Source organism: Dendrobates tinctorius, unplaced genomic scaffold (genome assembly GCF_039654945.1).
Source record: "Dendrobates tinctorius isolate UK_male_01 unplaced genomic scaffold, ASM3965494v1 ptg000065l, whole genome shotgun sequence".
NCBI classification, from domain to species: Eukaryota; Metazoa; Chordata; class Amphibia; order Anura; family Dendrobatidae; genus Dendrobates; species Dendrobates tinctorius.
This window is the reverse complement of record NW_027361733.1, coordinates 23,588,250-23,659,187: the sequence shown is the minus strand read 5'-3', so window position 1 is coordinate 23,659,187 and position 70,938 is coordinate 23,588,250. Positions and strand designations below refer to the sequence as shown.

At 46.0% G+C, this 70,938-nt stretch overlaps 2 protein-coding genes across 4 annotated transcripts; one reads left to right on the top strand and one right to left on the bottom strand.

Moving 5' to 3' along the window:
• Positions 1-32,345: 32,345 nt before the first annotated feature.
• On the bottom strand, positions 32,346-42,625 carry LOC141094782 (purine nucleoside phosphorylase-like). 2 transcript variants are annotated; one of them, XM_073580735.1, is made up of 6 exons: positions 42,480-42,625; positions 41,606-41,769; positions 40,229-40,332; positions 37,339-37,514; positions 36,712-36,908; positions 32,346-32,697 (listed from the first exon to the last, which is right to left on the bottom strand). In XM_073580735.1, the coding sequence occupies exons 1-6, from the start codon at positions 42,533-42,535 to the stop codon at positions 32,468-32,470; spliced, it is 927 nt and encodes a 308-aa protein (XP_073436836.1). In that variant the 5' UTR covers positions 42,536-42,625; the 3' UTR covers positions 32,346-32,467. The 2 variants fall into 2 exon arrangements, with proteins under 2 accessions (XP_073436836.1, XP_073436837.1); XM_073580736.1 differs by having other exon boundaries at positions 36,718-36,908.
• On the top strand, positions 37,422-70,207 carry LOC141094783 (transcription factor Sox-12-like). 2 transcript variants are annotated; one of them, XM_073580738.1, is made up of 6 exons: positions 37,422-37,557; positions 41,672-41,776; positions 42,088-42,233; positions 48,461-48,646; positions 52,714-52,851; positions 63,560-70,207. In XM_073580738.1, exon 6 carries the CDS (start codon positions 64,515-64,517, stop codon positions 65,274-65,276), a length of 762 nt encoding a protein of 253 aa, XP_073436839.1. In that variant the 5' UTR covers positions 37,422-37,557; positions 41,672-41,776; positions 42,088-42,233; positions 48,461-48,646; positions 52,714-52,851; positions 63,560-64,514; the 3' UTR covers positions 65,277-70,207. The 2 variants fall into 2 exon arrangements, with proteins under 2 accessions (XP_073436839.1, XP_073436838.1); XM_073580737.1 differs by lacking the exon at positions 37,422-37,557 and having other exon boundaries at positions 41,640-41,776.
• Positions 70,208-70,938: the final 731 nt, after the last annotated feature.

Below are 70,938 nucleotides of genomic sequence, written 5' to 3'. Positions count from 1 at the left end.
GGGGTTGTAGTGTTTCTATGGTAGAGGTAGTCATAGTCTCCTGATGGGGGTTGTAGTGTTTCTATGGTAGAGGTAGTCAGAGAGACTCCTGATGGGGGTTGTAGTGTTTCTATGGTAGAGGTTGTCACAGAGGCTCCTGATGGGGGTTGTAGTGTTTCTATGGTAGAGGTAGTCACAGAGGCTCCTGATGGGGGTTGTAGTATTTCTATGGTAGAGGTAGTCAGAGAGGCTACTGATGGGGGTTGTAGTGTTTCTATGGTAGAGGCAGTCACGGAGGCTCCTGATGGGGGTTGTAGTGTTTCTATGGTAGAGATAGTCACGGAGGCTCCTGATGGGGGTTGTAGTGTTTCTATGGTAGACGTAGCCACAGAGGCTCCTGATGGGGGTTGTAGTGTTTCTATGGTAGAGGTAGTCACGGAGGCTCCTGATGGGGGTTGTAGTGTTTCTATGGTAGAGGTAGTCACAGAGGCTCCTGATGGGGGTTGTAGTGTTTCTATGGTAGAGGTAGACACAGAGGTTCCTGATGGGGGTTGTAGTGTTTCTATGGTAGAGGTAGTCACGGAGGCTCCTGATGGGGGTTGTAGTGTTTCTATGGTAGAGGTAGTCAGTCTCCTGATGGGGGTTGTAGTATTTCTATGATAGAGGCAGTCACAGAGGTTCCTGATGGGGGTTGTAGTGTTTCTATGGTAGAGGTTGTCACAGAGGCTCCTGATGGGGGTTGTAGTGTTTCTATGGTAGAGGTAGTCACAGAGGCTCCTGATGGGGGTTGTAGTGTCTCTATGGTAGAGGTAGTCACAGAGGCTCCTAATGGGGGTTGTAGTATTTCTATGGTAGAGGTAGTCACAGTCTCCTGATGGGGGTTGTAGTGTTTCTATGGTAGAGGTAGTCACAGTCCCTGATGGGGGTTGTAGTGTTTCTATGGTAGAGGTAGTCACAGAGGCTCCTGATGGGGGTTGTAGTGTTTCTATGGTAGAGGTAGTCACAGTCTCCTGATGGGGGTTGTAGTGTTTCTATTGTAGAGGTAGTCACAGAGGCTCCTGATGGGGGTTGTAGTGTTTCTATGGTAGAGGTAGACACAGAGGTTCCTGATGGGGGTTGTAGTGTTTCTATGGTAGAGGTAGTCACGGAGGCTCCTGATGGGGGTTGTAGTGTTTCTATGGTAGAGGTAGTCACAGTCTCCTGATGGGGGTTGCAGTATTTCTATGGTAGAGGTAGTCACAGTCTCCTGATGGGGATTGTAGTGTTTCTATGGTAGAGGTAGTCACAGAGGCTCCTGATGGGGGTTGTAGTGTTTCTATGGTAGAGGCAGTCACAGAGCCTCCTGATGGGGGTTGTAGTGTTTCTATCTTAGAGGTTGTCACGGAGGCTCCTGATGGGGGTTGTAGTGTTTCTATGGTAGAGGTTGTCACAGAGGCTCTTGATGGGGGTTGTAGTGTTTCTGTGGTATAGGTAGTCACAGAGGCTCCTGATGGGGGTTGTAGTATTTCTATGGTAGAGGTAGTCAGAGAGGCTCCTGATGGGGGTTGTAGTGTTTCTATGGTAGAGGTAGTCATAGTCTCCTGATGGGGGTTGTAGTGTTTCTATGGTAGAGGCAGTCACAGAGCCTCCTGATGGGGGTTGTAGTGTGGCTATGATAGAGGTAGACACAGAGGTTCCTGATGGGGGTTGTAGTGTTTCTATGGTAGACGTAGTCACAGAGGCTCCTGATGGGGGTTGTAGTGTTTCTATGGTAGAGGTAGTCACGGAGGCTCCTGATGGGGGTTGTAGTGTTTCTATGGTAGAGGTAGTCACAGTCTCCTGATGGGGGTTGTAGTGTTTCTATGGTAGAGGTAGTCACAGAGGCTCCTGATGGGGGTTGTAGTGTTTCTATGGTAGAGGTAGACACAGAGGTTCCTGATGGGGGTTGTAGTGTTTCTATGGTAGAGGTAGTCACGAAGGCTCCTGATGGGGGTTGTAGTGTTTCTACGGTAGAGGTAGTCACAGTCTCCTGATGGGGGTTGTAGTATTTCTATGGTAGAGGTAGTCACAGTCTCCTGATGGGGGTTGTAGTGTTTCTATGGTAGAGGTAGTCACAGAGGCTCCTGATGGGGGTTGTAGTGTTTCTATGGTAGAGGCAGTCACAGAGCCTCCTGATGGGGGTTGTAGTGTTTCTATGGTAGAGGTTGTCACAGAGGCTCTTGATGGGGGTTGTAGTGTTTCTGTGGTATAGGTAGTCACAGAGGCTCCTGATGGGGGTTGTAGTATTTCTATGGTAGAGGTAGTCAGAGAGGCTCCTGATGGGGTTTGTAGTGTTTCTATGGTAGAGGTAGTCATAGTCTCCTGATGGGGGTTGTAGTGTTTCTATGGTAGAGGCAGTCACAGAGCCTCCTGATGGGGGTTGTAGTGTGGCTATGATAGAGGTAGACACAGAGGTTCCTGATGGGGGTTGTAGTGTTTCTATGGTAGAGGTAGTCACAGAGGCTCCTGATGGGGGTTGTAGTGTTTCTATGGTAGAGGTAGTCACGGAGGCTCCTGATGGGGGTTGTAGTGTTTCTATGGTAGAGGTAGTCACAGAGGCTCCTGATGGGGGTTGTAGTATTTCTATGGTAGAGGTAGTCAGAGAGGCTACTGATGGGGGTTGTAGTGTTTCTATGGTAGAGGCAGTCACGGAGGCTCCTGATGGGGGTTGTAGTGTTTCTATGGTAGAGATAGTCACGGAGGCTCCTGATGGGGGTTGTAGTGTTTCTATGGTAGAGGCAGTCACAGAGGCTCTTGATGGGGGTTGTAGTGTTTCTATGGTAGAGGTAGTCACGGAGGCTCCTGATGGGGGTTGTAGTGTTTCTATGGTAGAGGCAGTCACGGAGGCTCCTGATGGGGGTTGTAGTGTTTCTATGGTAGAGATAGTCACGGAGGCTCCTGATGGGGGTTGTAGTGTTTCTATGGTAGACGTAGCCACAGAGGCTCCTGATGGGGGTTGTAGTGTTTCTATGGTAGAGGTAGTCACGGAGGCTCCTGATGGGGGTTGTAGTGTTTCTATGGTAGAGGTAGTCACAGAGGCTCCTGATGGGGGTTGTAGTGTTTCTATGGTAGAGGTAGACACAGAGGTTCCTGATGGGGGTTGTAGTGTTTCTATGGTAGAGGTAGTCACGGAGGCTCCTGATGGGGGTTGTAGTGTTTCTATGGTAGAGGTAGTCAGTCTCCTGATGGGGGTTGTAGTATTTCTATGATAGAGGCAGTCACAGAGGTTCCTGATGGGGGTTGTAGTGTTTCTATGGTAGAGGTTGTCACAGAGGCTCCTGATGGGGGTTGTAGTGTTTCTATGGTAGAGGTAGTCACAGAGGCTCCTGATGGGGGTTGTAGTGTCTCTATGGTAGAGGTAGTCACAGAGGCTCCTGATGGGGGTTGTAGTGTCTCTATGGTAGAGGTAGTCACAGAGGCTCCTAATGGGGGTTGTAGTATTTCTATGGTAGAGGTAGTCACAGTCTCCTGATGGGGGTTGTAGTGTTTCTATGGTAGAGGTAGTCACAGTCCCTGATGGGGGTTGTAGTGTTTCTATGGTAGAGGTAGTCACGGAGGCTCCTGATGGGGGTTGTAGTGTTTCTATGGTAGAGGTAGTCACAGTCTCCTGATGGGGGTTGTAGTGTTTCTATTGTAGAGGTAGTCACAGAGGCTCCTGATGGGGGTTGTAGTGTTTCTATGGTAGAGGTAGACACAGAGGTTCCTGATGGGGGTTGTAGTGTTTCTATGGTAGAGGTAGTCACGGAGGCTCCTGATGGGGGTTGTAGTGTTTCTATGGTAGAGGTAGTCACAGTCTCCTGATGGGGGTTGCAGTATTTCTATGGTAGAGGTAGTCACAGTCTCCTGATGGGGATTGTAGTGTTTCTATGGTAGAGGTAGTCACAGAGGCTCCTCATGGGGGTTGTAGTGTTTCTATGGTAGAGGCAGTCACAGAGCCTCCTGATGGGGGTTGTAGTGTTTCTATCTTAGAGGTTGTCACAGAGGCTCTTGATGGGGGTTGTAGTGTTTCTGTGGTATAGGTAGTCACAGAGGCTCCTGATGGGGGTTGTAGTATTTCTATGGTAGAGGTAGTCAGAGAGGCTCCTGATGGGGGTTGTAGTGTTTCTATGGTAGAGGTAGTCATAGTCTCCTGATGGGGGTTGTAGTGTTTCTATGGTAGAGGCAGTCACAGAGCCTCCTGATGGGGGTTGTAGTGTGGCTATGATAGAGGTAGACACAGAGGTTCCTGATGGGGGTTGTAGTGTTTCTATGGTAGAGGTAGTCACAGAGGCTCCTGATGGGGGTTGTAGTGTTTCTATGGTAGAGGTAGTCACGGAGGCTCCTGATGGGGGTTGTAGTGTTTCTATGGTAGAGGTAGTCACAGTCTCCTGATGGGGGTTGTAGTGTTTCTATGGTAGAGGTAGTCACAGAGGCTCCTGATGGGGGTTGTAGTGTTTCTATGGTAGAGGTAGACACAGAGGTTCCTGATGGGGGTTGTAGTGTTTCTATGGTAGAGGTAGTCACGAAGGCTCCTGATGGGGGTTGTAGTGTTTCTATGGTAGAGGTAGTCACAGTCTCCTGATGGGGGTTGTAGTATTTCTATGGTAGAGGTAGTCACAGTCTCCTGATGGGGGTTGTAGTGTTTCTATGGTAGAGGTAGTCACAGAGGCTCCTGATGGGGGTTGTAGTGTTTCTATGGTAGAGGCAGTCACAGAGCCTCCTGATGGGGGTTGTAGTGTTTCTATGGTAGAGGTTGTCACAGAGGCTCTTGATGGGGGTTGTAGTGTTTCTGTGGTATAGGTAGTCACAGAGGCTCCTGATGGGGGTTGTAGTATTTCTATGGTAGAGGTAGTCAGAGAGGCTCCTGATGGGGTTTGTAGTGTTTCTATGGTAGAGGTAGTCATAGTCTCCTGATGGGGGTTGTAGTGTTTCTATGGTAGAGGTAGTCACAGAGGCCCCTGATGGGGGTTGTAGTATTTCTATGGTAGAGGTAGTCACAGTCTTCTGATGGGGGTTGTAGTGTTTCTATGGTAGAGGTAGTCACAGTCTCCTGATGGGGGTTGTAGTGTTTCTATGGTAGAGGTAGTCACGGAGGCTCCTGATGGGGGTTGTAGTGTTTCTATGGTAGAGGTAGTCACGGAGGCTCCTGATGGGGGTTGTAGTGTTTCTATGGTAGAGGTAGTCACAGAGGCTCCTGATGGGGGTTGTAGTGTTTCTATGGTAGAGGTAGTCACAGAGGCTCCTGATGGGGGTTGTAGTGTTTCTATGGTAGAGGTAGTCACGGAGGCTCCTGATGGGGGTTGTAGTGTTTCTATGGTAGAGGTTGTCACAGAGTCTCCTAATGGGGGTTGTAGTATTTCTATGGTAGAGGTAGTCACAGAGGCTCCTGATGGGGGTTGTAGTATTTCTATGGTAGAGGTAGTCAGTCTCCTGATGGGGGTTGTAGTGTTTCTATGGTAGAGGTAGTCACAGAGGCTCCTGATTGGGGTTGTAGTGTTTCTATGGTAGAGGTAGTCATAGTCTCCTGATGGGGGTTGTAGTGTTTCTATGGTAGAGGTAGTCAGAGAGACTCCTGATGGGGGTTGTAGTGTTTCTATGGTAGAGGTTGTCACAGAGGCTCCTGATGGGGGTTGTAGTGTTTCTATGGTAGAGGTAGTCACAGAGGCTCCTGATGGGGGTTGTAGTATTTCTATGGTAGAGGTAGTCAGAGAGGCTACTGATGGGGGTTGTAGTGTTTCTATGGTAGAGGCAGTCACGGAGGCTCCTGATGGGGGTTGTAGTGTTTCTATGGTAGAGATAGTCACGGAGGCTCCTGATGGGGGTTGTAGTGTTTCTATGGTAGACGTAGCCACAGAGGCTCCTGATGGGGGTTGTAGTGTTTCTATGGTAGAGGTAGTCACGGAGGCTCCTGATGGGGGTTGTAGTGTTTCTATGGTAGAGGTAGTCACAGAGGCTCCTGATGGGGGTTGTAGTGTTTCTATGGTAGAGGTAGACACAGAGGTTCCTGATGGGGGTTGTAGTGTTTCTATGGTAGAGGTAGTCACGGAGGCTCCTGATGGGGGTTGTAGTGTTTCTATGGTAGAGGTAGTCAGTCTCCTGATGGGGGTTGTAGTATTTCTATGATAGAGGCAGTCACAGAGGTTCCTGATGGGGGTTGTAGTGTTTCTATGGTAGAGGTTGTGACAGAGGCTCCTGATGGGGGTTGTAGTGTTTCTATGGTAGAGGTAGTCACAGAGGCTCCTGATGGGGGTTGTAGTGTCTCTATGGTAGAGGTAGTCACAGAGGCTCCTAATGGGGGTTGTAGTATTTCTATGGTAGAGGTAGTCACAGTCTCCTGATGGGGGTTGTAGTGTTTCTATGGTAGAGGTAGTCACAGTCCCTGATGGGGGTTGTAGTGTTTCTATGGTAGAGGTAGTCACAGAGGCTCCTGATGGGGGTTGTAGTGGTTCTATGGTAGAGGTAGTCACAGTCTCCTGATGGGGGTTGTAGTGTTTCTATTGTAGAGGTAGTCACAGAGGCTCCTGATGGGGGTTGTAGTGTTTCTATGGTAGAGGTAGACACAGAGGTTCCTGATGGGGGTTGTAGTGTTTCTATGGTAGAGGTAGTCACGGAGGCTCCTGATGGGGGTTGTAGTGTTTCTATGGTAGAGGTAGTCACAGTCTCCTGATGGGGGTTGCAGTATTTCTATGGTAGAGGTAGTCACAGTCTCCTGATGGGGATTGTAGTGTTTCTATGGTAGAGGTAGTCACAGAGGCTCCTGATGGGGGTTGTAGTGTTTCTATGGTAGAGGCAGTCACAGAGCCTCCTGATGGGGGTTGTAGTGTTTCTATCTTAGAGGTTGTCACGGAGGCTCTTGATGGGGGTTGTAGTGTTTCTGTGGTATAGGTAGTCACAGAGGCTCCTGATGGGGGTTGTAGTATTTCTATGGTAGAGGTAGTCAGAGAGGCTCCTGATGGGGGTTGTAGTGTTTCTATGGTAGAGGTAGTCATAGTCTCCTGATGGGGGTTGTAGTGTTTCTATGGTAGAGGCAGTCACAGAGCCTCCTGATGGGGGTTGTAGTGTGGCTATGATAGAGGTAGACACAGAGGTTCCTGATGGGGGTTGTAGTGTTTCTATGGTAGAGGTAGTCACAGAGGCTCCTGATGGGGGTTGTAGTGTTTCTATGGTAGAGGTAGTCACGGAGGCTCCTGATGGGGGTTGTAGTGTTTCTATGGTAGAGGTAGTCACAGTCTCCTGATGGGGGTTGTAGTGTTTCTATGGTAGAGGTAGTCACAGAGGCTCCTGATGGGGGTTGTAGTGTTTCTATGGTAGAGGTAGACACAGAGGTTCCTGATGGGGGTTGTAGTGTTTCTATGGTAGAGGTAGTCACGAAGGCTCCTGATGGGGGTTGTAGTGTTTCTACGGTAGAGGTAGTCACAGTCTCCTGATGGGGGTTGTAGTATTTCTATGGTAGAGGTAGTCACAGTCTCCTGATGGGGGTTGTAGTGTTTCTATGGTAGAGGTAGTCACAGAGGCTCCTGATGGGGGTTGTAGTGTTTCTATGGTAGAGGCAGTCACAGAGCCTCCTGATGGGGGTTGTAGTGTTTCTATGGTAGAGGTTGTCACAGAGGCTCTTGATGGGGGTTGTAGTGTTTCTGTGGTATAGGTAGTCACAGAGGCTCCTGATGGGGGTTGTAGTATTTCTATGGTAGAGGTAGTCAGAGAGGCTCCTGATGGGGTTTGTAGTGTTTCTATGGTAGAGGTAGTCATAGTCTCCTGATGGGGGTTGTAGTGTTTCTATGGTAGAGGCAGTCACAGAGCCTCCTGATGGGGGTTGTAGTGTGGCTATGATAGAGGTAGACACAGAGGTTCCTGATGGGGGTTGTAGTGTTTCTATGGTAGAGGTAGTCACAGAGGCTCCTGATGGGGGTTGTAGTGTTTCTATGGTAGAGGTAGTCACGGAGGCTCCTGATGGGGGTTGTAGTGTTTCTATGGTAGAGGTAGTCACAGAGGCTCCTGATGGGGGTTGTAGTATTTCTATGGTAGAGGTAGTCAGAGAGGCTACTGATGGGGGTTGTAGTGTTTCTATGGTAGAGGCAGTCACGGAGGCTCCTGATGGGGGTTGTAGTGTTTCTATGGTAGAGATAGTCACGGAGGCTCCTGATGGGGGTTGTAGTGTTTCTATGGTAGACGTAGCCACAGAGGCTCCTGATGGGGGTTGTAGTGTTTCTATGGTAGAGGTAGTCACGGAGGCTCCTGATGGGGGTTGTAGTGTTTCTATGATAGAGGTAGTCACAGAGGCTCCTGATGGGGGTTGTAGTGTTTCTATGGTAGAGGTAGACACAGAGGTTCCTGATGGGGGTTGTAGTGTTTCTATGGTAGAGGTAGTCAGTCTCCTGATGGGGGTTGTAGTATTTCTATGATAGAGGCAGTCACAGAGGTTCCTGATGGGGGTTGTAGTGTTTCTATGGTAGAGGTTGTCACAGAGGCTCCTGATGGGGGTTGTAGTGTTTCTATGGTAGAGGTAGTCACAGAGGCTCCTGATGGGGGTTGTAGTGTTTCTATGGTAGAGGTAGTCACAGAGGCTCCTAATGGGGGTTGTAGTATTTCTATGGTAGAGGTAGTCACAGTCTCCTGATGGGGGTTGTAGTGTTTCTATGGTAGAGGTAGTCACAGTCCCTGATGGGGGTTGTAGTGTTTCTATGGTAGAGGTAGTCACAGAGGCTCCTGATGGGGGTTGTAGTGTTTCTATGGTAGAGGTAGACACAGAGGTTCCTGATGGGGGTTGTAGTGTTTCTATGGTAGAGGTAGTCACAGAGGCTCCTGATGGGGGTTGTAGTGTTTCTATGGTAGAGGTAGTCACAGTCTCCTGATGGGGGTTGCAGTATTTCTATGGTAGAGGTAGTCACAGTCTCCTGATGGGGGTTGCAGTATTTCTATGGTAGAGGTAGTCACAGTCTCCTGATGGGGATTGTAGTGTTTCTATGGTAGAGGTAGTCACAGAGGCTCCTGATGGGGGTTGTAGTGTTTCTATGGTAGAGGCAGTCACAGAGCCTCCTGATGGGGGTTGTAGTGTTTCTATCTTAGAGGTTGTCACAGAGGCTCTTGATGGGGGTTGTAGTGTTTCTGTGGTATAGGTAGTCACAGAGGCTCCTGATGGGGGTTGTAGTATTTCTATGGTAGAGGTAGTCAGAGAGGCTCCTGATGGGGGTTGTAGTGTTTCTATGGTAGAGGTAGTCATAGTCTCCTGATGGGGGTTGTAGTGTTTCTATGGTAGAGGCAGTCACAGAGCCTCCTGATGGGGGTTGTAGTGTGGCTATGATAGAGGTAGACACAGAGGTTCCTGATGGGGGTTGTAGTGTTTCTATGGTAGAGGTAGTCACAGAGGCTCCTGATGGGGGTTGTAGTGTTTCTATGGTAGAGGTAGTCACGGAGGCTCCTGATGGGGGTTGTAGTGTTTCTATGGTAGAGGTAGTCACAGTCTCCTGATGGGGGTTGTAGTGTTTCTATGGTAGAGGTAGTCACAGAGGCTCCTGATGGGGGTTGTAGTGTTTCTATGGTAGAGGTAGACACAGAGGTTCCTGATGGGGGTTGTAGTGTTTCTATGGTAGAGGTAGTCACAGTCTCCTGATGGGGGTTGTAGTATTTCTATGGTAGAGGTAGTCACAGTCTCCTGATGGGGATTGTAGTGTTTCTATGGTAGAGGTAGTCACAGAGGCTCCTGATGGGGGTTGTAGTGTTTCTATGGTAGAGGCAGTCACAGAGCCTCCTGATGGGGGTTGTAGTGTTTATATGGTAGAGGTTGTCACAGAGGCTCTTGATGGGGGTTGTAGTGTTTCTGTGGTATAGGTAGTCACAGAGGCTCCTGATGGGGGTTGTAGTATTTCTATGGTAGAGGTAGTCAGAGAGGCTCCTGATGGGGTTTGTAGTGTTTCTATGGTAGAGGTAGTCATAGTCTCCTGATGGGGGTTGTAGTGTTTCTATGGTAGAGGCAGTCACAGAGCCTCCTGATGGGGGTTGTAGTGTGGCTATGATAGAGGTAGACACAGAGGTTCCTGATGGGGGTTGTAGTGTTTCTATGGTAGAGGTAGTCACAGAGGCTCCTGATCGGGGTTGTAGTGTTTCTATGGTAGAGGTAGTCACGGAGGCTCCTGATGGGGGTTGTAGTGTTTCTATGGTAGAGGTAGTCACAGTCTCCTGATGGGGGTTGTAGTGTTTCTATGGTAGAGGTAGTCACAGAGGCTCCTGATGGGGGTTGTAGTGTTTCTATGGTAGAGGTAGACACAGAGGTTCCTGATGGGGGTTGTAGTGTTTCTATGATAGAGGTAGTCACGGAGGCTCCTGATGGGGGTTGTAGTGTTTCTATGGTAGAAGTAGTCACAGTCTCCTGATGGGGGTTGCAGTATTTCTATGGTAGAGGTAGTCACAGTCTCCTGATGGGGGTTGTAGTGTTTCTATGGTAGAGGTGGTCACAGAGCCTCCTGATGGGGGTTGTAGTGTTTCTATGGTAGAGGCAGTCACAGAGCTTCCTGATGTGGGTTGTAGTGTTTCTATGGTAGAGGTTGTCACAGAGGCTCTTGATGGGGGATGTAGTGTTTCTGTGGTAGAGGTAGTCACAGAGGCTCCTGATGGGGGTTGTAGTATTTCTATGGTAGAGGTAGTCAGAGAGACTCCTGATGGGGGTTGTAGTGTTTCTATGGTAGAGGTAGTCACAGTCTCCTGATGGGGGTTGTAGTGTTTCTATGGTAGAGTAAGTCACAGAGCCTCCTGATGGGGGCTGTAGTGTGGCTATGATAGAGGTAGACACAGAGGTTCCTGATGGGGGTTGTAGTGTTTCTATGGTAGAGGTAGTCACAGAGGCTCCTGATGGGGGTTGTAGTGTTTCTATGGTAGAGGCAGTCACAGTCTCCTGATGGGGGTTGTAGTGTTTCTATGGTAGAGGTAGTCACAGAGCCTCCTGATGGGGGTTGTAGTGTTTCTATGGTAGAGGTAGTCACAGAGGCTCCTGATGGGGGTTGTAGTGTTTCTATGGTAGAGGTAGTCAGTCTCCTGATGGGGGTTGTAGTGTTTCTATGGTAGAGGTAGTCACAGAGGCTCCTGATGGGGGTTGTAGTGTTTCTATGGTAAAGGTAGTCACGGAGGCTCCTGATGGGGGTTGTAGTGTTTCTATGGTAGAGGTAGTCACGGAGGCTCCTGATGGGGGTTGTAGTGTTTCTATGGTAGAGGCAGTCACAGAGCCTCCTGATTGGGGTTGTAGTGTTTCTATGGTAGAGGTAGTCACGGAGGCTCCTGATGGGGGTTGTAGTGTTTCTATGGTAGAGGTTGTCACAGAGGCTCCTGATGGGGGTTGTAGTGTTTCTATGGTAGAGGTAGTCACGGAGGCTCCTGATGGGGGTTGTAGTGTTTCTATGGTAGAGGTAGTCACAGTCTCCTGATGGGGGTTGTAGTGTTTCTATGGTAGAGGTAGTCAGAGAGGCTCCTGATGGGGGTTGTAGTATTTCTATGGTAGAGGCAGTCACAGAGGCTCTTGATGGGGGTTATAGTGTTTCTATGGTAGAGGTAGTCACGGAGGCTCCTGATGGGGGTTGTAGTGTTTCTATGGTAGAGGTTGTCACAGAGGCTCCTGATGGGGGTTGTAGTGTTTCTATGGTAGAGGTAGTCACAGAGGCTCCTGATGTGGGTTGTAGTATTTCTATGGTAGAGGTAGTCAGAGAGGCTACTGATGGGGGTTGTAGTGTTTCTATGGTAGAGGCAGTCACGGAGGCTCCTGATGGGGGTTGTAGTGTTTCTATGGTAGAGGTAGTCACGGAGGCTCCTGATGGGGGTTGTAGTGTTTCTATGGTAGAGGTAGCCACAGAGGCTCCTGATGGGGGTTGTAGTGTTTCTATGGTAGAGGTAGTCACAGAGGCTCCTGATGGGGGTTGTAGTGTTTCTATGGTAGAGGTAGACACAGAGGTTCCTGATGGGGGTTGTAGTGTTTCTATGGTAGAGGTAGTCACGGAGGCTCCTGATGGGGGTTGTAGTGTTTCTATGGTAGAGGTAGTCAGTCTCCTGATGGGGGTTGTAGTATTTCTATGATAGAGGCAGTCACAGAGGTTCCTGATGGGGGTTGTAGTATTTCTATGGTAGAGGTAGTCACAGTCTCCTGATGGGGGTTGCAGTGTTTCTATGGTAGAGGTAGTCACAGTCCCTGATGAGGGTTGTAGTGTTTCTATGGTAGAGGTTGTCACAGAGGCTCCTGATGGGGGTTGTAGTGTTTCTATGGTAGAGGTAGTCACAGTCTCCTGATGGGGGTTGTAGTGTTTCTATGGTAGAGGTAGTCACAGTCTCCTGATGGGGGTTGTAGTGTTTCTATGGTAGAGGTAGCCACAGAGGCTCCTGATGGGGGTTGTAGTGTTTCTATGGTAGAGGTAGTCACGGAGGCTCCTGATGGGGGTTGTAGTGTTTCTATGGTAGAGGTAGTCACAGAGGCTCCTGATGGGGGTTGTAGTGTTTCTATGGTAGAGGTAGACACAGAGGTTCCTGATGGGGGTTGTAGTGTTTCTATGGTAGAGGTAGTCACGGAGGCTCCTGATGGGGGTTGTAGTGTTTCTATGGTAGAGGTAGTCAGTCTCCTGATGGGGGATGTAGTATTTCTATGATAGAGGCAGTCACAGAGGTTCCTGATGGGGGTTGTAGTGTTTCTATGGTAGAGGTAGACACAGAGGTTCCTGATGGGGGTTGTAGTGTTTCTATGGTAGAGGTAGTCACAGTCTCCTGATGGGGGTTGTAGTGTTTCTATGGTAGAGGTAGTCACAGAGGCTCCTGATGGGGGTTGTAGTATTTCTATGGTAGAGGTAGTCACAGTCTCCTGATGGGGGTTGTAGTGTTTCTATGGTAGAGGTAGTCACAGTCCCTGATGAGGGTTGTAGTGTTTCTATGGTAGAGGTAGTCACAGTCTCCTGATGGGGGTTGTAGTGTTTCTATGGTAGAGGTAGTCACAGAGGCTCCTGATGGGGGTTGTAGTGTTTCTATGGTAGAGGTAGACACAGAGGTTCCTGATGGGGGTTGTAGTGTTTCTATGGTAGAGGTAGTCACGAAGGCTCCTGATGGGGGTTGTAGTGTTTCTATGGTAGAGGTAGTCACAGTCTCCTGATGGGGGTTGTAGTATTTCTATGGTAGAGGTAGTCACAGTCTCCTGATGGGGGTTGTAGTGTTTCTATGGTAGAGGTAGTCACAGAGGCTCCTGATGGGGGTTGTAGTGTTTCTATGGTAGAGGCAGTCACAGAGCCTCCTGATGGGGGTTGTAGTGTTTCTATGGTAGAGGTTGTCACAGAGGCTCTTGATGGGGGTTGTAGTGTTTCTGTGGTATAGGTAGTCACAGAGGCTCCTGATGGGGGTTGTAGTATTTCTATGGTAGAGGTAGTCAGAGAGGCTCCTGATGGGGTTTGTAGTGTTTCTATGGTAGAGGTAGTCATAGTCTCCTGATGGGGGTTGTAGTGTTTCTATGGTAGAGGTAGTCACAGAGGCCCCTGATGGGGGTTGTAGTATTTCTATGGTAGAGGTAGTCACAGTCTTCTGATGGGGGTTGTAGTGTTTCTATGGTAGAGGTAGTCACAGTCTCCTGATGGGGGTTGTAGTGTTTCTATGGTAGAGGTAGTCACGGAGGCTCCTGATGGGGGTTGTAGTGTTTCTATGGTAGAGGTAGTCACGGAGGCTCCTGATGGGGGTTGTAGTGTTTCTATGGTAGAGGTAGTCACAGAGGCTCCTGATGGGGGTTGTAGTGTTTCTATGGTAGAGGTAGTCACAGAGGCTCCTGATGGGGGTTGTAGTGTTTCTATGGTAGAGGTAGTCACGGAGGCTCCTGATGGGGGTTGTAGTGTTTCTATGGTAGAGGTTGTCACAGAGTCTCCTAATGGGGGTTGTAGTATTTCTATGGTAGAGGTAGTCACAGAGGCTCCTGATGGGGGTTGTAGTATTTCTATGGTAGAGGTAGTCAGTCTCCTGATGGGGGTTGTAGTGTTTCTATGGTAGAGGTAGTCACAGAGGCTCCTGATTGGGGTTGTAGTGTTTCTATGGTAGAGGTAGTCATAGTCTCCTGATGGGGGTTGTAGTGTTTCTATGGTAGAGGTAGTCAGAGAGACTCCTGATGGGGGTTGTAGTGTTTCTATGGTAGAGGTTGTCACAGAGGCTCCTGATGGGGGTTGTAGTGTTTCTATGGTAGAGGTAGTCACAGAGGCTCCTGATGGGGGTTGTAGTATTTCTATGGTAGAGGTAGTCAGAGAGGCTACTGATGGGGGTTGTAGTGTTTCTATGGTAGAGGCAGTCACGGAGGCTCCTGATGGGGGTTGTAGTGTTTCTATGGTAGAGATAGTCACGGAGGCTCCTGATGGGGGTTGTAGTGTTTCTATGGTAGACGTAGCCACAGAGGCTCCTGATGGGGGTTGTAGTGTTTCTATGGTAGAGGTAGTCACGGAGGCTCCTGATGGGGGTTGTAGTGTTTCTATGGTAGAGGTAGTCACAGAGGCTCCTGATGGGGGTTGTAGTGTTTCTATGGTAGAGGTAGACACAGAGGTTCCTGATGGGGGTTGTAGTGTTTCTATGGTAGAGGTAGTCACGGAGGCTCCTGATGGGGGTTGTAGTGTTTCTATGGTAGAGGTAGTCAGTCTCCTGATGGGGGTTGTAGTATTTCTATGATAGAGGCAGTCACAGAGGTTCCTGATGGGGGTTGTAGTGTTTCTATGGTAGAGGTTGTGACAGAGGCTCCTGATGGGGGTTGTAGTGTTTCTATGGTAGAGGTAGTCACAGAGGCTCCTGATGGGGGTTGTAGTGTCTCTATGGTAGAGGTAGTCACAGAGGCTCCTAATGGGGGTTGTAGTATTTCTATGGTAGAGGTAGTCACAGTCTCCTGATGGGGGTTGTAGTGTTTCTATGGTAGAGGTAGTCACAGTCCCTGATGGGGGTTGTAGTGTTTCTATGGTAGAGGTAGTCACAGAGGCTCCTGATGGGGGTTGTAGTGGTTCTATGGTAGAGGTAGTCACAGTCTCCTGATGGGGGTTGTAGTGTTTCTATTGTAGAGGTAGTCACAGAGGCTCCTGATGGGGGTTGTAGTGTTTCTATGGTAGAGGTAGACACAGAGGTTCCTGATGGGGGTTGTAGTGTTTCTATGGTAGAGGTAGTCACGGAGGCTCCTGATGGGGGTTGTAGTGTTTCTATGGTAGAGGTAGTCACAGTCTCCTGATGGGGGTTGCAGTATTTCTATGGTAGAGGTAGTCACAGTCTCCTGATGGGGATTGTAGTGTTTCTATGGTAGAGGTAGTCACAGAGGCTCCTGATGGGGGTTGTAGTGTTTCTATGGTAGAGGCAGTCACAGAGCCTCCTGATGGGGGTTGTAGTGTTTCTATCTTAGAGGTTGTCACGGAGGCTCTTGATGGGGGTTGTAGTGTTTCTGTGGTATAGGTAGTCACAGAGGCTCCTGATGGGGGTTGTAGTATTTCTATGGTAGAGGTAGTCAGAGAGGCTCCTGATGGGGGTTGTAGTGTTTCTATGGTAGAGGTAGTCATAGTCTCCTGATGGGGGTTGTAGTGTTTCTATGGTAGAGGCAGTCACAGAGCCTCCTGATGGGGGTTGTAGTGTGGCTATGATAGAGGTAGACACAGAGGTTCCTGATGGGGGTTGTAGTGTTTCTATGGTAGAGGTAGTCACAGAGGCTCCTGATGGGGGTTGTAGTGTTTCTATGGTAGAGGTAGTCACGGAGGCTCCTGATGGGGGTTGTAGTGTTTCTATGGTAGAGGTAGTCACAGTCTCCTGATGGGGGTTGTAGTGTTTCTATGGTAGAGGTAGTCACAGAGGCTCCTGATGGGGGTTGTAGTGTTTCTATGGTAGAGGTAGACACAGAGGTTCCTGATGGGGGTTGTAGTGTTTCTATGGTAGAGGTAGTCACGAAGGCTCCTGATGGGGGTTGTAGTGTTTCTACGGTAGAGGTAGTCACAGTCTCCTGATGGGGGTTGTAGTATTTCTATGGTAGAGGTAGTCACAGTCTCCTGATGGGGGTTGTAGTGTTTCTATGGTAGAGGTAGTCACAGAGGCTCCTGATGGGGGTTGTAGTGTTTCTATGGTAGAGGCAGTCACAGAGCCTCCTGATGGGGGTTGTAGTGTTTCTATGGTAGAGGTTGTCACAGAGGCTCTTGATGGGGGTTGTAGTGTTTCTGTGGTATAGGTAGTCACAGAGGCTCCTGATGGGGGTTGTAGTATTTCTATGGTAGAGGTAGTCAGAGAGGCTCCTGATGGGGTTTGTAGTGTTTCTATGGTAGAGGTAGTCATAGTCTCCTGATGGGGGTTGTAGTGTTTCTATGGTAGAGGCAGTCACAGAGCCTCCTGATGGGGGTTGTAGTGTGGCTATGATAGAGGTAGACACAGAGGTTCCTGATGGGGGTTGTAGTGTTTCTATGGTAGAGGTAGTCACAGAGGCTCCTGATGGGGGTTGTAGTGTTTCTATGGTAGAGGTAGTCACGGAGGCTCCTGATGGGGGTTGTAGTGTTTCTATGGTAGAGGTAGTCACAGAGGCTCCTGATGGGGGTTGTAGTATTTCTATGGTAGAGGTAGTCAGAGAGGCTACTGATGGGGGTTGTAGTGTTTCTATGGTAGAGGCAGTCACGGAGGCTCCTGATGGGGGTTGTAGTGTTTCTATGGTAGAGATAGTCACGGAGGCTCCTGATGGGGGTTGTAGTGTTTCTATGGTAGACGTAGCCACAGAGGCTCCTGATGGGGGTTGTAGTGTTTCTATGGTAGAGGTAGTCACGGAGGCTCCTGATGGGGGTTGTAGTGTTTCTATGATAGAGGTAGTCACAGAGGCTCCTGATGGGGGTTGTAGTGTTTCTATGGTAGAGGTAGACACAGAGGTTCCTGATGGGGGTTGTAGTGTTTCTATGGTAGAGGTAGTCAGTCTCCTGATGGGGGTTGTAGTATTTCTATGATAGAGGCAGTCACAGAGGTTCCTGATGGGGGTTGTAGTGTTTCTATGGTAGAGGTTGTCACAGAGGCTCCTGATGGGGGTTGTAGTGTTTCTATGGTAGAGGTAGTCACAGAGGCTCCTGATGGGGGTTGTAGTGTTTCTATGGTAGAGGTAGTCACAGAGGCTCCTAATGGGGGTTGTAGTATTTCTATGGTAGAGGTAGTCACAGTCTCCTGATGGGGGTTGTAGTGTTTCTATGGTAGAGGTAGTCACAGTCCCTGATGGGGGTTGTAGTGTTTCTATGGTAGAGGTAGTCACAGAGGCTCCTGATGGGGGTTGTAGTGTTTCTATGGTAGAGGTAGACACAGAGGTTCCTGATGGGGGTTGTAGTGTTTCTATGGTAGAGGTAGTCACAGAGGCTCCTGATGGGGGTTGTAGTGTTTCTATGGTAGAGGTAGTCACAGTCTCCTGATGGGGGTTGCAGTATTTCTATGGTAGAGGTAGTCACAGTCTCCTGATGGGGGTTGCAGTATTTCTATGGTAGAGGTAGTCACAGTCTCCTGATGGGGATTGTAGTGTTTCTATGGTAGAGGTAGTCACAGAGGCTCCTGATGGGGGTTGTAGTGTTTCTATGGTAGAGGCAGTCACAGAGCCTCCTGATGGGGGTTGTAGTGTTTCTATCTTAGAGGTTGTCACAGAGGCTCTTGATGGGGGTTGTAGTGTTTCTGTGGTATAGGTAGTCACAGAGGCTCCTGATGGGGGTTGTAGTATTTCTATGGTAGAGGTAGTCAGAGAGGCTCCTGATGGGGGTTGTAGTGTTTCTATGGTAGAGGTAGTCATAGTCTCCTGATGGGGGTTGTAGTGTTTCTATGGTAGAGGCAGTCACAGAGCCTCCTGATGGGGGTTGTAGTGTGGCTATGATAGAGGTAGACACAGAGGTTCCTGATGGGGGTTGTAGTGTTTCTATGGTAGAGGTAGTCACAGAGGCTCCTGATGGGGGTTGTAGTGTTTCTATGGTAGAGGTAGTCACGGAGGCTCCTGATGGGGGTTGTAGTGTTTCTATGGTAGAGGTAGTCACAGTCTCCTGATGGGGGTTGTAGTGTTTCTATGGTAGAGGTAGTCACAGAGGCTCCTGATGGGGGTTGTAGTGTTTCTATGGTAGAGGTAGACACAGAGGTTCCTGATGGGGGTTGTAGTGTTTCTATGGTAGAGGTAGTCACAGTCTCCTGATGGGGGTTGTAGTATTTCTATGGTAGAGGTAGTCACAGTCTCCTGATGGGGATTGTAGTGTTTCTATGGTAGAGGTAGTCACAGAGGCTCCTGATGGGGGTTGTAGTGTTTCTATGGTAGAGGCAGTCACAGAGCCTCCTGATGGGGGTTGTAGTGTTTATATGGTAGAGGTTGTCACAGAGGCTCTTGATGGGGGTTGTAGTGTTTCTGTGGTATAGGTAGTCACAGAGGCTCCTGATGGGGGTTGTAGTATTTCTATGGTAGAGGTAGTCAGAGAGGCTCCTGATGGGGTTTGTAGTGTTTCTATGGTAGAGGTAGTCATAGTCTCCTGATGGGGGTTGTAGTGTTTCTATGGTAGAGGCAGTCACAGAGCCTCCTGATGGGGGTTGTAGTGTGGCTATGATAGAGGTAGACACAGAGGTTCCTGATGGGGGTTGTAGTGTTTCTATGGTAGAGGTAGTCACAGAGGCTCCTGATCGGGGTTGTAGTGTTTCTATGGTAGAGGTAGTCACGGAGGCTCCTGATGGGGGTTGTAGTGTTTCTATGGTAGAGGTAGTCACAGTCTCCTGATGGGGGTTGTAGTGTTTCTATGGTAGAGGTAGTCACAGAGGCTCCTGATGGGGGTTGTAGTGTTTCTATGGTAGAGGTAGACACAGAGGTTCCTGATGGGGGTTGTAGTGTTTCTATGATAGAGGTAGTCACGGAGGCTCCTGATGGGGGTTGTAGTGTTTCTATGGTAGAAGTAGTCACAGTCTCCTGATGGGGGTTGCAGTATTTCTATGGTAGAGGTAGTCACAGTCTCCTGATGGGGGTTGTAGTGTTTCTATGGTAGAGGTGGTCACAGAGCCTCCTGATGGGGGTTGTAGTGTTTCTATGGTAGAGGCAGTCACAGAGCTTCCTGATGTGGGTTGTAGTGTTTCTATGGTAGAGGTTGTCACAGAGGCTCTTGATGGGGGATGTAGTGTTTCTGTGGTAGAGGTAGTCACAGAGGCTCCTGATGGGGGTTGTAGTATTTCTATGGTAGAGGTAGTCAGAGAGACTCCTGATGGGGGTTGTAGTGTTTCTATGGTAGAGGTAGTCACAGTCTCCTGATGGGGGTTGTAGTGTTTCTATGGTAGAGTAAGTCACAGAGCCTCCTGATGGGGGCTGTAGTGTGGCTATGATAGAGGTAGACACAGAGGTTCCTGATGGGGGTTGTAGTGTTTCTATGGTAGAGGTAGTCACAGAGGCTCCTGATGGGGGTTGTAGTGTTTCTATGGTAGAGGCAGTCACAGTCTCCTGATGGGGGTTGTAGTGTTTCTATGGTAGAGGTAGTCACAGAGCCTCCTGATGGGGGTTGTAGTGTTTCTATGGTAGAGGTAGTCACAGAGGCTCCTGATGGGGGTTGTAGTGTTTCTATGGTAGAGGTAGTCAGTCTCCTGATGGGGGTTGTAGTGTTTCTATGGTAGAGGTAGTCACAGAGGCTCCTGATGGGGGTTGTAGTGTTTCTATGGTAAAGGTAGTCACGGAGGCTCCTGATGGGGGTTGTAGTGTTTCTATGGTAGAGGTAGTCACGGAGGCTCCTGATGGGGGTTGTAGTGTTTCTATGGTAGAGGCAGTCACAGAGCCTCCTGATTGGGGTTGTAGTGTTTCTATGGTAGAGGTAGTCACGGAGGCTCCTGATGGGGGTTGTAGTGTTTCTATGGTAGAGGTTGTCACAGAGGCTCCTGATGGGGGTTGTAGTGTTTCTATGGTAGAGGTAGTCACGGAGGCTCCTGATGGGGGTTGTAGTGTTTCTATGGTAGAGGTAGTCACAGTCTCCTGATGGGGGTTGTAGTGTTTCTATGGTAGAGGTAGTCAGAGAGGCTCCTGATGGGGGTTGTAGTATTTCTATGGTAGAGGCAGTCACAGAGGCTCTTGATGGGGGTTATAGTGTTTCTATGGTAGAGGTAGTCACGGAGGCTCCTGATGGGGGTTGTAGTGTTTCTATGGTAGAGGTTGTCACAGAGGCTCCTGATGGGGGTTGTAGTGTTTCTATGGTAGAGGTAGTCACAGAGGCTCCTGATGTGGGTTGTAGTATTTCTATGGTAGAGGTAGTCAGAGAGGCTACTGATGGGGGTTGTAGTGTTTCTATGGTAGAGGCAGTCACGGAGGCTCCTGATGGGGGTTGTAGTGTTTCTATGGTAGAGGTAGTCACGGAGGCTCCTGATGGGGGTTGTAGTGTTTCTATGGTAGAGGTAGCCACAGAGGCTCCTGATGGGGGTTGTAGTGTTTCTATGGTAGAGGTAGTCACAGAGGCTCCTGATGGGGGTTGTAGTGTTTCTATGGTAGAGGTAGACACAGAGGTTCCTGATGGGGGTTGTAGTGTTTCTATGGTAGAGGTAGTCACGGAGGCTCCTGATGGGGGTTGTAGTGTTTCTATGGTAGAGGTAGTCAGTCTCCTGATGGGGGTTGTAGTATTTCTATGATAGAGGCAGTCACAGAGGTTCCTGATGGGGGTTGTAGTATTTCTATGGTAGAGGTAGTCACAGTCTCCTGATGGGGGTTGCAGTGTTTCTATGGTAGAGGTAGTCACAGTCCCTGATGAGGGTTGTAGTGTTTCTATGGTAGAGGTTGTCACAGAGGCTCCTGATGGGGGTTGTAGTGTTTCTATGGTAGAGGTAGTCACAGTCTCCTGATGGGGGTTGTAGTGTTTCTATGGTAGAGGTAGTCACAGTCTCCTGATGGGGGTTGTAGTGTTTCTATGGTAGAGGTAGCCACAGAGGCTCCTGATGGGGGTTGTAGTGTTTCTATGGTAGAGGTAGTCACGGAGGCTCCTGATGGGGGTTGTAGTGTTTCTATGGTAGAGGTAGTCACAGAGGCTCCTGATGGGGGTTGTAGTGTTTCTATGGTAGAGGTAGACACAGAGGTTCCTGATGGGGGTTGTAGTGTTTCTATGGTAGAGGTAGTCACGGAGGCTCCTGATGGGGGTTGTAGTGTTTCTATGGTAGAGGTAGTCAGTCTCCTGATGGGGGATGTAGTATTTCTATGATAGAGGCAGTCACAGAGGTTCCTGATGGGGGTTGTAGTGTTTCTATGGTAGAGGTAGACACAGAGGTTCCTGATGGGGGTTGTAGTGTTTCTATGGTAGAGGTAGTCACAGTCTCCTGATGGGGGTTGTAGTGTTTCTATGGTAGAGGTAGTCACAGAGGCTCCTGATGGGGGTTGTAGTATTTCTATGGTAGAGGTAGTCACAGTCTCCTGATGGGGGTTGTAGTGTTTCTATGGTAGAGGTAGTCACAGTCCCTGATGAGGGTTGTAGTGTTTCTATGGTAGAGGTAGTCACGGAGGCTCCTGATGGGGGTTGTAGTGTTTCTATGGTAGAGGTAGTCACAGGCTCCTGATGGGGGTTGTAGTGTTTCTATGGTAGAGGTAGTCACAGAGGCTCCTGATGGGGGTTGTAGTGTTTCTATGGTAGAGGTAGACACAGAGGTTCCTGATGGGGGTTGTAGTGTTTCTATGGTAGAGGTAGTCACGGAGGCTCCTGATGGGGGTTGTAGTGTTTCTATGGTAGAGGTAGTCACAGTCTCCTGATGGGGGTTGTAGTGTTTCTATGGTAGAGGTAGTCACAGAGGCTCCTGATGGGGGTTGTAGTGTTTCTATGGTAGAGGCAGTCACAGAGCCTCCTGATGGGGGTTGTAGTGTTTCTATCTTAGAGGTTGTCACAGAAGCTCTTGATGGGGGTTGTAGTGTTTCTGTGGTATAGGTAGTCACAGAGGCTCCTGATGAGGGTTGTAGTATTTCTATGGTAGAGGTAGTCAGAGAGGCTCCTGATGGGGGTTGTAGTGTTTCTATGGTAGAGGTAGTCATAGTCTCCTGATGGGGGTTGTAGTGTTTCTATGGTAGAGGCAGTCACAGAGCCTCCTGATGGGGGTTGTAGTGTGGCTATGATAGAGGTAGACACAGAGGTTCCTGATGGGGGTTGTAGTGTTTCTATGGTAGAGGTAGTCACAGAGGCTCCTGATGGGGGTTGTAGTGTTTCTATGGTAGAGGTAGTCACGGAGGCTCCTGATGGGGGTTGTAGTGTTTCTATGGTAGAGGTAGTCACAGTCTCCTGATGGGGGTTGTAGTGTTTCTATGGTAGAGGTAGTCACAGAGGCTCCTGATGGGGGTTGTAGTGTTTCTATGGTAGAGGTAGACACAGAGGTTCCTGATGGGGGTTGTAGTGTTTCTATGGTAGAGGTAGTCACGGAGGCTCCTGATGGGGGTTGTAGTGTTTCTATGGTAGAGGTAGTCACAGTCTCCTGATGGGGGTTGTAGTATTTCTATGGTAGAGGTAGTCACAGTCTCCTGATGGGGGTTGTAGTGTTTCTATGGTAGAGGTAGTCACAGAGGCTCCTGATGGGGGTTGTAGTGTTTCTATGGTAGAGGCAGTCACAGAGCCTCCTGATGGGGGTTGTAGTGTTTCTATGGTAGAGGTTGTCACAGAGGCTCCTGATGGGGGTTGTAGTGTTTCTATGGTAGAGGTAGTCACAGTCTCCTGATGGGGGTTGTAGTATTTCTATGATAGAGGCAGTCACAGAGGTTCCTGATGGGGGTTGTAGTATTTCTATGATAGAGGCAGTCACAGAGGTTCCTGATGGGGGTTGTAGTGTTTCTATGTAGAGGTAGACACAGAGGCTCCTGATGGGGGTTGTAGTGTTTCTATGGTAGAGGTAGTCACGGAGGCTCCTGATGGGGGTTGTAGTGTTTCTATGGTAGAGGTTGTCACAGAGGCTCCTGATGGGGGTTGTAGTATTTCTATGGTAGAGGTAGACACAGAGGTTCCTGATGGGGGTTGTAGTGTTTCTATGGTAGAGGTAGTCACGGAGGCTCCTGATGGGGGTTGTAGTGTTTCTATGGTAGAGGTAGTCACAGTCTCCTGATGGGGGTTGTAGTATTTCTTTGATAGAGGCAGTCACAGAGGTTCCTGATGGGGGTTGTAGTGTTTCTATGGTAGAGGTAGTCACAGAGGCTCCTGATGGGGGTTGTAGTATTTCTATGGTAGAGGTAGTCACAGTCTCCTGATGCGGGTTGTAGTGTTTCTATGGTAGAGGTAGTCACAGAGGCTCCTGATGGGGGTTGTAGTGTTTCTATGGTAGAGGTAGTCACAGAGGCTCCTGATGGGGGTTGTAGTGTTTCTATGGTAGAGGTAGTCACGGAGGCTCCTGATGGGGGTTGTAGTGTTTCTATGGTAGAGGTAGTCACGGAGGCTCCTGATGGAGGTTGTAGTGTTTCTATGGTAGAGGTTGTCACAGAGGCTCCTGATGGGGGTTGTAGTGTTTCTATGGTAGAGGTAGTCACAGAGGCTCCTGATGGGGTTGTAGTATTTCTATGATAGAGGTAGTCAGGCTCCTGATGGGGGTTGTAGTGTTTCTATGGTAGAGGTAGTCACAGTCTCCTGATGGGGGTTGTAGTGTTTCTATGGTAGAGGTAGTCACAGAGGCTCCTGATGGGGGTTGTAGTGTTTCTATGGTAGAGGTAGTCACGGAGGCTCCTGATGGGGGTTGTAGTGTTTCTATGGTAGATGTAGTCACAGTCTCCTGATGGGGGTTGTAGTATTTCTATGATAGAGGCAGTCACAGAGGTTCCTGATGGGGGTTGTAGTATTTCTATGATAGAGGCAGTCACAGAGGTTCCTGATGGGGGTTGTAGTGTTTCTATGTAGAGGTAGACACAGAGGCTCCTGATGGGGGTTGTAGTGTTTCTATGGTAGAGGTAGTCACAGAGGCTCCTGATGGGGGTTGTAGTGTTTCTATGGTAGAGGTTGTCACAGAGGCTCCTGATGGGGGTTGTAGTGTTTCTATGGTAGAGGTAGTCACGGAGGCTCCTGATGGAGGTTGTAGTGTTTCTATGGTAGAGGTTGTCACAGAGGCTCCTGATGGGGGTTGTAGTGTTTCTATGGTAGAGGTAGTCACAGAGGCTCCTGATGGGGGTTGTAGTATTTCTATGATAGAGGTAGTCAGGCTCCTGATGGGGGTTGTAGTGTTTCTATGGTAGAGGTAGTCACAGTCTCCTGATGGGGGTTGTAGTGTTTCTATGGTAGAGGTAGTCACAGAGGCTCCTGATGGGGGTTGTAGTGTTTCTATGGTAGAGGTAGTCACGGAGGCTCCTGATGGGGGTTGTAGTGTTTCTATGGTAGATGTAGTCACAGTCTCCTGATGGGGGTTGTAGTATTTCTATGATAGAGGCAGTCACAGAGGTTCCTGATGGGGGTTGTAGTATTTCTATGATAGAGGCAGTCACAGAGGTTCCTGATGGGGGTTGTAGTGTTTCTATGTAGAGGTAGACACAGAGGCTCCTGATGGGGGTTGTAGTGTTTCTATGGTAGAGGTAGTCACAGAGGCTCCTGATGGGGGTTGTAGTGTTTCTATGGTAGAGGTAGTCACGGAGGCTCCTGATGGGGGTTGTAGTGTTTCTATGGTAGAGGTTGTCACAGAGGCTCCTGATGGGGGTTGTAGTATTTCTATGGTAGAGGTAGACACAGAGGTTCCTGATGGGGGTTGTAGTGTTTCTATGGTAGAGGTAGTCACGGAGGCTCCTGATGGGGGTTGTAGTGTTTCTATGGTAGAGGTAGTCACAGTCTCCTGATGGGGGTTGTAGTATTTCTATGATAGAGGCAGTCACAGAGGTTCCTGATGGGGGTTGTAGTGTTTCTATGGTAGAGGTAGTCACAGAGGCTCCTGATGGGGGTTGTAGTATTTCTATGGTAGAGGTAGCCACAGTCTCCTGATGCGGGTTGTAGTGTTTCTATGGTAGAGGTAGTCACAGAGGCTCCTGATGGGGGTTGTAGTGTTTCTATGGTAGAGGTAGTCACAGAGGCTCCTGATGGGGGTTGTAGTGTTTCTATGGTAGAGGTAGTCACGGAGGCTCCTGATGGGGGTTGTAGTGTTTCTATGGTAGAGGTAGTCAGAGAGGCTCCTGATGGGGGTTGTAGTGTTTCTATGGTAGAGGTAGTCACGGAGGCTCCTGATGGGGGTTGTAGTGTTTCTATGGTAGAGGTAGATACAGAGGTTCCTGATGGGGGTTGTAGTGTTTCTATGTTAGAGGTAGTCATAGTCTCCTGATGGGGGTTGTAGTGTTTCTATGGTAGAGGTAGTCACAGAGGCTCCTGATGGGGGTTGTAGTATTTCTATGGTAGAGGTAGTCAGTCTCCTGATGGGGGTTGTAGTGTTTCTATGGTAGAGGTAGTCACAGTCTCCTGATGGGGGTTGTAGTGTTTCTATGGTAGAGGTAGACACAGAGGTTCCTGATGGGGGTTGTAGTGTTTCTATGGTAGAGGTAGACACAGAGGTTCCTGATGGGGGTTGTAGTGTTTCTATGGTAGAGGTAGTCACGGAGGCTCCTGATGGGGGTTGTAGTGTTTCTATGGTAGAGGTAGACACAGAGGTTCCTGATGGGGGTTGTAGTGTTTCTATGGTAAAGGTAGTCACGGAGGCTCCTGATGGGGGTTGTAGTGTTTCTATGGTAGAGGCAGTCACAGTCTCCTGATGGGGGTTGTAGTGTTTCTATGGTAGAGGTAGTCACAGAGGCTCCTGATGGGGGTTGTAGTGTTTCTATGGTAGAGGTAGTCACGGAGGCTCCTGATGGGGGTTGTAGTGTTTCTATGGTAGAGGTTGTCACAGAGGCTCCTGATGGGGGTTGTAGTATTTCTATGGTAGAGGTTGTCACAGAGGCTCCTGATGGGGGTTGTAGTATTTCTATGGTAGAGGCAGTCACGGAGGCTCCTGATGGGGGTTGTAGTGTTACTATGGTAGAGGTAGTCACGTTGGCTCCTGATGGGGGTTGTAGTGTTTCTATGGTAGAGGTAGTCACAGAGGCTCCTCATGGGGGTTGTAGTGTTTCTATGGTAGAGTAGTCACAGAGGCTCCTGATGGGGGTTGTAGTGTTTCTATGGTAGAGGTAGTCACAGAGGCTCCTGATGGGGGTTGTAGTGTTTCTATGGTAGAGGTAGACACTGAGGTTCCTGATGGGGGTTGTAGTGTTTCTATGGTAGAGGTAGTCACGGAGGCTCCTGATGGGGGTTGTAGTGTTTCTATGGTAGAGGTAGTCACAGTCTCCTGATGGGGGTTGTAGTATTTTTATGATAGAGGCAGTCACAGAGGTTCCTGATGGGGGTTGTAGTGTTTCTATGGTAGAGGTAGTCACAGAGGCTCCTGATGGGGGTTGTAGTATTTCTATGGTAGAGGTAGTCACAGTCTCCTGATAGGGGTTGTAGTGTTTCTATGGTAGAGGTAGTCACAGAGGCTCCTGATTGGGGTTGTAGTGTTTCTATGGTAGAGGTAGTCACAGAGGCTCCTGATGGGGGTTGTAGTGTTTCTATGGTAGAGGTAGTCACGGAGGCTCCTGATGGGGGTTGTAGTGTTTCTATGGTAGAGGTAGTCAGAGAGGCTCCTGATGGGGGTTGTAGTGTTTCTATGGTAGAGGTAGACACAGAGGTTCCTGATGGGGGTTGTAGTGTTTCTATGGTAGAGGTAGTCACGAAGGCTCCTGATGGGGGTTGTAGTGTTTCTATGGTAAAGGTAGTCACAGTCTCCTGATGGGGGTTGTAGTGTTTCTATGGTAGAGGTAGTCACAGAGGCCCCTGATGGGGGTTGTAGTGTTTCTATGGTAGAGGTAGTCACAGAGGCCCCTGATGGGGGTTGTAGTATTTCTATGGTAGAGGTAGTCACAGTCTCCTGATAGGGGTTGTAGTGTTTCTATGGTAGAGGTAGTCACAGAGGCTCCTGATTGGGGTTGTAGTGTTTCTATGGTAGAGTTAGTCACAGAGGCTCCTGATGGGGGTTGTAGTGTTTCTATGGTAGAGGTAGTCACGGAGGCTCCTGATGGGGGTTGTAGTGTTTCTATGGTAGAGGTAGTCAGAGAGGCTCCTGATGGGGGTTGTAGTGTTTCTATGGTAGAGGTAGACACAGAGGTTCCTGATGGGGGTTGTAGTGTTTCTATGGTAGAGGTAGTCACGGAGGCTCCTGATGGGGGTTGTAGTGTTTCTATGGTAAAGGTAGTCACAGTCTCCTGATGGGGGTTGTAGTGTTTCTATGGTAGAGGTAGTCACAGAGGCCCCTGATGGGGGTTGTAGTGTTTCTATGGTAGAGGTAGTCACAGAGGCTCCTGATGGGGGTTGTAGTGTTTCTATGGTAGAGGTAGACACTGAGGTTCCTGATGGGGGTTGTAGTGTTTCTATTGTAGAGGTAGTCACGGAGGCTCCTGATGGGGGTTGTAGTGTTTCTATGGTAGAGGTAGTCACAGTCTCCTGATGGGGGTTGTAGTATTTTTATGATAGAGGCAGTCACAGAGGTTCCTGATGGGGGTTGTAGTGTTTCTATGGTAGAGGTAGTCACAGAGGCTCCTGATGGGGGTTGTAGTATTTCTATGGTAGAGGTAGTCACAGTCTCCTGATAGGGGTTGTAGTGTTTCTATGGTAGAGGTAGTCACAGAGGCTCCTGATTGGGGTTGTAGTGTTTCTATGGTAGAGGTAGTCACAGAGGCTCCTGATGGGGGTTGTAGTGTTTCTATGGTAGAGGTAGTCACGGAGGCTCCTGATGGGGGTTGTAGTGTTTCTATGGTAGAGGTAGTCAGAGAGGCTCCTGATGGGGGTTGTAGTGTTTCTATGGTAGAGGTAGACACAGAGGTTCCTGATGGGGGTTGTAGTGTTTCTATGGTAGAGGTAGTCACGGAGGCTCCTGATGGGGGTTGTAGTGTTTCTATGGTAAAGGTAGTCACAGTCTCCTGATGGGGGTTGTAGTGTTTCTATGGTAGAGGTAGTCACAGAGGCCCCTGATGGGGGTTGTAGTGTTTCTATGGTAGAGGTAGTCACAGAGGCCCCTGATGGGGGTTGTAGTATTTCTATGGTAGAGGTAGTCACAGTCTCCTGATGGGGGTTGTAGTGTTTCTATGGTAGAGGTAGTCACAGTCTCCTGATGGGGGTTGTAGTGTTTCTATGGTAGAGGTAGTCACGGAGGCTCCTGATGGGGGTTGTAGTGTTTCTATGGTAGAGGTAGTCACGGAGGCTCCTGATGGGGGTTGTAGTGTTTCTATGGTAGAGGTAGTCACAGAGGCTCCTGATGGGGGTTGTAGTGTTTCTATGGTAGAGGTTGTCACAGAGGCTCCTGATGGGGGTTGTAGTATTTCTATGGTAGAGGTAGTCAGAGAGGCTCCTGATGGGGGTTGTAGTGTTTCTATGGTAGAGGTAGTCACAGAGGCTCCTGATGGGGGTTGTAGTATTTCTATGGTAGAGGTAGTCAGTCTCCTGATGGGGGTTGTAGTGTTTCTATGGTAGAGGTAGTCACAGAGGCTCCTGATTGGGGTTGTAGTGTTTCTATGGTAGAGGTAGTCACAGAGGCTCCTGATGGGGGTTGTAGTGTTTCTATGGTAGAGGTAGTCGCGGAGGCTCCTGATGGGGGTTGTAGTGTGTCTATGGTAGAGGTAGTCAGAGAGGCTCCTGATGGGGGTTGTAGTGTTTCTATGGTAGAGGTAGACACAGAGGTTCCTGATGGGTGTTGTAGTGTTTCTATGGTAGAGGTAGTCACGGAGGCTCCTGATGGGGGTTGTAGTGTTTCTATGGTAGAGGTAGTCACAGTCTCCTGATGGGGGTTTTAGTGTTTCTATGGTAGAGGTAGTCACAGAGGCCCCTGATGGGGGTTGTAGTGTTTCTATGGTAGAGGTAGTAACAGAGGCCCCTGATGGGGGTTGTAGTATTTCTATGGTAGAGGTAGTCACAGTCTCCTGATGGGGGTTGTAGTGTTTCTATGGTAGAGGTAGTCACAGTCTCCTGATGGGGGTTGTAGTGTTTCTATGGTAGAGGTAGTCACGGAGGCTCCTGATGGGGGTTGTAGTGTTTCTATGGTAGAGGTAGTCACAGAGGCTCCTGATGGGGGTTGTAGTGTTTCTATGGTAGAGGTAGTCACGGAGGCTCCTGATGGGGGTTGTAGTGTTTCTATGGTAGAGGTTGTCACAGAGGCTCCTGATGGGGGTTGTAGTATTTCTATGGTAGAGGTAGTCAGAGAGGCTCCTGATGGGGGTTGTAGTTTTTCTATGGTAGAGGCAGTCACGGAGGCTCCTGATGGGGGTTGTAGTGTTTCTATGGTAGAGGTAGTCACGTTGGCTCCTGATGGGGGTTGTAGTGTTTCTATGGTAGAGTTAGTCACAGAGGCTCCTGATGGGGGTTGTAGTGTTTCTATGGTAGAGGTAGTCACGGAGGCTACTGATGGGGGTTGTAGTGTTTCTATGGTAGAGGTAGTCACAGAGGCTCCTGATGGGGGTTGTAGTGTTTCTATGGTAGAGGTAGACACTGAGGTTCCTGATGGGGGTTGTAGTGTTTCTATGGTAGAGGTAGTCACGGAGGCTCCTGATGGGGGTTGTAGTGTTTCTATGGTAGATGTAGTCACAATCTCCTGATCGGGGTTGTAGTATTTCTATGATAGAGGCAGTCACAGAGGTTCCTGATGGGGGTTGTAGTGTTTCTATGGTAGAGGTAGTCACAGAGGCTCCTGATGGGGGTTGTAGTATTTCTATGGTAGAGGTAGTCACAGTCTCCTGATGGGGGTTGTAGTGTTTCTATGGTAGAGGTAGTCACAGAGGCTCCTGATGGGGGTTGTAGTGTTTCTATGGTAGAGGTAGTCACAGAGGCTCCTGATGGGGGTTGTAGTGTTTCTATGGTAGAAGTAGTCACGGAGGCTCCTGATGGGGGTTGTAGTGTTTCTATGGTAGAGGTAGACACAGAGGTTCCTGATGGGGGTTGTAGTGTTTCTATGGTAGAGGTAGTCACGGAGGCTCCTGATGGGGGTTGTAGTGTTTCTATGGTAGAGGTAGTCACAGAGGCCCCTGATGGGGGTTGTAGTATTTTTATGGTAGAGGTAGTCACAGTCTCCTGATGGGGGTTGTAGTGTTTCTATGGTAGAGGTAGTCACAGTCTCCTGATGGGGGTTGTAGTGTTTCTATGGTAGAGGTAGTCACGGTCTCCTGATGGGGGTTGTAGTGTTTCTATGGTAGAGGTAGTCACAGAGGCCCCTGATGGGGGTTGTAGTATTTCTATGGTAGAGGTAGTCACAGTCTCCTGATGGGGGTTGTAGTGTTTCTATGGTAGAGGTAGTCACAGTCTCCTGATGGGGTTTGTAGTGTTTCTATGGTAGAGGTAGTCACAGTCTCCTGATGGGGGTTGTAGTGTTTCTATGGTAGAGGTAGTCACAGAGGCCCCTGATGGGGGTTGTAGTATTTCTATGGTAGAGGTAGTCACAGTCTCCTGATGGGGGTTGTAGTGTTTCTATGGTAGAGGTAGTCACAGTCTCCTGATGGGGGTTGTAGTGTTTCTATGGTAGAGGTAGTCACGGAGGCTCCTGATGGGGGTTGTAGTGTTTCTATGGTAGAGGTAGTCACAGTCTCCTGATGGGGGTTGTAGTGTTTCTATGGTAGAGGTAGACACAGAGTTTCCTGATGGGGGTTGTAGTGTTTCTATGGTAGAGGTAGTCACAGAGGCTCCTGATTGGGGTTGTAGTGTTTCTATGGTAGAGGTAGTCATAGTCTCCTGATGGGGGTTGTAGTATTTCTATGGTAGAGGTAGTCACAGTCTCCTGATGGGGGTTGTAGTGTTTCTATGGTAGAGGTAGTCACAGAGGCTCCTGATGGGGGTTGTAGTGTTTCTATGGTAGAGGCAGTCACAGAGCCTCCTGATGGGGGTTGTAGTGTTTCTATGGTAGAGGTTGTCACAGAGGCTCTTGATGGGGGTTGTAGTGTTTCTGTGGTAGAGGTAGTCACAGAGGCTCCTGATGGGGGTTGTAGTATTTCTATGGTAGAGGTAGTCATAGTCTCCTGATGGGGGTTGTAGTGTTTCTATGGTTGAGGCAGTCACAGAGCCTCCTGATGGGAGTTGTAGTGTGGCTATGATAGAGGTAGACACAGAGGTTCCTGATGGGGGTTGTAGTGTTTCTATGGTAGAGGTAGTCACAGAGGCTCCTGATGGGGGTTGTAGTGTTTCTATGGTAGAGGTAGTCAGTCTCCTGATGGGGGTTGTAGTGTTTCTATGGTAGAGGTAGTCACAGAGGCTCCTGATGGGGGTTGTAGTGTTTCTATGGTAGAGGTAGACACAGAGGTTCCTGATGGGGGTTGTAGTGTTTCTATGGTAGAGGTAGTCACGGAGGCTCCTGATGGGGTTGTAGTGTTTCTATGGTAGAAGTAGTCACAGTCTCCTGATGGGGGTTGTAGTATTTCTATGGTAGAGGTAGTCACAGTCTCCTGATGGGGGTTGTAGTGTTTCTATGATAGAGGTAGTCACAGAGCCTCCTGATGGGGGTTGTAGTGTTTCTATGGTAGAGGTAGTCACAGTCTCCTGATGGGGGGTTGTAGTGTGGCTATGATATGGGTAGACACAGAGGTTCCTGATGGGGGTTGTAGTGTTTCTACGGTAGAGGTAGTCACAGAGGCTCCTGATGGGGGTTGTAGTGTTTCTATGGTAGAGGTAGTCACGGAGGCTCCTGATGGGGGTTGTTGTGTTTCTATGGTAGAGGTTGTCACAGAGGCTCTTGATGGGGGTTGTAGTGTTTCTATGGTAGAGGTAGTCACAGTCTCCTGATGGGGGTTGTAGTGTTTCTATGATAGAGGCAGTCACAGAGCCTCGTGATGGGGGTTGTAGTGTTTCTATGATAGAGGCAGTCACACAGCCTCCTGATGGGGGTTGTAGTGTTTCTATGGTAGAGGTAGTCACAGAGGCTCCTGATGGGGGTTGTAGTGTTTCTATGGTAGAGGTAGTCACAGAGGCTCCTGATGGGGGTTGTAGTGCTTCTATGGTAGAGGTAGTCACAGAGGCTCCTGATGGGGGTTGTAGTGCTTCTATGCTAGAGGTAGTCACAGTCTCCTGATGGGGGTTGTAGTGTTTCTGTGATAGAGGTAGACATAGAGGCTCCTTATGGGGGTTGTAGTGTTTCTGTGAAAGAGGTAGACACAGAGGCTTCTGATGGGGGTTGTAGTGTTTCTTTGGTAGAGGTAGTCTCAGAGCCTCCTGATGGGGGTTGTAGTGTGGCTATGATAGAGGTAGACACAGAGGTTCCTGATGGGGGTTGTAGTGTTTCTATGGTAGAGGTAGTCACAGAGGCTCCTGATGGGGGTTGTAGTGTTTCTGTGGTAGAGGTAGTAACAGAGGCTCCTGATGGGAGTTGTAGTGTGGCTATGATAGAGGTAGACACAGAGGCTCCTGATGGAGGTTGTAGTGTGTCGCTGATTTATAGAAATCACAGTATACTTTCTGATCAGCGCCTTTTATTTCTGGATGATTATACAGCAGAGTGTGACATGATGGGTGCTATAGTCCCTGGCGGGTACTGATCTGCCTGGCATCACTATTGTGGAAGTACTCTGTGCACCTCATGCCGCCAGTTCTTGGTTCTCCTGCTGGAATTGGATGCTTCTGACCAGGTCGGTGATGAGCCTCTGCAGGAGCTGCGAGCGCTGCTTCCCCACCTCCAGGACGCTGCTGTGATTCACCGACTCCTGCATCTCGTACGCCTGGGCCACGCGGTTAGTTATCAGCGAGAGGCCAAAGACTCGCATCCCACAATGCTTCGCCACCACCACTTCTGGGGCCGTACTCATACCTGGTGTGGAGAAGAGTAAAGATCTGACTTCCCACAGATGAGGGTTTGTTACAATTGCATACTGTCTAGACACATCAGCAACACCTATCTCTCCCTCCTCTCCTGTATTGTTTGCTACAATGTATCAGTCTGATGGATTTTCCAGGCCGGATACAATGTATCAAAACCCTCAGATATGAAAGTTTTCCACTCTGCCAGAATTGATCTTTTAGGCCCCCTTCCCCATACATAGAGCTCAGTATCATTTATAAGGAATCCACTGTACACACGAGTAGTCCCACAATCGCTGTATATCATGAACTGATGCTGCCCTCCCGCTATATGATGGATACTAGTGTGCAGCAGTACTGTGTGCCAGCTGTAGGGGGCACTCATTAGTCTCACTGTATGAGTACACTGCTGTACTATAATGCAGGGCTGTTGTGCCAATGCAGTGAATGCGTTTTTTTAGAATTTGTGGCCTTTATATGTGACTGCTATATCCCTCCCAGATGGATGAGTAAATTTTTCACAAAAATTGGTCTGAAATTGTAAATTTACTATTGCAGACTTGCGTTTGAGAGCACTGTTCCCATACTGAGCCTGTACATTGTTCCCTTAAGGTATGTTCACACAGCGCCTTCTAGACACCCGTAGAAATTTTGAAGGTTTTTCCTGGCGCGACTTTGGCGTATTTTGATCATTTTTCCAGCCACTCTCAATGTTTTCCTTAAACTATATAGGCACACTAGTGAGCGGCTACCAGTCAGTAACCTCCTGAAGAACTTACCAGTCGCTTCTCTTAGTCGCTTCACGACTTTGCAGTTTTGAAAAGGTTAAAGGAACCTCAGAAGTCCTAACAGTGCCCAATAATGCCCCTGTAGTACCAGCCATACCCCTTACAGTGACACTATAGTACTGCTATAATAATAATAATCTTTATTTTTATATAGCGCTAACTTATTCCGCAGCGCTTTACAGTTTGCACACATTATCATCACTGTCCCCGATGGGGCTCACAATCTAAATTCCCTATCAGTATGTCTTTGGAGTGTGGGAGGAAACCGGAGTACCCGGAGGAAACCCATGCAAACACGGGGAGAACATACAAACTCCTTGCAGATGTTGTCCATGGTGGGATTCGAACCCAGGACCCCAGCGCTGCAGCGCTAACCACTGAGCCACCGTGCTGCCCTATAACAGTGCCGCCATAGCAAGCTCATCAATAATGCTCATAGCTACAGTGCCCCTGTAGCAGAAGCATCCACAGTACCCTCTCAACAGTATAATGCCCCCCTAATAACGATGACACTATTGTACAGCCCTAACAGTGCCACCAAAATAGTGCAATCCACACTGCTCCATAAAACTATATCGGAGCCACCATAATACACAGCGCCCCATAGAGGTCATAGATACCGTGACCCTGTGAGAGTAACAGTAAAAAGTGCCTTCCACACTACGGCTAAAACATTCATTTATTATGCGTTGTTTATATAGCGCTAACATATTCCACAGTACTTTACAGTTTCATCATCATCATCGCTGTCCACATAGGGAATCTAGATTGTGAGCCCCAACCATTATGTCTTTGGAAAGTGGGAGGAAACCGGAGAACCCTGAGGAAACCCACGCAAACACAGGGAGAACATACAAACTCCTTGCAGATGTTGTCCATGGTGGGATTTGATCCCCAGACCCCAGTGCTGCAAAGGAACAGTGCTAACCACTGAGCCACTGTGCTGCCCTAACACTGCCACCATATCAGTGTCAACCACAGTGCTCCTATAATGGTCATAACTACATTGCCCCTGTTTCAGTACTAGCCACAGTACCCCCAAAACAGCTTGTGCCACACTACCCTCATGTAGTCCCACTATAATGCTCCCATAACAGTGACCCTGTAATACAGCCATAACAGTGCGAGGGCCTTTATAGTGGTCATAGTTACAGGGCCCCCATAACAGTGCCAGTCACAGTACCTCCATTACAGTGACCATCATAAAGCATTAATAACCAAGCCAGTCACAGTACCCACATTAACAGAGACACTACAGCGCCCCCATAACGATTGCAATCACGGTGTTGCCATTCTATAGCACCCCCATAGCAGTGTCATCTATAGGACCCACATAACAGTGACAGATTCTGCTACTTTCTCTTCCTGCACTGTACAGGGTCATTGTCCACGCAGACTGTTTATTATGTTCAGCCTTGACATCCGAGCACGCTGTCCAGAAGAGAGAGTTCTCACAAGAGGCACCAAAATCAATGAAGCCCTACAAAATGATTTGGGAGGCCCGATTATACAGCTGTTCCTGACGTGCCTCTGTGCAGATGGGTATGGGGTGTCCCAGGGAGACCCTTCTTCAAAACACCTCTGCCTCTCTAACTGAAAGCAGGGCGGCAGCACAGATGACAGGCTGTGTTATCTGCCACACAAACCTGAGCATAAATCATGGAGCTTCCCCTATTAGAAGTAATCAAGCTGAGCAATATTCTTGTGTGCACAGCCGTGATACTCCAATAGGGGAACGGTATACTAATAGGTGGAGGGCAGAGAAGAAGGCTGCCATAATTGTGTTTACGGACAGTGAGGCACTCCGGAGAACCTTTTACCTATAGTCTCGTACTACTTGGGGGGATGGGAAGAATTATAGAAGCTCTATAATGTACATGGGGGACAGTATATGGGTTTCAAATACTTCTGTACCTGCTTTATTTTAACTAAAAGGCAGCAAAAACTAATGGTAATGTTTTTTGCTCCTTGTTTGCACTTACTCATTGCTTTCTTTGGGGTGAAAAAAGCGCTGCAAGAAGTGACATGCTGCAGTTTTCCAATTCAGTCAGGAAAAAAAAAACAATGTGTGCATGAGATTTCTGAAATCTCCTAGATTTTGGTGGTAATATAAAAAGCAGCTTTAAATTGGCATACAAAATGCAGCAAAAATACAACGTGTAAACATACCCGTATAGTACTTATATTCTTGTACCCAGGGGGTAGAATTGTAAATATATTCTTGTACATAGGGAGCAGTATTACAGTAGTTATATTCTTGTACATAGGGGCAGTATTATAGTAGTTATATTCTTGTACATAGGGGCAGTATCATAGTAGTTATATTCTTGTACATAGGAGCAGTATTATAGTAGTTATATTCTTGTACATAGGGAGCAGTATTACAGTAGTTATATTCTTGTACATAGGGGCAGTATTATAGTAGTTATATTCTTGTACATAGGGGCAGTATCATAGTAGTTATATTCTTGTACATAGGAGCAGTATTATAGTAGTTATATTCTTGTATATAGGGGTAGTATTATAGTAGTTATATTCTTGTACATAGGCGCAGTATTATAGTAGTTATATTCTTGTACATAGGGGCAGTATTATAGTAGTTATATTCTTTTACATAGGGAGCAGTATTATAGTAGCTATATTCTTGTACATAGGGGCAGTATTATAGTAGTTATATTCTTGTACATAGGGGCAGTATTATTGTAGTTATATTCTTGTACATAGGAGCAGTATTATAGTAGTTATATTCTTGTACATAGGGGTAGTATTATAGTAGTTATATTCTTGTACATAGGCGCAGTATTATAGTAGTTATATTCTTGTACATAGGGGCAGTATTATAGTAGTTATATTCTTTTACATAGGGAGCAGTATTATAGTAGCTATATTCTTGTACATGGGGGCAGTATTATAGTAGTTCTATTCTTGTACATAGGGGCAGTATTATAGTAGCTATATTCTTGTACATGGGGCAGTATTATAGTAGCTATATTCTTGTACATAGGGGCAGTATTATAGTAGTTATATTCTTTTACATAGGGAGCAGTATTATAGTAGTTATATACTTGTACATATGGGACAGTATTATAGTAGTTGTATTCTTCTACATAGGGGGCAGTATTATAGTAGTTATGTTCCTGTACATATGGGGCAGAATTATAGTAGTTGTATTCTTGTACATAGGGACAGTGTTATAATAAACATATTAGCACTGCTTCCAAGTTCCCATCCCTTACACTTGCCTACAGCATCTGCCCCCAGTCTCTGTAGAAATTTGGCTTCTGCAACTGACTCAAAGTTTGGCCCTCCCACCATGCAGTAAACGCCTTCGTGGGTGAGATCCGATTGACCGAGCTTTTGGGTGATCTCGAGAGCAGTGATACGCAGGTCACGATCATACGTGTCCCAGAGGGAGGGAAACCGTGGGCCAAACCTGCAAGAGAATTAAAAAAATATCTTACTCCTCAATAGACCGTGCTTGAAGGAAATTTTGGTCTCAAAAAGGTTCTGAAGCAGCAGCTGTGTCCGTGTGCTATACATCCAATATATAATACATTTTTCTTACTAGTATATGGTACATCACCATATAGACCACAGTTGCTGCCTATTTTAAAAAAAGAATCAATATGAAAGAAATTCTGCAGCAGCTGTGATTCAAAGCATGGTACCTTTATCTACAGAACCTCTTTACAGTATCATGATATTATTATAAGATTACATAGATAAAGTGACATGTATCTGTAGATCTTATCTAGACATTTTATTTTTACTCTCCAGGTTTTGAATAGTGCCAAGCAAAAGCTGTGTAGGCATGCTGGGACTTGTAGTTCATTACTAGGTTGGATCACCCCCTTGGTGGTCACCTCTCATCGTTGGGTCCTCTTAGAGGGTTCAGAGCAGCCAGTCCCGGCATGTTGATATGATCCCGGATTATCATCAGGTCTCCCGGTCTGTACGTCTCACAGAGCGACCCAGCTGCATTTGTCACCATCAGGACCTTTACTCCCAGCAACTTAAACACTCTGATTGGGAAAGTGACCTGGAGTGAGATTGCCAGAATGTCACAGACTGAGAGGGTAAAGGTAATAAGTACAGTGTTGAACCTTCCTGTACATTCATGGAATAAACTGTATCTTGGAAGTGGTACTGTGCTGGGCAATTATCTATGTGTGCAAATCCTGAGACTTCATCCCTGTACCCGTAATTATAAGGAAGCAGAACCGTGTAAGGCTGCTTTTACACTTCCCGTGTTTTTGTGGGCCAATTTTGGTCCCCAATAGATTCCTATGGGGCCGCAAAATCGGCCCGCAAAAATTCCACGGTGCGCCGGGGGGCCGTATTTGCGGCCGTGAAAGAGGTGATTCTGTGCAGTATCCATATATGAAAGAGAGGTGGTACTGTGCAGTGTTCATACATACAGGATAACATAAGTGGTACTGTGCAGTGTTCATACATACAGGATAACAGAAGTGGTACTGTGCAGTGTCCTTATATACAGAATAAGAGAAGTGGTACTGTGCAGTATCCTTATATACAGAATAAGAGAAGTGGTACTGTGCAGTGTCCATATATACAGAATAAGATAAGTGGTACTGTGCAGTGTCCATATATGCAGAATAAGAGAAGTGGTACTGTGCAGTGTTCATACATACAGGATAACAGAAGTGGTACTGTGCAGTGTCCTTATTTACAGAATAAGATAAGTGGTACTGTGCAGTGTCCATATATGCAGAATAAGATAAGTGGTACTGTGCAGTGTCCATATATAGAGAATAAGAGAGGTGGTACTGTGCAGTGTTCATACATACAGGATAACAGAAGTTGTACTGTGCAGTGTCCTTATATACAGAATAAGAAGTGGTAGTGTGCAGTGTCCATATATACAGAATAAGAGAGGTGGTACTGTGCAGTGTTCATACATACAGGGTAACAGAAGTGGTACTGTGCAGTGTCCTTATATACAGAATAAGAGAAGTGGTACTGTGCAGTGTCCATATATGCAGAATAAGAGAAGTGGTACTGTGCCGTGCTCATATATACAGAATAAGAGAGGTGCTATTGTGCAGTGTTCATACATACAGGATAACAGAAGTGGTACTGTGCAGTGTCCATATATGCAGAATAATAGAAGTGGTACTGTGCAGTGTCCATATATACAGAATAGGAGAAGTGGTACTGTGCGGTGTCCATATATACAGAATAGGAGAAGTGGTGCTGTGTGGTGTCCATATATACAGAATAAGAGAAGTGGTGCTGTGCAGTGTCCATATATACAGAATAATGGAAGTGTTACTGTGCAGTGTCCATGTATACAGATTAAGAGGAGTAGTACTGTGCAGTGTCCATATATACAGAATAGGAGAAGTGCTGTGCAGTGTCCATATATACAGAATAAGGGAAGTGGTACTGTGCAGTGTCCATGTATACAGATTAAGAGGAGTAGTACTGTGCAGTGTCCATATATACAGAATAGGAGAAGTGCTGTGTAGTGTCCATATATACAGGATAGGAGAAGTGGTACTGTGCAGTGTCCATATATACAGAATAGGAGAAGTTGTACTGTGCAGTGTCCATATATACAAAATAAGAGAAGTGGTACTGTGCACTGTCCATATATGCAGAATAACAGAAGTGGTACTGTGCAGTCCATATATACAGAAGAAAAGTGGTACTGTCCAGTGTCCATATAGAAATAATAAAAGTGGTATTGTGCATTGTCCATATATACAGAATAAGGGAAGTGGTGCTGTGCAGTGTCCATATATACAGAAGAAAAGTGGTACTGTGCAGTGTCCATATATACAGAATAATAGAAGTGGTACTGTGCAGTGTCCATATATACAGAATAACAGAAATGGTACTGTGCAGTGTCCATATAGACAGAAGAGAAGTGGTACTGTGCAGTGTCCATATAGACAGAAGAGAAGTGGTACTGTGCAGTGTCCATATAGACAGAAGAAAAGTGGTACTGTGCAGTGTCCATATAGACAGAAGAAAAGTGGTACTGTGCAGTGTCCATATATACAGAATAAGGGAAGTGGTACTGTGCGGTGTCCATATATACAGAATAACAGAAGTGGTACTGTGCAGTGTCCATATAGACAGAAGAGAAGTGGTACTGTGCAGTGTCCATATAGACAGAAGAAAAGTGGTACTGTGCAGTGTCCATATATACAGAATAAGGGAAGTGGTACTGTGCGGTGTCCATATATACAGGAGAAGTGGTACTGTGCTGTGTCCATATATACAGGAGAAGTGGTACTGTGCAGTGTCCATATATACAGAATAATAGAAGTGGTACTGTGCCGTGTCCATATATACAGAATAATAGAAGTGGTACTGTGCCGTGTCCATATATACAGAATAACAGAAGTGGTTCTGTGCAGTGTCCATTTATACAGGAGATGTGGTCCTGTGCAGTGTTCACCAAACTGTAGCTGTTCAGGAACTTGCTAAAGCAGAATGGCCTAAATTCCTCCTTAGCTTCCTTGCTCTTATTGTCCCTTAGGTTGTGAGGGTTTTGTTGCCTGACGACCCCTTTGACATGGTGGTTGTTAGGCAGCATATCTAGTAGCCAGACTGACAACCATTCTGAATTGAGCCCATGCTAACACATACAGAGGGAGACCAGCGGCTTGGCGGCGGTCATGTAACAACTGCCCTTTAAGAAGGAGTGGTGTTGAGGGCCAGTGGGTACCAGGATCACACACAGCAGATCAGCAGGTTGTCACATGCAGAGATCTCAGGTCTTACTTTCCACAAGGGATATCCTTCATACACATGGAATCGGCCTTTCATACAGACGCATGACTTGCCCTGCAGATTGCCAAACACCAGCTGCCCCGAGTGTCCCACCACTGAAATGAAAAAAAAAAATCCATCAGGTACATCACTTCTGGGGCTGTCCATGCACCACAAATTGGCCTGGCAGAAAGGTACAAAGAGTAGAGGAGACATGTAACATGTTCATTGAAATCTAAAAATGTTGGAACCTGAAATCTGGTGCACATTGTTGTATGTAATTCCCAAATATGTGTACCCCTGGGCTTGTCCAGTCATTGCAGAATTTCTGACTACTACTTCCACAGTTTTGTGCCAGAAATCCACATGTTTTCGCAGCTGCTAATCTGGAATACTTTATGCAGATTTTGTTCTGGATTTTACAGCAGAAATGTGCGAAAATCAGTGCAAAATTCCAACTGCGGATTAGTTCTGAGAATGCCAACAGAAAGATATAATAAAAAAAAAAAAGGTGGAAACTACAAATTTGTACTTGGAAATGTTGGAAAGACTGATAAATATAAGACTCTGTGGATTTTACACACATTCTTAAAGTCAATGTGCTAATAACTGCAATAGAACCGCAGAAAACACGCAGCATAAACTGATGTTAAAAAATACACCGAGCCTGGGACTTTTTACAACTTCAAATGCCGCAGTGCTTGCATGAGATTTTTCCAAATCGCAATCACTTAGCTGGAATTTCTCATAGGCCGGGGTCACACTTGCGAGAAACTCGCACAAATCTCGTGTCTCAATACCCGGGGCACTGCCGCCGGCACTCGGGACCGGAATGTGCAACTGCATGTATTTCTATGCATATGAGCGCTCCAGTCCCGAGTGCCGGGTATTGAGATGCTAGACTCGTGCGAGTTTCTCGCAAGTGTGACCCCGGCCATACACTGCATATATATCCTAACAAAATCCAGATGGAATATCTGCAGATAATCTGCTACGTGTGAACACACCCTAAGGGCATGTGCAGAAGACCGGTTTCTGTCTATCCAGTTTGAACAGAGTCAGATCCGATTTTCCCAGAGGTGGAGATCATAAAAAAGAAATGATGTCAAACTGTGAAAATGGGACCACACTTGGATGACATCTGAGTCCAGTCCGATTTTTTTTTTTTTTTTTTTAACCACTTGGTCTGAGGAAACCCCACAGAATAACATTGCTATGAGTGCGACCCATCAAAACCATAGATATCACTCATTAGCCTAAAACGGTCATTTGCACAAGCCCTAAAGCCGGGGTCAGACTTATGAGAAACTCGGCCGAGTTTCTCATAAGTCTGACCCCGGCCTCATAGTGATGTATAAATCATTCGCAGGTTATGTGGCGGCTACACACCAGTACTTTCTGGAAAATGTGGGATCTGGCTGTAGTTAAAGGTTTTGTGGCTGGTTATTGTCTCAGCCAGGAGTCCCAAGCCAGTACCACAGATGATGGCAATGTCTGGAGGACACTGGATCCGATCCAGGAGCCACCGAGCCGTCTCCTCACAGTCTTCATATCTGTTGGGTAAGTGTTAGAAAGCAACAAGGATCAGACATCATGGCGGAGGAGTTAGGGGATTATAGGGGATAATTATGAAAATGTGCAAGTATAAAATTCGAGAATGGTTGGAATGGGTAAAATCTTCATAGTTCTGCCCGATTCCTACACATGAGCATCATATATGTTAATCTGATATACTTACCACCTCATCAGAGGATCCTTGTCCCCTCTCTGCAGTCACATAAATGCTAAAAACCTCCCGACACCATTTATGAAACATTGTAAGATCCATCCCCCTAATCTGGACGTTTGCTGAATCTGTGCCTCTTTTGCAGTCAATTTCATGGGACAAGGAATACCCTTGGCAAGAAGTTGCAGGATGGAGCAAATACAACAGAACAGCACATGAAGGAGACAGTCGGATATACAGAGCACCCGCAGGAGGGGTCAGCATATGACAAAGAAGAACATACTAGACAAGGTTAAAAAAGTTAACCCTTTAATCCCTACGCGTTTCGAAGCATAACGCTTCTTCTTCAGGGGTTGATGTGTATATATATATATATATATATATATATATATATATATATATATATATATATATATATGCTCTTCCCTTAGGATCTCACCTGGAATGCAGAATATATGTATATATTATTGACAGGGATATAAGTATTTCTCTCCATTGAAATCCCCATATGCTTTACCCCTAGAGCAGAACTCTCACCTGAGGTCTTCCTTGCTGTGCATTATTGCCCCGAGCCTCTTCTCACTTGCCGTCATAAGTTTCTACTGCAATCCTAATTCTTAACCAGGAATATAAGGATGTCTAAAATGGCCTGAGGCTGGAGTTAATAATTTGCACAAGACAGACATAGGGTTAGGATTGGAGTGTGGGACAGAAGGGGGAGTGTGGTGCAGCCTCCCAGCGGTCATGGGGTGTGCCTGCCACTGCCTATTCCACCACTTTGACCGATTGTTGCCATGTCTTAAAGGGGTGTTACACAATTAAGAAAAACTGTATATTGTCTTCAAAGAACAGTGCCACACCTGTCCACAGGCTGTGTATGGTATTGCAGCTCTCTGTTGACTTCATTGGATCTGAGCTGCAATCACAGATGTTTACATACTATATGACCAAATAACAATCCTCTGAAGCAACTACCGACCACAGCAGGGGCAGTGAGCTGTTAAAATAACTTTAAATGTAAAAAATGATGTTGTTTTTGATTTAAAAAAAAGCCATGTTTTTCTATTTTTTTTCAAAGTCCTCTCACACCACCCTTGGCATATTGGTGATCACACACTTGATATCTGCAGACAATTTAGGCCTGGATCACACTTCCGTTTTTTAAAATCCATCTAAATCCGTAATTTCCCTTTAAAAAACGGATCCGCCATTTTATTTTTTTTTGAGGATTCGTTTTTTTTGTCCCGTAGACTTCCATTAGTGGCTACCGCGGATCCGTTTGCAGCAAAACGGAAACGGATCTGTTTTTTCACACTTTGACGGATGCATGCGGATGCCAAAAAATTATGGGGAAGGATTCTATATCGGTATTGAGCATGGTGGATTGGAGCCTGTCTGATTCATTCTTTCCTTGAAGATAATCATGTCAGATATTTACAGAATGTAAAACACCTATAGGACACTGAACCATCAGCAAAAGGTGGAAGATTTCACCTCTACAGGATATAGGACTAGGAGTGATATCCTCTGGAGCTGCACTCACTATTCTACCAGCAGGGTCACTATACATCACACATCCTCTGCTGATCCAATGATGTATCCTGTATTAGGCTGTGTTCACATGATGTGTTTGCAATGTGCTTTTTTTTTTTTTTTTTTAGTCTGTGAGTCTCCAAAATTCAGTGAAACCACAGCAATTTTACCGCATATATGGAAAATCATGGCAAAAGAACACATTGCAAATGTATGTTGTGAACACAGCCTTATACTTCAGAGCTGCACTCACTATTGACTATTATGCATAATTTAACTCTGGATCAACCCAGGATAAGTAATGTAATGTATGTACACAGTGACTCCACCAGCAGAATAGTGAGTGCAGCTCTGGAGTATAATACAGGATATAACTCAGGATCAGTAGAGGATAAGTAATGTAATGTATGCACACAGTGACTCCACCAGCAGAATAGTGAGTGCAGCTCTGGAGTATAATACAGGATGTAACTCAGGATCAGTACAGGATAAGTAATGTAATGTATGTACACAGTGACTCCACCAGCAGAATAGTGAGTGCAGCTCTGGAGTATAATACAGGATGCAACTCAGGATCTGTACGGGATAAGTAATGTAATGTATGTGCGCAGTGACTCCACCAGCAGAATAGTGAGTGCAGCTCTGGAGTATAATACAGGATGTAACTCAGGATCTGTACAGGATAAGTAATGTAAGTACACAGTGACTCCACCTGCAGAATAGTGAGTGCAGCTCTAGAGTATAATACAGGATGCAACTCAGGATCAGTTACAGATAAGTAATGTAATGTATGTACACAGTGATTCCACCAACAGAATAGTGAGTGCAGCTCTGGAGTATAATACAGGATGTAACTCAGGATCAGTACAGAATAAGTAATGTAATGTGTTATGATTGGGTCACCGAGGAGGAAAACAAAACCAAGCTAAGTCACAGAAAACCAGAGAGGTTGGTAACTACGCAGATTGCAGACCCCTGATCCTAACCACACAACTAACAGCAGCCGTGGAGCGTACCTACGATGATTCTAGACGCCTCGTCACAGCCGGAGGACTAAATAAATCTAAAGCAAGAAAAGGGAAAATCTAAACTGCCCCAGGGCAGACCCCAAAGGAATAGATAGCCCCCACACATGTATTGACGGTGAAAAAAGATGAAAGCACAAACACAGGTAGGAAAATAGGCTGAGCAAATAATGGGGCCCACACTGACTAGAAAGGACAGGAAAGGAAAGATACTGTCTGCAATCACGCCAAAAAACCCTGCACAAAATGTCCAACACTTCTGATAGCAAAAAAAAACCCCTGAAGTCACTAGACTTCACCCACTATATCAGCAACGCTGGCATATTCTGATAGCAGAGCAAAAAAAGGCCAATCTAATAAGGGACAAAAAGCAAACTGGCACATTCAGTAACATAAGAGTGGAAATTCAACACAGCCCCAGCCAGGGCTGGCTGACCACACAAAAACTGAATAGACAAAACCAAATCAAATGTCAACATTAGCAGAGAAAACTTAGCTTGAGAAGACAGGAACTGAGCTGGAAACCAAGACCTCAGGAGGCAGGAAAAAAATCACCAGCATGGGAATATGGAGTTGGCTGTCATAAATCCAGTCTGAGACTCCAGATGTCCAATCGTCATCCTCATTATCAGGTGGCAGGTCTCTGTTAATTAGATCAGCTTCATTACCTCCTGCCACCACTAGAGGGAGCCCGGAAAGAGAACTCACGACTCCTCTGTCAGCACAAACAGTTCCCTCACCAGAAACCAGAGGCAGACCAGAAAATGAGTTCTCAACAGTAATGTATGTACCCAGTGTCTCCACCAGCAGAATAGTGAGTGCAGCTCTGGAGTATAATACAGGATGTAACTCAGGATCAGTACAGGATAAGTAATGTAATGTATGTACACAGTGATTCCACCAGCAGAATAGTGAGTGCAGCTCTGGAGTATAATACAGGATGTAACTCAGGATCAGTACAGGATAAGTAATGTATGTACATAGTGACTCCACCAGCAGAATAGTGAGTGCAGCTCTGGAGTATAATGCAGGATGTAACACAGGATCAGTACAGGATAAGTAATGTAATGTATGTACACAGTGATTCCACCAGCAGAATAGTGAGTGCAGCTCTGGAGTATAATACAGGATGCAACTCAGGATCAGTTTCAGATAAGTAATGTAATGTATGTACACATTGTCTCCACCAGCAGAATAGTGAGTGCAGCTCTGGAGTATAATGCAGGATGTAACACAGGATCAGTACAGGATAAGTAATGTAATGTATGTACACAGTGATTCCACCAGCAGAATAGTGAATGCAGCTCTGGAGTATAATACAGGATGCAACTCAGGATCAGTTTCAGATAAGTAATGTCATGTATGTACACATTGTCTCCACCAGCAGAATAGTGAGTGCAGCTCTGGAGTATAATACAGGATGTAACTCAGGATCAGTACAGGATATGTAATGTATGTACACAGTGACTCCACCAGCAGAATAGTGAGTGCAGCTCTGGAGTATAATACAGGACGTATCTCAGGATCAGTACAGGATAAGTAATGTAATGTATGTACACAGTGACTGCACCAGCAGAATAGTGAGTGCAGCTCTGGTGTATAATGCAGGATGTAACTCAGGATCAGTACAGGATAAGTAATGTAATGTATGTACACAGTGACTGCATCAGCAGAATAGTGAGTGCAGCTCTGGAGTATAATACAGGATGTAACTCAGGATCAGTACAGGATAAGTAATGTAATGCATGTACACAGTGAGTGCACCAGCAGAACAGTGAGTGCAGCTCTGGAGGATAATACAGGATGTAACTCAGGATCAGTACAGGATAAGTAATGTAATGCATGTACACAGTGAGTGCACCAGCAGAATAGTGAGTGCAGCTCTGGAGTATAATACAGGATGTAACTCAGGATCAGTACAGGATAAGAACATGCTTTTACCCAGAGACTCTACTTTTTATTTGCAATAACTTTAGTGTAAATTCGCCAAAAAATGCTTCAGAAAGTTTTATCCTGCTCTGAGGTATTTTACTGCCTTGTTCTATCCCAATAAAAACTTTCATGTTTGGAGTGAGAGATGCAATTAGACAAGGAGATGATTGAATTCTACAAAGCATTATGGTCCTAAGCCATTTTTAGGTAAATTACTCTTAGCCCCATATCTTTGTATATGGATACTAACACATTTCTATAAAATAAATTGCCCTTTAAATCGTCCAGTGATAAATGCACCACACTTTACAGAGACTTCGAGCCAAGGATCCTTAGCGTTGATTTAATTTATCAATTACTCCCCCGCCCCCATCACATCTTTTATCAGGAAATGGAGCAACCTCATGTTCTCAATTAAATAACACAGGGCAGATTGTTGTTCACTTCCATATATCAAGGCCATAGATTTTCCAATATCCTGCCTTCATGCATGTGTCAGCATCAAATCACCGCCATCATAACCTTATTACATTCTGTAGCCGCGTTTGACTCCGCTCATGTGACATATGATATACATGTATGCTGATCCCAAGAGCTGACAGTCCATTGTGGCATAAATCAGTCATAAAGGCATTCATTTTTGTAGGACATATTGCTGGATATGTGACCAGAGAATCTATTTAGTCACAACTTGGTTTTATGCAGCGTTTTTGTGTATGATGCCCTTAATATTTAAAGGTGAAGTGTCTTTGGTACAATTCGCCGTTTGGAAATGGGTGCAATTATAAGACCTCCTGAACTACAGTACTGTGCAAACATTTTAGTCATGTGTAGAAACATGCTGCAAAGTAAGAATGCTTACAAAAATAGAAGTGTTAATAGATTATTTTAATTAATAAAATTGCACAGTGAAAGAACAAAACAGAAATCTAAATCAACATTTGGTGTGATCGCCCTTTACCTTCAAAACTAAATCAGTTCTTCTAGTTGGGGATTCTGTAGGATTATAGTCAGGTTCAGGAGTAGCCAATAATACCACACAGGTAAAATTGCTCATCATTTTCTGACATATGTTAAAAGACAGTCATTAACTGAAACATAAACAGGCTTAAAACTGGGTGAGGAACAGACAAACTGCTACAAAGGTGATGTTGTGGAAGACAGAGCATCAAGACACAAGGTAGTTATATTGCATCAGCAAAGTTTCTCCCAGGCAAAAACATTTCCAAGCTGACTGGAATTTCACGATGATCTGTTTAAGAAACTAGCAACCTTGAGGATTGGAGATGTAGTAGTCTTTTGCTAATTTAAGGTATTTTTGCAATTTATAAAATTGAATTTAAGTATGTGTTTTTTCTTTTCACAGAAGAATCTTTAAAGTGAATCTGTCACTAGCTATTTGCTACTTCATCTGAGAGCAGCATAATGTAGACACAGAGAACTTTATTCCAGGAATATGTCACTTTTTTAACTGGGTGCTGAATTTTTTATTAAAAACTGTGATTCATGCTGCAGATCTAGCAGTTTTCTGAATGCTGTGCTCTTTATAACCCCGCCCACACCTCTGAATGGCAGCTTTCTATTTACCCTGTACATAGGCAGAAAGCTGACAATCATTGGTATCGTCATGGTTGGACTGGCAGTAGATTTACTAATCTTCTGTGGATAACTACTTATAAAACAGTGATTTTTTTTTTTTTTTAAAGCTACACTAAGCAGCCCAGAAAGCGACACATCACTGGAATCAGGGTCTCTGTGTACATTATGCTGCTGTCAGATTTGGTAGCAAATACCTGGTGACAGATTACCTTTCAAGCCTAACAATAAACATTATTATTTTGTAGGTGAATTTCCCATGTTTGATGGGATCTGATGACAATTTACACCCCTAGTAGACCCTTGTGTGAAGTTATGTTTGAAAGGTTATTCTATGTCTGTGGTCCCTTTAAGAAACACAAGGCGCCTTTTTTATGTGTATTCCATTTTTATGTACTTCTAATCTTTTTTCATATCTTCTTCTCTTTTTAGATGTTTATAGCCTATGATCTTCAGTTTCCATGAAGCTCTGCTTATCTATCTGCAACAGACACATTACTATCTAATGCTGAATATGCATATTGCAGAATTTAGCTGATATCACAGTGACCTGAGAATGGCCGCAGCTTGTAATAATCCTATTTAACACAGAAGGGCTGAAGAAATGCCGGAAGGCAGGTAAACTGTGCACCAAAAATTGGCTGAATATGAATGTAGAGCCTGTAATGATATTCACATCAATTCTGCAATTATCTGTCTAAGCCAGGGGTTGCTTAGTTGGGTATATGGGCTGCACATAGAAAAAAAATTTGATTTGGGGGGGCCGCGTTCTTTGTTCGACAAAGTGGCATTTTTAGTACCATTTTTGCTATACATTTTTTGACCATTTTTTTGTAACATTTTTGCAGTGTTTATTTTAGTTTTTTAAATGGAATTAATTGTATGGGTTATGGCAGTTTTATAGCTTGGGTCTTTATGGATGTAGCGATAACAAACGAGCAAATTTTTGGTATACTTGTTTAGTTTATATATGAAACAGCTATTTCAGTGGCAAAATATTTTTTCATGCTTTATTTGTTTTTTTTTTATATTTTTACAATGTTGTTTCCCCCCATTGGCCACATACAGTAATATAGTCTTACAATTAGCACATATAGTAATTCTGGCAGACATTTTTGTAATTTCCCATATCCTGGTCCCCATATTGTAGTAGTGTCCCCATCTTGTATTAACACCTCATCCTGGTTCCCTCTTGTAGTAACGCCCTATCCAGGTCCCTTATTGTAGTAATGCATCATCTTGGTGTAATGTTTTCATCTTGATACTCATCTTGGTGTTATGTCTCCATTATGGTCCCTTTTTTGTGGTAATATCTCCATCCAGGTCCTCATCTTGTAGTAATGTCCCCATCCTGATCCTTATCTTGTAGTAATGTTCCTGTACTGGTCATCATCTTTGTAGTAATGTCCCTATCGATGTCCTCATTTTGTAGTAATGTCCCCATCCTGGTTTTTTTTTTTTGTTTGTTTTTGTTACCACTCTTGTAGCAATATCCCCATCTTGTAGTAATGTGCCCATCTTGGTCCCCTTCTTGTTCTAATGCCCCATCTTGGTCCCCTGCTTGTACTAATTCCCCACTCTGGTTCCCTCTTGCACTAATGTTCCAGTCTGGTTCCCTTCTTGTACTAATGCCTCATTTTGGTTACCTTCTTGTAGCAATGCCCAACCTGTTCCCCATCTTGTTGTAATGTCTCTCCAGTAGTAATGCCCCCATCCAAGTGTAATGTCACAATTCAGGACCCATGTCCCCATCCAGGAGTAGTGTCCCCATCAAATTCCCCATCCAGGTGTAATGTTCCCCATGCAAGGGTAATGGTCCCCATCCCAGCCAGTAATCCATTTGCTGGGTTACTGGCTGTCTTCATCAGTGGGTTGCACCAGTGCTGCTCCAGCCTTTATCAGTGAAGGTCTGCTGCATCCTGCTAGTGCATTAGTCAGGGTTTGGTGAGTCTGCCTTTCATTTCATATGTGTTTTTTTTTTTTTTTTAATCTTTTTCTATGTTCGTTGTTTCAGATTTAGTGTTAGGGACTCACAAAATCTGGGGAACCTTGAGGTTTGGTTTGCGAGCTTATCTGCTTTGGCCAAAATAGTAACTAATACCCCATGTTTTTTCATCTTTTTTTGCACTTTTTATTATTTTTGCAGGATGCAGCTAGGCCTCTTTATGTTGGCTTGATTTTTTCTGTGTCATGCATATATATAGTGCTGAACAGCCCACCTGCTAATATTATGGGCGTCATTAATAGGCTGTTCAGACACTTTGCACCACATTTATCTGTGTGACTGATGTCCTATGCAAGCCTTATCTTTGTGCATTTTTCCCACTAGGCAGCCAGCCCCTTCTTTGCTGGGTTACTGGCTGTCTTCATCAGTGGGTTGCACCTGTGCTGCCCCAGCCTTTATCAGTGGAGGTCTGCTGCATCCTGCTAGTACATTAATCAGGGTTGGTGAGTTTACCTTTCATTTCATTTGTGTTTTGTTTTTTTTCTTTTTTAATGTCCCCATCCACTTTCCATCCTGGACTAATGCCCCCATCCAGTAGTAATACCCTCTTCCAGGTGTGATGTCACAATTCAGGACCCATGTCCCCATCCAGGGGTAATGTTCCCCATCCAAGGGTAATGTTTCCAATCTACGGGTAATGTCCCCATCCTGTTCCCCATCCAGGGGTAATGTCCCCATCCATTTCCCCATCCAGTAATAATTTCCTTATACAATTTCCCTTACAGGAGTAATGTCCCTATCCATTTCCCCTTACAGGAGTAATATCCCAATCCAGGACCCATGACCCAATCCAGGACACATGTCCCCATCTAATTCCCCATCCAGGACCCATGTCCCCATCCAGGAGTAATGTCACCATCCAGCACCCATCCAGGAGTAATGTCCCCATCCAATTCTCCATCCAGGAATAATGTCCCCTATTGTTCCATTCTTCACATACACAGAAAAGAAAAAAAAATCTTTTCACCTGTAGTAATGAGCGAGAAAGGAAGACCCAACAATTGCCTCTGCTGCGAAGGATAATGTCATCAGAGTTACCAAACTGACAGATTAGGCTAGTTTCACACTAGCGCTTTTGAGCGCAGCGACGGCCTGCGCACGGCCGCCGCTAAGCCCCACCCCCTGCCACGCCTCCGCCGGTAGCTCCGCCTACCGGTGCATGACGCTGCATGCGTCCTACGTCCCCTATCTTTATCACTGGGGGCGCAGGCCGTGCGCAGTATGCGTTTGGCGGCGCATGCGCCTTTTTGAAGGGTGCGCCGAGCGCAACCAAACTGCAGCAGGTTGCGTTTGGCGCAGGTCGGCGCACCGTCAAAAAGGCATGCGCCGCCAAACGCATACTGCGCACGGCCTGCGCCCCCAGTGATAAAGATAGGGGACGCAGGACGCATGCAGCGTCTTGCGACGGTAGGCGGAGCTACCTGCGGAGGTGTGGCAGGGGGCGGGGCTTAGCGGCGGCCGTGCGCAGGCCGTCGCTGCGCTCAAAAGCGCTAGTGTGAAACTAGCTTTACAAATTGACAGCACCTCTGCACAGCAATACCAATGCCAGCCAGTGGCCGATTAAAGGCTAGCAGCTGACATCGGTATGCCAGCGCATGGCGGTGACAGCATAAGCCGCCGCACTGGCACCCCGACGTCAGCTGCTGGCCTCTGATTGGTTGCCATATGCATTGCTGTCTAGAGAGCTTGTCAAGGGGTCTGCAGTGCCTGCGGGCTGCATATGCTGAAATGACATTGAGGGAATGGAGAACAGATGAGTAGTGATGAGCGAGCGTGCTTGGATAACGTGTTATCCAAGCATGCTCGAGGGCTAATAGAGCATCTTCCGCGTGCTCTAATGCTATGTTTGAGTCGCTGTGGCTGCATATCTCACGACTGTTTGACAGCCGCAACACATGCAGAGATTGCCTATTTGTTAGTATTCATGACTGTAATTAACAATAGCTTCAAGGTTCTAGCAATTTTCCAGGTGGACTGACCTGCATGTCTTAAACTAATAATGGACTGTTGTTTCTGTTTGCTTAATTAAAGGGAACCTGTCATCACAATTTAGTATGTTAAAATAAAGGTATAGCCATAATGGTGCTGTTATACTGATTTAATAGATTCCTGTAGGGAAGAAAGTCACATCCTAGGTTCTTGTTTAATTCACGTTGGAAGTTTTGGTGCAGTATCCTTTTCATGCATTGGGGAGGCCGGCGCTTTGGCACATTCATCTCCTGGCAATCTTCAGCAAATGTGATGGTGGCGCATGTGCAGATTGACATCTTGGCTCATCATTGACTGTGCCATTTTGCTGAAGACCATCAGATGTCAATTTGCACATGTGCTGACATTTTGCTGAAAACCGCCCAGATCTGAATGTGCGCAAGCGTTGCCCACGATGCTAGCGTGAATTTAAAAGAAGGCGGCTCGTACAAACGCAGAGGGGCCGCAGCAGAGCTAAAATCCCTACCCACAGTCCCACCCATTGCAACAAAAAGATATTGCATATTGCACCAAAATTTCTCACGTGAATTAAATAAGAGCCAGGATGTGAATTTCTTCCCTACAGGTATCTTTTAAATCAGTATGGCAGCACCATTATGGCCATACCTTTATTTTTACATGCATAATTGTCATGACAGGACCCCTTTAATTGATTCTTGCCAGATTTTGACTTTTAGCATTTGTCGAATAGGCCTCAGCACTGTATGGAACTGTGAACTAACACTGCGTCAGAAAAACACACCGGAAGGTCGCAAACAATTTCTGAAGGCCAATGATTCTACAGATGAACTCTTGATAAGACACACCTGTTCATTGAAAGCCATTCCAGGTAAAACCTAATAAAGTTGTTTGAGAGAATGCAGAAGTTGTGTAAATCTCTCATCAGACTAAAAGGAGGGGTTCTCTCAGGGTCTAAGGTTTTACACACATTATGGTTTGTTTCACACGTGTTTCTTTTCTCCTTACTTCTATATGTGTTCCTTTGTAGCTGTTTTGCCTTAGATATGAGTCTCCAAGTGAAAAGGTGTATCTAAACTTTTCACTTTTACTGTACAACAATATAATTACTATAATAATGCCTCCTATGTGCAAGAATATGTACAGTATAACTACTACAATACTGTCTCTATATCCAAGAATATAACTACTATAATACTGTCTCTATATGCAAGAATATAACTACTACAATACTACCCATATGTACAAAAATACAACTACTACAATACTGCATCCTATATACAAGAATATAAATACCATAATACTGCTCCTATGCATGAGAATATAACTACTATAATACTGCTCCCTATGTACAAGAATATAACTACTATAATACTGCACCCTATGTACAAGAATATAACTACTATAATACTGCCCCTATGTACAAGAATATAACTACTATAATACTGCTCCCTATGTACAAGAATATAACTACTATAATACTGCTTCCTATGTACAAGAATATAACTGCTATAATACTGTTTCCTATGTACAAGAATATAGCTACTATAATACTGCTCCTATGTACAAGAATATAACTACTATAATACTGCTCCTATGTACAAGACTATAACTACTATAATACTGCTCCTATGTACAAGACTATAACTACTATAATACTGCCCTATGTACAAGAATATAACTACTATAATACTGACCCTATGTACAAGAATATAACTACTATAATACTGCTCCCTATGTACAAGAATATAACTACTATAATACTGCTTCCTATGTACAAGAATATAACTGCTATAATACTGTTTCCTATGTACAAGAATATAACTACTATAATACTGCCCCATGTATAATACTGCCCCATGTACAAGAATATAACTACTATAATACTGCTCCTATGTACAAGACTATAACTACTATAATACTGCCCTATGTACAAGAATATAACTACTATAATACTGACCCTATGTACAAGAATATAACTACTATAATACTGCTTCCTATGTGTAATGATATAACTTATATAATACTGTCCACTATGTCTAAAAATATAACTACTATAATACTGCTTCCTATGTACAAGAATAAAACTACTATAATACTGCCCCCTATGTACAAGAATATAATTACTATATTACTGCCCCTATGTCCAAACTTATAACTATTATAATAATGTCCATCTATACAAGAATATATATATATACTATAATACCCCTGTGTACAAGAATATAACTACTATAATACTGCCCCTATGCACATGAATATAACTACTATAATACTGCTCCTATGTACGAGAATAAAGCTACTATAATAGTGCCTGTCATGACCCAGCTGTCGGTTGACCCGGGACCAGGGGCTCCTTACCTGTCCCTACCACTAGAGGGCGCCCTAGCTCGCCCTATTCCCCGGGATCGTTCTGAAGGTGAAGATGCCGGGGCCGCCACCCTTGCCTTATCTCATGTATCAGCCCTCGGTCTGTTCTCTTCCCCCACCCAAGAAAGATGGAGTTTTGCTGTGCACTGCAGTACCAAAACCCAACAAGCAAGGCAACACGAGCAAGGGTAACTGAAAATACCAGGCATACAAATATTTACTCATATATAACAGGGGACTGCAGCGGGGAGTGGAGGATGGGGAAATAACCAAAGTAAGAGGAGGGAATGGAATTATCACACTTACAAACCACGCAACAGTCACAGATAACTACTCCAAAATTCCTTCTCATATAAAAACCTCTCATTTGAATCAGAACCTAGATTATAAAGGGGATGGGAGTGGCTAATTGAACTCAGCTAAGAGCTCATACTCCCAGAGTTTCCAAAATGACAGATCAACCCCTGTTCTGCCAAAAGAAAAAAAACACCATTTAAAAAGAAGTGCTTATTTTCAGCGCAGAGGTAGGAGAAATCAGATGCTGCGGTCTTCTGGCTCCTCTCTGTTGCGGTAACCCCGTGACAGTAACCCCCCCTTCTACGAGGGATCAGATCAGTCTGGCCGCATGGACGTCAGATGCGGGTACCTACATCCTTTCCTCAGGACCATACACCCTTCAATGTACGAGATACTGAAGCGACCAACAAACTAAACGAGAATCCATGATTTTTGCAATCTGAAACTCCAAGTTTCCATCGACAATGACAGGAGATAGTGGTAGTGGTGATGGTATTGAAGATGTAACGTAATTTTTGAGGCGAGATTGATGAAATACATTATGGATCCTAAAGGTGGGCGGCAAAGCAAGGTGGAATGCTATTGGCTTGACGATGGCTACAGTCTTATAAGGACTGATAAACCTGGGACCCAGTTTCAGAGCTGGGGCCTTCAACTTAGTCTTCCTAGAGGACAACCACATCAAAGTCACCAACACACAGGTCCGGACCCACCAAACGTCAGCCACACACTTATATTTGAATTCCACCTTCCTCAAATTATTAGTAATCCCCTGCCATACGGCTGTAATAGTTGATGAAAACCAATCCTCTTCAGGTAATCCAGAACGATGCTTTTTATTAAATGAGCTGAACTGAGTATGGAGCCCAGACGCCCGGAAAACGTGGACTTACCAGTAGATTCAGGACAACGATTATTTACTGCAAATTTGACTAATGGTAAATAGGTAACCCAATCCTCCTGATACTCAGACACAAAACACCTAAGATAAGTCTCCAGATTCTGGTTAACCCATTCAGCCTGCCCATTAGACTGCGCGTGAAATGCAGAAGAAAATGACAGATGGACGCTATGTAATTTTACAATTTCCCTGACGAAAATTTGCGCCAAGGACTTGGCATTCTGTAAAGCTGGTAAAGCAATAAAATAAGACATCTTACTAAATCTATCTACCACCAGAATTACAGTATTCCCCACCGACACGGGTAGATCCGCGATAAAATCGATGGACAAGTGAGTCCAAGATCTACTGGGAATCTCTAATGGTTGGAGAGCCCCCGACGGACGAGTATGAGAGGTCTTAGAACGTGACAGACACTGCAGGCGGCTACATACTCCCAGACATCCTGATGAACCTCTGGCCACCAAAAATGCTGAGTAAAAAGATCAGGGGTGGCTTTATTACCAGGATGTCCAGCCAAGACCGACCGGATGTTTACTAAGGACTCTTAGACGAAGATTAACAGAAACAAACCGTTTACCTAGTTGACAGGCAGCAGGGGCATCCCTCTGAGCGTCAGCAACCTTTCTTTCAAGATCGGAGCATATAGACGCTATAGCCACCCCTTGATCACAGTTATTGCGTCCTCCAGGAAAACAACGAGATAAGGCATTCACCTTAATGGTTTTGTTACCCGGTTGTTACCCGGTTTATAGGGAGATATAAAGCACAGCTAACAGGAAGTACATACGGTAGGCATATTTAGTCTCTATGCGCAGACAGAATCCAGCGGAACCCATTGGCGGTGCCACCGATCCATTCAGAGCTTCGGGCGGAAAGTTATGGGCCATCCATGATTCTATGCAGAAAATCAGATTCTCAGACATGGGAGGAGGGAGGCAGCCCAGCCCGGGGAGGCAGCAGAGTATGGGAGGGAACAGCCTGGGAGAAATAAGGCAGACCCTCATTTTGGACTTAGTTTTCTAATGGCCGGAGGATACGTTGGCTGACGCAGCCAGGAAAGTCTGTAACTAAGATTTGGACCTGTGATCCATCAGCGCCTCCCTGTGGTCACATGCTACATAACACAGTAATTTCAACCTATCTATACCCTAGCCTCGTACTACAATTATGACTGTATACCTGTATATTATTCTTGTAAATATATACCTGTATATTTCTAGCGCGCATTTTCGGCGATTAAATATTAAATATAAAACCAATCTTGGGCTGTTTTTTTTATCTTGATTCACGAATCCCCACGTCCGCACACTCGGTTGGTCAATTGTATGCTACCCGGGTTGGTTTCTGACCCGATTATAAGCCTGTTGTCAGACAGGGCTTATGTCGAGCAAGGAACTGGTGGCAAAATTCTGTATTGTTTTAGTGAGGAACTCTGGCAGTGACGGCCGGGACGTTTAAATATATATCCCCAGCCTGGACTGGTGATATATATCCTCCCTCATTGGGAGCGCCTCACTAACTTGTACCTATAAGAGAAGCATTTTGGACGACTATTTGCCCTCGGTTCAGTTCCCTGATTGACCTGGAGCATGTGGTGGTGCCAGAGAGCTGATCCCTGCAGGTCCTTCTCTCCCCTCCCCTGAGGTGAGTGAAGTTGACGCCCCCCTTCCCCTTTGAGATCCCTCGCAGAAACCTAAAAACCTTTGTATCGACTTCAAATCCTCAGTACAATCCCAATCCAATACCACCTGGACTTTCGCCAGATCTATGCGAAAACCGGTGGATGACAAGACATATCCTAGGAAAGGAATCTCCTCAACCAAGAACATGCACTTCTCGAGTTTGACATATAATTTAAATAACCACAAATCTGCCTACCAGGTGACAAAAGATGTCATTTGCAAAGTGCTGAAAGAAGGCGGGTGCGTTCATCAACGCAAAAGGCATCACCAAGTTCTCATAGTATCCCTTAGGCGTATTGAATGATGATTTCCCCTCATCCCTCACTTAAGGCTATGTGCACACGTATGCAGAAAACTTCTGCATGAAAACCGGACTCCTTCCCAGAAAACGCGCTTTTTTTTCCGCAATTTTTTCCGGAGCATCCCCAGACACATAGAAAATAGCCAGAAATGCGGAATTTACCACGAAATTAATGAGCATGCTACATTTTTTTTTTACCGCGAAGCGTTTTTTCCTGCGGTAAAAAACGCATCAATATGCACAAAGTGCAAAATGCATTAAAATGAATGGGAAGCTTCTTTTAGACGTTTTTTGAGCAGATTTTTTGGTAAATTCGCGGGAAAAACGTGAAAAAAAATGCAATGTGTGAACACCGCCTTAATGTGAATGAGATTATACGCCCCCCCCCTCAGGTCCAGTTTTGAAAACCCTTTTGCTCCTACAATGTGATTATAGAGGTCTGGGATGAGAGTTAGCGGATATGGATCCCGGACTGTGATCATATTGAGTTTGCAGAAATCTAGGCATTTTTTTTAATTCTTTTTTCTTTACAAAAAATAACCCCGCAGCAATGGGGGATGAGGATGGTCTGTTATGACCCTTTGCCAGGCTTTCCATGATATAGTCCTTCATCGCCTGCCTTTCTGGACCAGAGATATTATACAGTCTGCTCTTAGGCAGCTTGGCACTAGGAACAAGATTAACGGTGCGGTTATAAGGATGACGGGGAGGAAGTTCTTCACATCCCTTTTCCGAGAACACATCCCCAAAGTCAGACTGATATTTCAGCACAGAATGGGTATCCACCCTAGCAAGCCGAGTACCCAGGCAGTGTCCTTGACAATACTCACTCCACTTTACCACATAAAGAGTCTGCCAATCTACTACAGGATTGTACAGTATTGGCCAAGGAAGTCCAAGAACCACAGGTGAGGGCAGACCCTCTAGCACATAACTCTATCACCTAGGAGTGCATGGCCCTTACCTGAAGATGTAAACCTCGGACGACTTGAGCAAAATATCCCTGTCTTAAGCGGCCGAAGTCTATGGCAATTATGGGTATGAGTCTGGACAGTGTATGTGGATTGAGGCGTTGGACCTGGACAAACCTAGCATCAATCACTTTAAACCCTGCCCCACCGTCTAAAAATGCAGACACATCTACCTTGGTTTCACCAAGAAGAATTTCTGCTGGCAGAAAAAATTGTGTCCTACCCACCGAGGTGATGAGTATACCCGGGTTGCTAACCTCCCCGCAACCCAAGCCTTTTAGTTTTCCTGCGGCTGTTTACTGCGAGATCGGGAAGGGCACGTGCCCACGAAATGGCACTTTTTACGACAGTAAAAACACACTCCCCCTTTTCCCCGAAAAACAGACAGTTTACCAGAGTTGCCGCACCCACCTGCATGGGTTCCTCAGATGACTTGGTAACGATCTCCCTTGGCCCCGGACCTCCCGCACCTTGCGGTGTCTCCCTATGTCTCTGTTGAAGATGGCGATCAACCCGAATTGCCAGAGACTTGGCCACCTCAAAGGAAACTGGAGTGTCATACAGGGCTAAAGCATCCTTCACTATTAGTGTAAGCCACTCACAGAAAAGGCTACGGAATGTGGGATCATTCCACTTAGTGTCTGTGGCTCACCTCCGAAACTCTGAGAAATACTCCTCCGCCAGACGATCTCCTTGCTGAAGTTGGCGCTGTGTGGACTCGGCCAAGGAGATGCAGTCGGGGTCGTCGTATATAAGGCCCAACACCCGAAGAATAACCTCCACCATCTAAAGCGACTGGGAGTCAGGCCGGAGAGAAAACGCCCATGCTTGGGGGTCACCCTGAAAGAGCGATATTATCCCCACACGTGTTGCTCCTCGGTACCTGAGTAAGGCTGGTTTCACATTTGCGCTTTTGTGCGCAGCGCATCGTGCGCACCTATGTTTAACATGACGTGCGCATGGTCTTGCGCACACTTGCGTTTTCGTGCGCATGCGTTTTTTGTCATTTGCGCCAGGCGCGCCAGATGCAACATGTTGCATTTTTTGGTGCGCCCTGTCTCGGCAAAAAAACGCATGCGCACGCTTGCGCACGGAATGCGCAAAAGCAACACATTGAAGTCTATGGGAACGCATGCGTGCGCATGGTCTTGCGCACGGTTGCGTTTTTTTGCGCATGCGTTTTCGAGTAAAACAAGTCTAGAATGTTCTCTAGACAATGGAAAAAATGACACCTACAAACGCATGTGCATAAAAAAACGCAAACACATGCAAAAACGCATGTAAAACGCAAGCAACGCTGCGTTTTTTTGACGCATCAGCGTGCGCATGACGTTAAAAAAACGCGCGTTTGTTTTGCGTTTTTCTTTGCGTTTTTTATGCGCCCGATGCGCTGCGCAAAAAAACGCTAATGTGAAACTAGCCTAAACAGGACGTAACTTAAAGTACAGTTTACAGGCCTCTCTGAAAATGGAAAACACTTAATGCCCCCCAGCAAACCTCTCAGGCAAAGCGATCTTGGGCTCCTCTATGGTTTGCCTGGGAGATGTGATTCCTACACCAGATGTATAAGGGGATGTGCACACGTTGCGGATTCTGCTGCGGATCCGCAGCGGATATAACTACTATGATACTGCCCCCTATGTACAAGAATATAACTACTATAATACTGCTCCTTATGTACAAGAATATAACTATTATAATACTGCTCCCTATGTACAAGAATATAACTACTAGAATACTGCTCCCTATATACAAGAATATAACTACTATAATACTGCCCCCTATGTATAAGAATATAACTACGGTACTTAATAATTCCCCCTATGTACAAGAATATATCTACTATAATACTGCCCCTATGTACAAGAATATAACTACTATAATACTGTCCCTATGTACATCAATATAACTAGAATAATACTGCTCCCTATGTACAAGAATATAACTACTATAATACTGTCCCCTATGTACAAGAATGTAACTACTATAATACTGCTCCTATGTACAAGAATATATCTACTATAATACTGCCCCTATGTACAAGAATATAACTACTATAATACTGTCCCTATGTACAACAATATAACTAGAATAATACTGCTCCCTATGTACAAGAATATAACTACTATAATACTGTCCCCTATGTACAAGAATGTAACTACTATAATACTGCTCCTATGTACAAGAATATATCTACTATAATACTGCCTCCTATGTACAAGAATATAACTATTATAATACTGCTCCCTATATACAAGAATATAACTACTATAATACTGCCCCTATGCACAAGAATATAGCTACTATAATACTGCCCCCTATGTATAAGAATATAACTACGGTACTTAATAATTCCCCCTATGTACAAGAATATATCTACTGTAATACTGCCCCTATGTACAAGAATATAACTACTATAATACTGTCCCTAGGTACAACAATATAACTACAATAATACTGCCCCCTATGTACAAGCATATACAGTGGGTACGGAAAGTACTCAGACCGCTTTAAATTTTTCACTTTTTGTTTCATTGCAGCCATTTGGTAAAAAAAAGTCCATTTTTTTCTCATTAATGTACACTCTGCACCGCATCTTGAATGAAAAAAACAGAAATGTAGAAATTTTTGCAAATTTATTAAAAAAGAAAAACTGAAATATCACATGGTCATAAGTATTCAGACCCTTTGCTCAGTATTGAGTAGAAGCACCATTTTGCGCTAGTACAGCGATGAGTCTTCTTGGGAATGATGCAACAAGTATTTCACACCTGGATTTGGAGATCCTCTGCCATTTTTTCCTTGCAGATCCTCTCTAGTTCCGTCAGGTTGGATGGTGAACGTTGGTGGACAGCCATTTTCTGGTCTCTCCAGAGATGCTCAATTGGGCTTAGGTCAGGGCTCTGGCTGGGCCAGTCAAGAATGGTCACAGAGTTGTTCTGAAGCCACTTCTTTGTTATTTTAGCTGTGTGCTTAGGGTCATTGTCTTGTTGGAAGGTGAACCTTTGGCCAAGTCTGAGGTCCAGAGCACTCTGGAAGAGATTTTCATCCAGGATATCTCTGTACTTGGCCGCATTCATGTTTCCTTCAACCAGTCATCCTGTCTCTGCAGCTGAAAAATACCCCCATAGCATGATGCTGCCACCACCATGTTTCACTGTTGGGATTGTATTGAGGATGTGATGAGCAGTGCAGGTTTTCTCCACACATACCGCTTAGAATTATCACCAAAAAGTTCAATCTTCGTCTCATCACACCAGAGAATCTTATTTCTCATAGTCTGGGGGTCCTTCATGTGTTTTTTTAGCAAACTCTATGCGGGCTTTCATATGTCTAGCACTGAGGAGAGGCTTCTGTCGGGCCTCTCTGCCATAAAGTCCTGACGAGTGGAGGGCTGCAGTGATAGTTGACTTTGTGGAACTTTCTCCCATCTCCCTACTGCATCTGTGGAGCTCAGCCACAGTGATCTTGGGGTTCTTCCTTACCTCTCACCAAGGCTCTTCTCCCACGATTGGTCAATTTGGCTGGACGGCCAGGTCTAGGAAGACTTCTGGTGGTCTCAAACTTCTTTCATTTAAGGATTATGGAGGCCACTGTGCTTTTAGAAACCTTGAGTACTGCAGAGATTCTTTTGTAACCTTGGCCAGATGTGTGTCTTGCCACACTTCTGTCTCTGAGCTCCTTGGCCAGTTCCTTTTGACCTCATGATTCTCATTTGTTCTGACATGCACTGTGAGCTGTGAGGTCTTATATAGACAGGTGTGTGCCTTTACAAATCAAGTCCTATCAGTTTAATTAAACACAGCTGGACTCCAATGAAGGAGTAGAACCATCTCAAGGAGGATCACAAGGAAATGGACAGCATGTGACTTAAATATGAGTGTCTGAGCAAAGGGTCTGAATACTTATGACCATGTGATATTTCAGTTTTTCTTTAATAAATTTTCAAAAATTTCTACATTTGTTTTTTTTTTCAGTCAAGATGGAGTGCAGAGTGTACATTAATGAGGAAAAAAGGAACTTTTTTGAATTTACCAAATGGCTGCAATGAAACCAAGAGCGAAAAAATTTAAAGGGGTCTGAATACTTTCCATACCCATTGTAACTACTGTAATACTGTCCCCAATGCATATTTTTATACTTCACCGAATTTCCACCCATGTAATTACATTAGTGGGGAACATCTTGGGGATCTTTTTTTTTTTTTTTTTTTTTTTTTAATTCAATTATTTGTTGCTTTCCGTGGATCTTTAGCACTATTGGGCCCAGATGAACAATACTGTCAGTATATGTATTGTAGATATGGTGAGAATGGGAATGGATGAGGACACTGTTCAGAAGACCGTTGCAATGTAAGAGGAGACCTTTTAGACGGTGGCATTTGTGTGGTGTCCTGTCAAATATGAACTTGGGTGCAAGTGTACCTGTAAGATTTGAGCTCTGCTCCCTGACACCTCTGGGATCTTTGTGCAATCCTTGTGCATCCTACATTGCTATTGCTCCTAGCCCCTTCATACATATGGACAGCGGATTGGCCGAAGGTGCATATGCTTTTATTGAGTTGAGGGGATTAGGCCTCTGCCATTCATCAGCTTTTGCTAGAAGTCCGAATTGTCTCCTTGAGAGGGAGTCAGGTGACCCCCATACACACTAGATAGTCAGCTGGGTCACAATCCGCGGCATCTTTAGTTGCAGGCAAGTGACCTTTCCCATCTTAGTGGTGAGAGCAGCATTTTTGACATCTTCCAGGTTCCTTGTTAAAATGCCCCAATTTAAATGTGACTGTTCAGGTTTCATATCAGCTTTAATACTGTCATTATATAGCAGTATATATAGTAGTGCACTGCTGGAGGGGCTAATATGAAAAGCAAATACTGTCCCCCTGATTTATATTTTGAGGGGTTGTCTGAAGGGCATTGTCTGCTAGCACACTATACGGCTGTGAAAGATCCCTTTAAGAATACTGCAGACATATAGCAGTCTGTAACCAGGATGGGAAGATATTGATTGCTTGGATATTTTTTTTTAATTATTTTTATTTTCCATTCATTTAGACTGTTGGGACTTTGGAGGTTAAATAAGGAAATCGTCACTGCCAACAGCCAGAGGCTGATCACTTCTACCTACTGCAGATCTCCTGGGATGAACATGACCCAGAAGACGTCCTTGGAGCTCCTGGCATGTGATCTACCTGAGCGTACCCGGGTAACGTCATCATCACCACAAGATGTTTGTAGAGTTTATTCCCGTCTCAGTCTGGCACCTACAGTGTAAGATGCATTTGCACTCTCTGGAGAATTCCTGCTCCCTGCGTAGAGCTGCACGAGGGCATGGGACTGGGATGATGCATGGCGCTGTATAGCTATTCCAGGGTGCAGGTGCCCATCTCTCCCACACACGGGGTGACACGTGCTGACTGCCCCCCTTCCCTTTCCCAGTCACACATGGCTGTCTGCTCCATCACACACAGTCAGTAGGATTGAGCAGCTTTTTCTGAGCTGATCTCGGTTCTCTGCCCATTAATGAGCTGGTGCAGACTCAGACCCGCCCAGCAACCAATGGGAGCTGAGGAGAAGAGTTGGGGAGGGGGGGCACTGCAGGCAGACTTGTGTTTACACCGGCCCCCCCAGACTGAAGTGGGGAGACAGGCAGTGAGGCAGCGTCTGGGACAGAGAGAGAGAAAAGAGCAGAGCCAGAGACAAAGGAAGGAAGAGAAGAGAGAAGAACTCGGGGTGATAGACAGATATAGAAACTCCTGGGCACTGATTGGCACCGTGACCTTCTACTGCAGTGCCAGCATCTTCCCACTGCACCTTGGTCCATTGCTGTCCTGTTCTTCAAGGCCACCTGTCCTGCATCCTTCCTGCAGGCAGCCGGGTCCTGCTAACCCTTTCAGTGCCCAGCATCGTGTCCTCGGTGCCCGCTTCTGCTGCTAAGCCAACACCTTCTGGACTGTCTGCGAGAAGCAGCATGGCATTTCTGTAGCAACTTCTAACTTCAAATCTCAGGATGGTGCAACATAAAACTGTTGGGGGAAACCCAAAGACACCTGATGCTGTTCCTGGGGGGCCCAGCTGGTGTAAGACCCCTAGTGGGCACATCAAACGTCCAATGAATGCCTTCATGGTGTGGTCTCAGATAGAGAGGAGGAAGCTGATGTCTCTGTGCCCTAACATGCACAATGCTGACATCTCTCGCAGCCTTGGCCAACGCTGGAAGTTACTGGAGGACACAGATAAAATCCCGTACGTTCGAGAGGCTGAACGTCTGCGGCTCAAACACATGGCTGACTATCCCAACTACAAATACAGGCCGCGCCGACGTACCCGGGATCCGGCGAGCAGAACACGCGCCAGGCTGCCCCGTACCACATCTAGGTGCCAACCTGCTGCCTCGCCATGCCAGTCGGAAGTGAATCTGGGATCCAGCATGCACTGGGGGGAGGAAAATCCCAGGTGGGGGGGGCACAAAGATGACCAATCAGAAGAGACGCAGAATCGGGAGTCATCACCACGCAGCCCAGAGGTGCCCCCCTACTCCCATGCCCGCTCCCTGCCCTCCTCCCCAGAGCCAGTTGAAGATGATGATGGCCTTGATGAAAGTCTACCCGGACTCTGTTCGGGGTCCCTTTGCGTCCCACCGGAGAGAGAGCTTCTTCCAAGCAGCGGGTCCCATTTCGAGTTTCCCGATCACTGCACCCCCGAGGTGGTGGAGATGATATCTGGGAGTGGCCTCCTCGGAAGTGTGTCCGACCTCGTGTTCTCCTTCTGATCCCAAACCCCACGTCCCACAGAGAGGCGTCGGCAGCAGGTAACATATTGTGGAACTGACCTCCCCTTATCCCAACGAGAAAAGGTGATCGCATGGACCACTTTCACTCTTTGCAGTCTCTGAGCACTTTCCGTCCTGACTGTCTCTCCAGACACTTAGTCTACAGTTCTCAGGGTGCTCTCGGCTGTCTCCTTCAGCTTCTGGCTCACAGACAGGCTTCCCTGCTTTCACTCACGTTGCTGTCTGTATTTTTGGCTGTCTGTCTAGGCACTCTCTCTCTCGCTGACCCTCGAAAGAGTTATCTTTCATTCTAAGCTGAGCGCTCTCTCTTGTGCTACCATCACCTCCAGGCCTGTAATACAGACGGGCAGACACATGGTGCCCATGCATGTCTGCAGACAGACATACCCCACACGTGTGCCACTATCTGTCTGCCAGCCTCGCCCTGCTTCTGATCTCCAGACAGGGGCCACAATTACTCAGAGCGAAGAGACAGGTAAGGACATACAGACTGGTGTGTTCAAATCTATCGATCTATTACATATCTATCTATATATCCTCTATCTATCGCATACCTATCTATCTATTTATCATCTATCTCATATCTATCTATCATTTATCGAAAATCTATTATCTATCTTTGTTTCTTTCCTTCTTTATTCTTTTTTTTTTCTCCTTTTTTCCCTTCTTTCTTTATTTCCCCATTGTATCTATCTCATATGTATCTGATATCTATCGATCTATCAATCTACTCCCCTCTGAATTCTCCTCAGGACAGTTTCCCCCACCTTTCTCTCTCTGTATAATGTAAAACCTCAGGACAAGACCTCAGGACTAATTTCCCTGTAAATCAGGGTCTCAGAAACCTTCCACAGACCTCAGGACCCTTCTTGGCACACAAACCCCTCCCTATCGTCTCACTTTTATCCTCAGAAGCTCTCAGGAAATGTTACTGACCTCAGATCCCCTCATATAGCAAGGAGGGGGGTGACCAACCACTATACCGCTCATCTCCGCCTCTGCACTGTCTATATATATATATATATATATATCTATCCTCTCACGTGTCTGCACATATGTGCATTCGTCTGCCTGTGCCTGCTTCACCGCATGTATATATAATGTATGTCTGAGCTGCGCCTCCAGCAGCAGTCATCACTGGCACACTGTGCAATAACTGTGCCAGGCACGTTCACCCTCTATATATACAGTATATTTATATACCAAGGTGCATTTGCCCTTGTTTTGGCAGGGGCGTAGCACAAGAGAGAGCGCCAGTTCTAGATGGGCCAAAATGCATTCCTTAGGGAGGGGTATGTCTTATAAGGGGCTGTATATTCCTTTTTTGGGGCGATAGGATACAGATATTTTTGGGATGGGCTCATTCTTTAACGCTGGGGGCTTAGGTATAATGCGAGGATTAGGGTTATCTGTTTCTTATTTTTTACACCTCCTCCTCCCCGCATCTTGTGAAATTCTCAGATTTGACTCGCTCAGGAACTCAAGATTTATTGCAGGGAATTCATATTTGATTGTAAAGACTCGGAGCCTAGACATCTGATGGGACTGACCAGATTCACAAAAGAAGTCTTGTGTACCCGAGATGCCAGCAGGGCGGAGACACTGAGCAGTTGGAAAACCATCAGAGCTGGGGCACTGAGGGATTGAGGTTACCAACAATGCAGTGTCATCATGTCCCATGGGGATCATGCTATTTGCACATTTGGGGATTTTTCATGGAACGGAGCCAATTTGTGACTTTTTATTGGTAATAGTTAAAAACAAAAAAAAAATTTTACTCCTTCCAGATCTTTATCTGTGGGGTCTGGCCTGATAGAATGGAATAAAATAGGGAGTGGGGTGGTTAAGAATTATTGGGAAAGGGTGTTGGGAGGGTGGGATGGATTAGGGACTGTGGGTAATGTATGGAGGTGGAGAATCCATCATATCTGACAACAATAAAACTCAATGAAAATGTCTTTGCTGAATGCTAATGACTGATAAATAATCTGCAAACTTCAGACTAAAACTAGGGTCACATGGCTACTTGTGGAGCACTCAAGGTCCCAACCTAAAAGGAGTCATGGTCTCCAAGAAAGAAGTGACCACAGTCTTGATGGTGCATTGGAGCAGAGTGATCTGCTGGAATTAGTGAGTTCCATCTTCCCCATTTTGAGCACAATACTCACGCTCTACCTGTTACACTGACACTTGGGGTACAGGTTAATGACACTGACAGCGAGTACTGAACAATGACATTGGCACTTGGGGAACAGGACATTATCACTGATACTTAAGGTACAGGACAATGACACACTGATACGTGGGGTACAGGACAATGACACTGGCACTTGGGTTATAATAGCACAATAACACTGACGCTTGGGGTACATGATAATGACTGGCACTTGGGGTATAGGATAATGACACACTGACACTTGTTACAGAACAACACTGACACTTGAGGTACAGGATATTATCACTGATACTGAGGGTACAGGATAATGACACACTAAAACTTGGGGTACATGACAGAGACATGCTGCGACTTGGGGCACAAGATAATGACACTGATACTTGGAGTACAGGTCAATAACACTGGCACTTCGGGTACAGGCCAGAGACATACTGAGACTTGGGGTACAGGACAATGACACTGACACTTGGGGTACAGGACAGAGACATACTGAGACTTGGGGTACAGGACAATGACACTGATACTTGGGGTACAGGACAATAACACTGACACTTGGGGTACAGGACAGAGACATAATGAGACTTGGGGTACAAGACAATGACACTGGCACTTGGGGTACAGGACAGTGACACTGATACTTGGGGTACAGGACAGAGACATACTGAGACTTGGGGTACAGGACAATGACACTGATACTTGGGGTACAGGACAATAACACCGACACTTGGGGTACATGACAGAGACATACTGAGACTCGGGGTACAGAACAATGACAATGGCACTTGGGGTACAGGACAGTAACACTGACACTTGGGGTACAGGACAGAGACATACACTTGGGGTACAGGACAATGACACTGGCACTTGGGGTACAGGACAGTAACACTGACACTTGGGGTACAGGACAGAGACATACTGAGACTTGGGGTACAGGACAGTAACACTGACACTTGGGGTACAGGAAAATGACACTGGCACTTGGGGTACAGGACAGTAACACTGACACTTGGGGTACAGGACAGAGAGAGACATACTGAGATTTGGGGTACAGGACAATGACACTGGCACTTAGGTTACAGGACGGAGACATACTGAGACTTGGGGTACAGGACATTAAAACTGACACTTGGGGTACAGGACAGAGACATACTGAGACTTGGGGTACAGGACAATGACACTGGCACTTGGGGTACAGGACAGAGACATACTGAGACTTTGGGTACAGGACAATGACACTGGCACTTGGGGTACAGGACAATGACACTGGTTCTTGAGGTACAGGACAGATACTGGCACTTGTGGGACAGGATGATGACACTGGCACTTGGGGTACAGAATGATGACACTGGCATTTGGGGTACAGGACAATAACACTGGCACTTGGGTTATAATAGCACAATAACACTGACACTTGGGGTACAGAATTAACACTTGGGAAACAGGACAATGTCACTGATACTTTGTGTGTCACTGTCCTGTAGCCTGACACTTGGGGTACAGGATAATAACTCTGGCACTTGGGGTATAGGATAATGACACACTGACACTTGGGGTACAGGAAAGAGACATACTGAGACTTGGGGTACAGGACAATGACACTGATACTTGGGGTACAGGACAATAGGACAATTACACTGACACTTGGGGTACAGGACAGTGACACTGATACTTGGGGTACAGGACAGACATACTGAGACTTGGGGTACAGGACAATGACACTGGCACTTGGGGTACAGGACAGTAACATTGACACTTGGGGTACAGGACAGAGACATACTGAGACTTGGGGTACAGGACAATGACACTGGCACTTGGGGTACAGGACAGTGACACTGAGACTTGGGGTACAGGACAGAGACATACTGAGACTTGGGGTACAGGACAATGACACTGATACTTGGGGTACAGGACAATGACACTGATACTTGGGGTACAGGACAGTGACATACTGAGACTCGCGGTACAGGACAGTAACACTGGCACTTGGGGTACAGGACAGAGACATACTGAGACTTGGGGTACAGGACAATGACACTGGCACTTGGGGTACAGGACAGTAACACTGACATTTGGGGTACAGGACAGAGACATACTGAGACTTGGGCTACAGGACAATCACACTGGCACTTGGGGTACAGGACAGTAACACTGACAATTGGGGTACAGGACAGAGAGAGACATACTGAGACTTGGGGTACAGGACAATGACATTGCCACTTGGGGTACAGGACAGAGACATATTGAGACTTGGGGTACATGACAATGTCACTGGCCCTTAGGGTACAGGACAAAAGGACAATTACACTGATACTTGGGGTACAGGACAGAGACATACTGAGACTTGGGGTACAGGACAGTGACACTGGCACTTGGGGTACAGGACAGTGACACTGACACTTGGGGTACAGGACAGAGACATACTGAGACTTGGGGTACATGACAATGACACTGGCCCTTGGGGTACAGGACAGAGACATACTGAGACTTGGGGTACATGACACTGGCACTTGTGGTACAGGATGATGACACTGGCACTTGGGGTAGAGGACAATGACACAGAGTCAAAATTTCCTAAGTGAGACACTTGTAGCCATGCCTCCTTCTACTGATGCAGATATTTGTGTTAGTAAGAACAGTGCCACGACTGGTGCCCATTGTATTACTGTGTAACACCGCAGAGTATGCAGCATTTATATGGTTAATGTATGTGCAGCATTAAAATTAATAGAAAGTATGGGAGTGCATTCATGAATAATACACAGAATGGCGGAGCAGCTGGCGCCACTCTCGCCTCCTCACACATAAAGTAACACTGGATTCTTAACCTTACCACAAGGTTCGCTACTTGACTTATGAAAACTCCAAAAATGTCCTTCTCTGTAAACGTGGATCTCAAGGAAGACTGGATAAGACCTTGCATTAGAAGAACCTGGCTGCAGTGTGTCATGTCAGCAGTAGTGAAAGCTTCTGGGCTGAGCCAGCGAATATCTCCATACATAACATCTAACTGTAGATGAATTCATCCTGGTGCAAGACGTATTAAAGGCAATAACTGCGCTCGCCTGAAATTCCCAAGATGATCTGCGGGAAAGATGTCCCCTCCGGTAACTGCTTCTGATCATGTCTTCTACTCTAAAAGGATGCCCGCAGCAGCGAGATACAGATGAGAACTTCACAACCCGAGCAGCGGGAATAGATGTGACTGGAACATGCAATAAGATCCACTGCTAATGTCAGAGGAGGAAGCCCAAAATATATCGACATTCGTGGTACAGGACAAGGACACACTGACACCTGGGGTACAATATAGTGACACACTGACACCTGGGGTACAGGACAATGACACCCTGATAGTTGTGATACAGGACAATGATACTTGACATTTGGGGTACAGGACAAGGACACACTGCCACTTGATGTCAGAGCGCAGGATAATAACACCTACATTAGGGTGAAAGGACGATG

What these genes read in the sequence shown, in the direction of transcription:
- LOC141094782 (XM_073580735.1), bottom strand. Translation starts at nt 42,535, where the DNA reads ATGACGGCAAGTGAGAAGAGGCTCGGGGCAATAATGCACAGCAAGGAA. An exon ending in AGAGGACCCAACGATGAGAG is followed by an intron (nt 36,909 to 37,338) that starts GTGACCACCAAG and finishes ATTCTCTTGCAG; the next exon opens with GTTTGGCCCACGGTTTCCCT. An exon ending in GGCAGATGCTGTAGGCAAGT is followed by an intron (nt 32,698 to 36,711) that starts GTAAGGGATGGG and finishes TCTCCACACCAG; the next exon opens with GTATGAGTACGGCCCCAGAA.
- LOC141094783 (XM_073580738.1), top strand. Translation starts at nt 64,515, where the DNA reads ATGGTGCAACATAAAACTGTTGGGGGAAACCCAAAGACACCTGATGCT.